Consider the following 60,913-nt stretch of genomic DNA (forward strand, 5'->3'; position numbering starts at 1 on the left):
AACTGCAAATTATGCGGTGTTGTTTTAAAATACACGAGTGGAACAAGAAGTACAGTATGTGTAAAGCAAAGCGTCTTACATTCGCTGATGTGGAGCCTTCATCTCAGCCATCGCCCCCAATAAACCCCCAGACAGCGGAAAAGAGTAATCGAATAGTATTCGGTTAGAGAAAACACCTAGCCCAGTCGGTTTCTAAATTACTCGTTACTTACATCCCTAATACATAGTCCAAATTATTGTGTTAAATGAAGCCTACATATTTATTTTGCCTTAGTTGCACAAAATGAAAAAGGTCATTTTACCCCAGCCTATTTAAGTTAATTAAATCGAGTCACGAGTAGGCTCTATATCTATTTTCTCCTATGTGTTTGCTTCACACAAAGTTAAAGGAAGTAAATTCAATGATTTGTTAGTTATTTGGCCTAGTTGGACTAGTCCAATGGGATGAGGGAAACCCAGATTCTGTTGACTGACACTCTGCCCATATTAAACATCTTAATCCCATATTAATCTGTCAATCATTATTGCACGTAAAAAATGATAATTAAAAAGAGATGGTAAGAGATATTGTAAGAGGTGGAGACGTTATCTTTTAGTTGCTGAGCAATAACTATGGTACCTGTACCTCCTTGTGAAAGGCATCTTCCCACAAAATCTTTCCCAAGGCTGTACTTTCCAAATCATTGGAGCAGCCCCACTCTAATCCCTGTCGTGAGGTAAGAGATAAAAGAGCCTGTTAACAGGTATGGTAAACTGACAGCTGAGGTGAGGTTAGCCCATTTCCATTGTCTATTTATAATGTCCCCACCAGGCTGGGTTTGGACGCAGTGTTGTCCCCCCAAGTCACAGGCAGCATGTTGGTTAGATCCAGCGCTCTTATTGAAAAACTGACCTTTAACGTATCTTGAGACTAAAGGCTTTGCATACAAATGATGATCCTCAATCAAGTGACCAGTCACTCAATGCCACAACACAACACTGCTGGGTGCTCGCTTAGTTGAGCACAGCAGCGTGCAGAGGCAATGGAAACGTACGTTTCTCCCCCATTGATTTTCCTTTCCGTTTGAGAAATGACAGACCGGTCCAGTCTGAAGCCCCAGGTTTGTCAGAGCTGTTTGATCGTCTTTCTTTTACCTTGTCTGGTCTGTTGAATAGGGAAGGGAAAGTGGGGCGAATGCCAGTTTGGGGTTATTTAATTAGTCATTATAAACAAAGCAATTTAATAATGTATGCAAATGCATGGCCTATATTGAAAACATAATTATGCAGAGAGAGTAGATGGCAGAGCTAGGTAACTTCACCAAGAAATGAAGCAACATTGCCACCTACTGAGGACGGGCTGTATGTGCTGTTACAGTCAATGGTTGATTCTCAAGCAACATGTTTTCGTGGGGTCTGCAGTTCATCTGGCTAAATCTGAGACTTAAAAAACTGAACCTTAAAATCTACTGCCAATTACAAAGAAACGTAAGACCGATTTTGCCACTAAAATGAATGTAAAAAATGCCCCCCAAAACAAAAGAAAAAGAAAAAGAAAAAAAATCATTCAAAGAGCTGCTGTGTGTGACTGGGCTGATTTTATCAAACCATAACATTTTAAGACCTCTTAAACTGTATGGAAGACTTAAAGGCTTCATCAGAAATAACACAACCAACTTCCAACTTTGAAATGTGCTTTACATTTATTTAGTCTTGAAAACAGAAGATTTATATGCAAATATGGTATATACACAATGCTTTTAACCAGAAAGGCACCAAGACACACGAGTCAGTTACATGAGGACTAATCCTTCTGTCTGGCTCAAAAACAATGTAAAAGAAGACGTGGATCAACACGAGAAGGTGTGAAATAAATCCAAACAAAATGAAAACAACCGTATCACAAGAGACTTTAGGTTCTCTGTTCACAATGTAACAATCTTTATTTGAATGGTTAAAAGGCTAATAAGACAATAGTGGTGTTGTGATAGCTAAAATATATATTATTTATTACATAAATACGATAGTCTTAATGTAGCACATTTTATGTCTGTATTATTTACTCCCTATTGTGGCTACAGACGGTCCACTGTGTGTGCGCAAGGGAAAAAACAATGTGAGAACATCCTTAAAACAAACTAGAATTTCTGTTAAACTTGAAATTCTTATATCTTATTTATAGCAACTTACACGTTCTTAATAAATTATGTTTTTTCAGTACAAATTTGAGATTATTAACTATTAGAAAACAAGAGCCACATCTTTGTTGACGGTTAATGCTTTGAAGTTGAACTATGGTGACAATATGGCTGTGATTGTCTGACCACTTAAGTGTTATTACTGTTGTGTGTATGGGACCTACCATGATCGTAGTGCTGTCAATACCTTTGGCCTCACAAACGGCATGAAAATTCAGAACAAAGCATTCTCCCACACTCACTCATTCCCAAATCAGTGAGCACTCAAGGTCTAAGCTCCGAATATGAGCAGTGCGACTGTGACCGTGCCACACATCGCCCAAAGCGTTGTTAAAGCTGGAGGTTGACACACTTGAGACAACTGAGACTTGCATTTGATCAAATATTCTGTGTTCAATTGCCATGGGTCAGAGCGGCAGAGCAGGTCAGTTTTTAGTGAAGAAAAGTGAACAGGTGAGGTAACTTTCTCCTAAGCCTTACTGGTATGAACACCCAGTGTAGAGCTGGCAGCAGCACTCTTCTTCGTCCTCCGTCTCCTCCTCCTCCTCTCACATTCAGAAGCCAACGCCTTATTGGGCTGTGGCACAAGTCAAGCCGTTGTACCACGATGGTGCCTCAGATCCATCCACAATCCTGCAACTCTAATTAACCACAACCACAAAAGCACTGTGATATAATATCAAAAAGTAATATAAACGTGTGGTTTAGGTGTCTTAGGTAACTGGGATTATAATGACTCTGTGTAATTTTGTAAGCCATGAGGAACATACTGTTAGCACCATTTCTCTGCCCATATGGTTGCAAAAAACGTGAGCACATCTCTATGAAGAAATCAAAGCACTTCATTTGAATCCTCTCCTGGATACACCAGTGGTCCCACCCTTAGTGCTGTGGCTTCTTTATGATTGGTCCCATGGGGAGAGCTGCGCGCAGTATTCTGAAGTGAGCATCTGTTCTTGTTCTTGTCTATTTCCTCATGTGGCTGTCACTTGTTGAGGGTGATGGTGACATAAGAGGTGGGAATGTAGCCTTCATCTCCATTGTTCCTGCGGACGCGGGTCCAACCGTCCCCTTTGTCCTCCTCTACCACCGCCAGCACCTCCCCCTCCTGCATAGCGATGGTCCCTTCACTGGCACCTGGGTGGGAAAGGAAGGACTAAATGGTAGCAAATATCCCCATGCCAGTGTCTGAATGAGAAGAGGAACACTTAACAGCCTACTTAAGACGTACCAGGAAAGTTGTACATGGCTGTGCATTTGCCAATGGGAGCAGTCAGTTCTTCCTCCTCAAAGTCATCGTCAAACTCAGCGTAAATGGCTTGTGAGGCATCAGGAGTGCTTTCATCGGAGTGGGCTCCATCAGGGCTGGAGAGAAAATGGTTAGTTAGGTGGTTTTCCCATACAAAACAGACAGGGCTGGAGAGAAAATGGTTAGTTATGTGGTTTTCCAATACAAAAAAGACACCACTTCATTGTGTCGCACATACCATTAGTCAAGGGCGACTCATCAGCGGCATTCAATGTTACCTGTATACATCGTGAGCTCCGTTGTTGTTGAATGTGTGAGTTCTGTATCGCAACGTATCTCCTCGACCTCCTGCCTCAGCCAGCCAAGTCTACATGAGAGAAGCAAAGAGAGAAGAGAAAGAGATCGACATCTGTATCGCTGTTTATTATTTATTTGTGAGTTTATTGTAAATGTTGGATCGAACAATGGTGGTCCTGATGACCTCTTAATATGTTAGGATGAACATTGGAGGGCCTGATGAACTCATAATATGGTAGGATGATGGAGGGCCTGATCACCTCATAATATGTTAGTTGGAACAACAAAGGTCCTGATTACCTCATAATATTTTAGTTGGAACAACAGAGGGCCTTATTACCTCATAAGATGTTAGGATGAACGGAGGGCCTGATGACCTCATAATATGTTAGTTGGAACAACATTGGTCCTGATTACCTCATAATGTGGTAGCTGGAAGAACAGAGTTCCTTATTACCTCATAATATGTTAGCTGAAACAACAGAGGGCCTTATTACCTCATAATATGGTAGTTGGAACAACAGAGGGCCTTATTACCTCATAATATGGTAGCTGGAACAAGAGAGGGCCTTCTTACCTCATAATATGGTAGTTGGAACAAGGCCTGATTATCTTATAACATGTTAGGACAAACAACGATCCCAAATTTCCTCATAATATGTTAGGTCAAACAAAAGGGGTCCTGACCTCATACTTGCTGAGCTCTCCCCTGAGCCGCTCTATGTTCTGGGATGTCTGGCTGATCTGAGAGGCCAGACTGGCAGGGTCTCCCATTTGAGGGTTTTTCTCATAAACATCCTTCATCTTCCCCAGGGCCTCACTAGAGAGAGATAGAGAGAGGGGGGGGCAGAGTGAGAGAGGAGGGAGAGGGAATGAGAGTCTCTGTAGAAATCGGTTCCCTGCAGAGCCCAGGGCTGGGTAAACAATTCAAACACTTGCACACAGACGCTGCCGAGTTATACACACTGATGTGCACTGCATAAATATTACATCCACACTCCCACCAGAGTGGTTGTAACAGAGATGGTTATTAATACGCAACAGGGTACCCACACAAACGCACACACACACACACACCTTTGATCCACTTCCTTCTGCAGCTCTTTGCCAATTTCTTCTAGTTTCTGTTGTAACCTCTTCCTGCGCTGTTCCGGGGGTAGATGGGCAAAGTCCTCCGTCACTGTGGGCTGTGAGAGTTCACAGGAAAGGAGGGTTAACACTGAACTCGTCTCACACTAGAACAGTTTCATGTCACCAGTAACCATGGTAGCAAAACACACACCTCAAGAGGAAATCAAGGCCGGCGGTTTGGGTTCAGCTCAAGGGTGTTCAACTGACAAAACATGAGTCTCAAATCTCCTTATGACACATTTGTTGTGCTTTAAATTAATGCAATGACAGCGATTTATAACAGTGAGCTGAACACAAAACCAGCACTTTTTCACCCGTGAAACCGACAAGTGCCTTGTAATTCAACAACCCAATAATTTTTTAGTCAGAATTTTTCAGAAAGTTCAAGAAATTAAGTCTCTGATGGAAATAGTGCCAAAGTTTATCCAAGAAAGTGTAGAAACGATTATGACAATCAGTTCAAAATTGGGTTCTAAATTTCCTGCTGTACAATCAAGCATTCCTCCCTTCCTCCACCACCAGGTGGCCACCTCTTCAATACAAACACAGGAGGACAGGCCTTCTGCCACATAGCTTGAAGCTGGATGCTGCATGTTGGTTAGTAAAACTAGAGGGCAGAAACACCAACACAGATTTGTGGGGGTGGGGGAGCACTGGGCTGATGATACTGACACTAAGCTACCTGTAGTAAAGGAAAGGTGGCCATTTATGTGTGACACCCCGTTAACACCCACACCAGCCATGTTGTCAATATTACCGTGGTCCTCTCTGGGGTAAACTTCTGAGGGAGAAAGAAACAGTATGTGTACAGTAAAATATATCATGATATCCTTAGAAATGGTTCTTGGTTTCCACCCTAAAATGGTGAGCATTATATGTATATAACACGTGCCATGTACAAAAAAAAAAAGTGCATTCTATAAACATTTTAAGTAGTGATAGAGGGGTTCTGAGGTGTGAAATCTATACTGCACATGTGAGAATTTATAGAGTTTTATTCATTTGAAGAACTCAGTCATTCCTGCAGAGGTAAGAAAACAGGATGATGCGCCAACCAGGATGGGCGGAGGTCTCCCAGCATCTGACCCATCACCTCTGACCTTGATGACTCACCGATCTCCGGAGGGTCCGGAAGGAAGAGATTCTGGGTTTGACTGTCTTATTGATCTCCTTCAAACAGTACGACAGGGGGTCCCGGCCAAACTTGGGGGAAGAGGGTCCGTTAGCAGGCGAGGGGGCAGGGGGTGTAGAGAAAGGAGGGAGCGTGGAGGGAGAGAGCTGATGTGGGGGGGCGAGACCGGGTACCGACACCCAAGGATTGAGGTGTGCAGGGGTGGGGTGGCAAAAGGGACAGGAGGGGGAGAGAGGGACAGAGGGACGGAGGGACAGATGGATGGGGAGAGAGGGAAGACGGGGGGGGGGGGGGGGGGGACAAAAACAAGGTGACAAGGGAAAGAAAAAGACACCGTCAACACCTTAAAGCACACCACACAGCCAGGAAGACAACACTGGAGCAAACCCAGCACAGGAGCCCAGAGAGCATGACAACACACACACACACACACACACACAAATCTGTCTCTCTCTCTCTCTCATAAGCAAACACACACACAAACAAAAGACAGCACCAGACCACAGTTCCCACACCACTGCCACAGCAGCCCAACACCTGCAGTCCAACACAAGCCAGGATGAAGGGTAGAGTGAGCCTCAGTGAGGAACAGGGGTGGGGCAGATCAGACTTAACCAATGCATTGTTTCATTGGTTGAGCCCAATCAGCCACCTGAATCATTAAGATGCCGTGTGAAAAATCATGTACATAGTTTACAATTCTTTCACAGTCCATGACCCTACACTTCCCTCCCAGCCCGACCTATATAAATAAAAGATCAATAGGAGTTCAATTGGCAGAGGAGTAATGTAGGTTATTATAAATAGCCTTGTTCAATTACTGCAGTAGAACTGCGCACACAGATTTTATGGGCTTGAGGAAATATGCCCTGTGTGACCTATTATAAGGAGGTTAAATTAAAAACATGCTGCAGTGAACTACTGTGTTCTGGTTGGATAATCCATCAGTGTCAGCTGAATGACTACGTGGAGAGGGAGGGGTGGGATCTATTAGCTAAATTACACAGACAGCTGATACCTTCTAGTCTTCAATACTTTAGATAACTATGGCAGTCTGAAACCGCCCTACAACAAGTTCCCTTGTGTAAAAACTCAGGGGTGGAAGTACAGGACTATCATTATGTGCACATCTACTGGGAAGGTTCTACTTTTCTTTGGAGTTATGGGGCTCTAAGTATAGGAGAGCAGTTAGGAACGGGATCGTTGAGGGGCCAGAATGGGCCAACGTAAACCAAAAGCTCACTCAGGTCGATACAGGATACAGCTCCAATATTCAGCCCCCCTATTCATACAGCTAAAAGCCTAATTGGGAGAGCATGACCGATGACACAGAGCAGTGTGCCACACACATACACAGGAGAGGAGAGCGCACAGGAAAGCACAGCCAGTAAGACATGCAGAAACAGGAAAGGCGCTGAAACAAGGGAACACTGCAGGGAAGAAAGAAGGGATCATTTAGTGCCGGGGGTGGGACAGGAGGAGGGAGGCAGTTAGCTGGTTAGTGGTCAGCCACTCATATCGCCGGTTTAGCAAGATAATGTTCCTTTGAGATATGATCCACAAGCTCCAATGTGGTGAAACTCTTGACCCAAACAGGGGTTCACAAGCAAATAGAGCAAAGTCAATGATAACATCTACAGCATGAATGTCTGATTGGATTGGACCCGAGCCAGTTTTTCTGACCTGTCAAACCTGGTGTCATCCCCGATAGTTGGTACAAAGATTTTATTGTGATGCGAGACATAATACTAGGTTCTGGGCAGTATAATGGAAGCAGTGTGTTTGTGGATGCCTGTAGAGGAAAATTCAATGTTGTTTGTGCCCCGTGCTGATGAAAGCACAAGCACAGCAGAATGCTGACTGCCTGTTGACCTATTGGAAACCACGCTGCAGAGAGAGAGGGGGGTGGGGGGCAAGGCTTATTCACTCACAGCCAGGGACAGAGTCATGCAATTGACCTGTTCTAGAAGTGTGTGTCTGTGTGTCTGAATGTGCACTAATGAGAGAGAGGCTCATGCATTATACTGAGCTTAAAAGATGAGAAGGAGGCATGTGTGTGTAGCCACAGCCACAGGTCCGTCATGACGGCTCTCAGTAGAGGGGATTTCCTGGGCGCTGACTGCTGGCTCCTTAGCTCAGACTCTCTGCCTCACAACTGACTCACACTACCCTGCAAGGAGTCAGACGCTAATATGACTGACTGCTCATCGATTTTCAAATCTGCTCTTGTCTACCATTGATGGAGGGGGTTGCTTAGGCATTCACTGCACAATTTGCGCGATGCAAAACAACATCTCCTCTGTCATTGCGAGGCCATATCAGAAGACAAAATTAGCCTGTGGTGCTCTGCTACCGTGGAGGGCCCTACCTTACTCTTCTTGCTGAACAGCCAGAAGTTTTTGCTCCTGTTCTTTCCCAGAAGGTCCATGGGGCCTTTGGGAGTGCCCAGGCTGCTGTCAGAGGAGGCCCGGTTGATGCCCTGACTGTAGTCCTCAAACTCCAGGTCCCCAGGACGCTCAAAGCCTGACTTGTTCTGCTCTATTACAGTCATGGAGTCCTGCATTAGATGGAAGCATGGATAAGAGCAACAAAACAGTTACAAAATATTTTCATTGGACTGAGATATCTACAACTAAAACAAATGTGCTGCATGAAGCCTTAGCCATACTGTATGTTAGTATCTATGTTGTGTAGTATTTGTTTTGACCAACTCACATTCCTTTCATTAACATTAGTGCCGGCTTTAGTAACGCCCTCCAGGCACTTGCCAATGATGGGCATCACGTGCTTCTCTGTGTCTGAGAACAAGATGTAGCCCTCTGCCAACTTCCTTACTCGCTTCTCGTCCATGTCCTGCAATTTCTAGAGCACACACAACAGCAATCACTCAGACATTGCTACAGTTATCACAGCACAAGATTGAAACAACTTAAAGGTTCTCTATGTCGGGAGGGATAACACCAAGTTGCAATAGGTACGTTCACTTACGTTGAAAATGAGTGGCATATCATTAAAATAGAATTGGTTCTGCTCCTTGTTGTACTTCTGGAGTTGTGCAGCGTAGTCGTTCTTACACTCCTCCGCCACGTGTGCTCTCATGTGAGCCTGCTGTTTGGCCTAGACCCACATACAGAGCAAATACAGCTTAACCAGGTGGATCTGATTCTACTGGTGATGGTGTGAAACAGGCAAGTGTTTGTAATGTTGATTTTTCCCCATGAGTGTTACCTTTTCAACATCTGCCTTTGTGGCATTGATGTCTTGATCGGTTTTCTCTGCATACTGTGCTGCACGCTCTGCTTCCCGCCATTCCCTCTCAAAGCGCTTTTTACTCTGGTTTGCAGGGAGAGAGAGAGAGAGACAGAGAGAGCCCATGTTCACTTCAGTTCATCCAACCTATACTGCACTGTGAGGCCATTGTCTAAATGAAATATGAAGAGGTTCTACTATTTTGAGCAGAACGTTTTTCACTGTCTTTCTAAAAAGATGGATAGGGGAGGTTTGGGGCCTTGGGACTATAAGAGCTCTAATCGTCACTAAATATGACTTGGATTTATGATACTAAAGTGGGGAAGTGTACAGCAGGGTTGCATTGTGGTAGATTTTTTTAAGCACTGGATACATGTTGGTTCTCTTTTCCTCGTTTCCACTCCCATCTGTTTTTACTATAGACAAATACAGCCACCTGACCAAACACACTGAATGCACAGCCATTCACTGACAGTGAATCTTTTCTACCCATTAACAATGCACCCAACCTAAGGGCAGACAGGGACACCAAAATAAATGATAGCTTTAGTTATTACAATAGAAAAGTCATGGTACTTTAAGCATGCTGGAAGCCTCTTTTTTAGGATAATCTTTCAATCTTTCAAACCTAAATATCTAAGACTAAACTTACGTTGTCAAGCTGCTTATATGTGCTCTCCAAACTCTGCTGGGCTTTCTTGGCCTCCGACAGATACTGCAGACAGGCATAAAAATAGAGACAGAGTAAGGAAGAGGGAGGGGGGGTCAGATGACAGAGAAAGACAGCGATGCATAGTGGCAGACACTACTTAAGTCAGGCAGTCAATGGGACAGAATAAACAATGACCTCCATAGGCCACAAAACAAAATAGACAAGAAAACAAATACCACTGTGTCTGTTTGAGACATCACGTCTGCAGTGAGAGTCCGTACACGGCTGCAGCGTTCCGCATTCCAACGGGACGCGGCCAAAGCATTCCTCACAGAGAAATGACACACCACTACTGTGACCATCCCTCCCCCAAGAGACAGAGTAAGGCTTCCTTCCTGCCACAACAGTGGGACCTCGACATCTCCACTCCTCCCACCCGTCACACTCCCCCTCAGCATTGTGTGCTGTCTTACAGACGGACTTCACCCGGCCTGAACCCAGTTCACCCCTGCCCTCCCTCCCAATCCGGCTCACCGTCTTCCGTTCCTGCTTGAGTTCCTGCAGGTACTTGGTGAGATCGATGCAGATGTTCATCATCATGTTCTCAGCGATCAGCTCCCTCTGCCCCGCGTAGTCGTTCATCTCATTCAGGATGTCCAAGAAAGACTGGAAGCTGGAGAACCTACTTTATAAGAGGAGAGGAGGGGAGAGGAAAGGCCGCAGAAATGAGAGACACAATGGATGGGGCGACTGATAAGAGGTTACATACACAGGCTCAGACAGAAGTCAGTGTTGGACCAAGCAATGATAAGAAGCTCATGACTTCCTTATTCCTGCTTCCTTCTAGGGGCATTTACATGGCTCCCACTGCGGCCCCACACTCTGGCATGGATGACACCAATAATGACACCATTTGAAATGTTCTATTAATGTCAGTTCAGGTCTCTTTTCCTCCTTTATTCATCCATAGTGTGTAACACACAGACCCACTGAAATCAGCAAAGCCTGATAGATTGTTCAAAAACTTAATGGTGCCAGGCAACACATGCAATTTGGTCCAATAAGCAGAATTTTGGCTGACATTGCTGCGCAGCTAAATATATTTCCTTGAAGCAAAAATGCAGTTACTGGAGGCTTAAAATAGCTCCAGCCTTCTCAATGTTGCCAACTTTTTAAGTGTTAAGAGGAAAGTTTGCACTCAAGCCCACAATGGCTCACCTGCACTCAGGTTCATCTTTGTTGCCTCGTTTTAGGTTATATTTCTTTGACAGGTTCCTGTGGACAATGAAAGAGGATCAGATGGATGCGTCGACAGATAGATACTTTATTAACGCTCTGCGGGACATGGGGGTCAAGATGGATGACAGATGAAGACAGCTCACAAAACCATTCTCATGCAACCACTGGCTTTTTTATACGATAGGATTCAAAACAAAACAGTCCAGCATGGCCATATTAAAATAGCTCCTCTTCTCCTGTTCCTCCTTCTTTCACTCTCCATCTGACCACATCCTGTCTATCATGTGCCAGTCTACTCCCACTTCCTCTCCAGCAAAGCTCAGCACTAAACAGATGTGGGAGAGAGACAGAGAGAGGGAGAGAGAGAGAACTGCAGCTGGAGAATGAGGCCAGTGTCTCAGAGACAAGTTCAATTCTGTCCCAAAGTAGTCATAAGACCCTACATACATTTCATAAACAGCCTTTTAACATGTGCCCATGAAACACACACACACACACACACACACACACACACACACACACAAACACACACAGAGAGGAAAGCATTTGATGCAGTTTATACAGGAGAACCATGACAGGAATGAGACCTACCTCAGTTGCTTGGCATAGTTTTGTTCTATCTCTGTCCTCTCCTTCACAAATTTCACATACTTCTCCACCAGCTCCAGGCCAGACTGTGTGTGCTTTTCAATGATGTCATATTGGTCCTGGGGGAAGGAGTTCAAGAGAGACAAACAAGGAAAAGATGTTAGGTCTACACGGTGCTGGATATGGAACATATGTTAACTACTAGATAATAACTGGGGATGTTCCTCTGGTTGAGTCTGAGGTAATCTAAGAGAATCCTGAATGCACGGTAATAAACGAAACACACTGAGGTTTCATTTGGTCTTGCGTTTTGCATTCCATGAATGCTCTCTGCATGTGCACAACTCCTTGACCATTTTATCTCAATTTCCGCCTAGCATTAAATCATGGGGCACCCTGTTGCGAGAGAGAGAGAGAGAGAGAGAGAGAGAGAGAGAGAGAGAGAGAGAGAGAGAGAGAGAGAGAGAGAGAGAGAGAGAGAGAGAGAGAGAGAGAGAGAGAGAGAGAGAGAGAGAGAGGACAGTCAGAGGACACAGGGTCACAACTGGGGTCACAACTCTCAGGCAGCAAAAACAGGAGGTGCTCCTCATATCCTGTGGTACTGTGTGTATTTTTCAGGCCTGGCTTAGAATTCATAAACCTCTGGCAGAACATAATCGCAGATTCGCTGACATCCACATACTTTTATATGCTAAGAAGGAGGTGTATTGTGTAGTCTCTTTCTTTCTTGTTCCTTATTTGGCCCGGCTGAGTACTTCATGACACCTTCAAGCTCAGACAAGCCTGTTGAGAGTGAGAGAGATGATATCTGAGCCAATCCTCCCTCACTCCCCACTCACAGCACTTCCTCCAAGCTCTCTTTGGTGTTGACTTTTACAGTACTGAGGAGGGGGCATCTCTGAATGGGGATTCCTGACAAGTTGGGCCATGCTGTTCTTTTACCCTTCAGGTAAAACAAAAGACAGAGACAAAACCCAAATGAATGACACAACGCTTAGCCTAATTACAGACCACATTCAAAAGGTTAAGGCAAAGGCCTACAATCTATCTCCGCAATAAGGTCTAACCAATACGAAGTGTTGGGGTTTGAATTCTGTGTCATCAATTGAGGAGCGGAGCCAATGTTAGTCAATATAGCCTACCTACCACTAAAGATTTTCCAATTTTCTTTGGTCGTTTTGTGAAAGATAGATTTCCTTCTTGGATGAAGAATGTCCGTCCCCCACATTTGACTTGCAAATAGAAATGGTGACAAAGGACTACACTGAAATAAGCTGCAAGCAAGACCTCCTTTGCATCACTTTGCTCACACGTATCCTGCTTAAAGCTAGAAATTTACAACTAACTGGTTGGTAAATAATCTCAAAGCCAACAGTAGCAGTTCAAAAAACTGGATCTAGGATTAGAGTCATTATTGGAGAAACGTATGTTGTGCTGCCGCCACCCAAAAACCTCAACCAGTGCCGAGGCAAAGACTTCTGTTTTCTGCAACAACCAATGCATATACTGATAGTATACACACATGACACAAGACAGCATAGCCAAGTGTTGAAGGCAGCAGCAAGTGGGAGTAAGTGAATATAAATGAATCTACCTACTGAGAGAGGGCGAATCCTAAATTGGCTTTGTACATGAAGGCAAACAACAAGTCAGGAAAAAAATAGCCTACTGTGTAAGTAGGGCTGGGCAATAATTCAATATTAGCTATCCATCGTCTTTCAGTGGAATCATATTGTGAAGATATGAAGATGTTTTGATATCTTGATACACAATTCTGTTGTCTAAATTGATGATAACAAGCTTATTTTTTTATTTCAAAACTTTATTATTTGAAAATTTTGTTTGACATCACACTTACCATTACCATGCAGTTCAATGCAGTGAGTATCAATTTGATTATTTAACGTGATTTTGCATACATAAGCCATATTGTGATATATATTAATTCTTATGATTATCATGATATTGATTTCAATCATATTGCCCAGTCCTATGTGTAATCACAAGTTAGAAAAGCTAGGGGAAGCTAGAGATTGGGAAATGTGAGCGGACATAGGGTCGAAACTTAAAGCACCAGAGATAGTAAACAGCAGCTTAAGACCTGACCTGTGGTGTTGTGGTCCAACACTCAGCGGCCTGTTTATTTTATACAGCCCGCTGCACCATGCGACAGATGAAGCATATGAAAGGAGGAAGCTCAGATAAGCTAAAAAAGCAGCCAAGGCTGAAGAAAAGGGTGTGCCCTGTAGAAGTCCAAGGCTATGGATTTGTAGCCACATCCACCGGCAGTTTAATCCAGGAGTGAAGGATTCATGGTCAGGGCTTACAGGTTACAAGAGCAGCTGGGGTGGCTGAACATATCAGTCAGTGGCTCTGGCTGAAAAGAAATGACAACATTTGGGGTCCAAAGTATAGAAATCTATCTCACGGCTGAGGTAGGAGTTGATGTATCATATCATGGCAGAGCTATGGTAGTGGAAATAGGTAGTCATACTGTCCTCAGCTCCTGATGTAGCCTGTGTTACCTTTAGCCTTTTATTGCTGAGATTGATGGTGAGGTTAGAAGTTGCTGGGTGAGGTGTTGTGGCCTAGGTGTAACCCTATGTGCAGGGAGGCATAGTGTAGATGAGTCTAGTTCTGATCGGTGTTGAAAGCAGGCGTGGACTCAACTTCCTGTTGAGTCTTCTTGATGTGTCATGGACCAATGAATCATCTGTGATGGGAAGTGCCCATCTGACCCCCATGACATAACCACTCTCACCCATCCCTTCCTCCAACATCCAAGCCAGGTTTCTACCCAGGTCCTCACTCTTAAAAAGTAATAATCGATGACATTTTCATGTAAATAAATTTGCGTTTCGCCCTTCTCTTTCACCGTTTGACATAACACAATAGTGATTCAGCAATAAGAAGTTCATGAAAGATTTTACATGTGTTCTGAACACCCAGTGTCGGGTAGCTGTTTCCCAATGTTATGCCAAAAAAAACAAAAGAATGGGTTTCCCCTGGTAGTGTGTCTCCACCTCAATTTCACACCGGTGAAGAAAATAACATTTCATTTTTTGTGAATTGTTTTCCTATTGCTGTTAGAACAACATTATAAAAACATTTTACCAGATGACAAAGAATGAAAGTAGCCAACTGACAGTAACCTACTAGCTGCCTCATAATGAATGGAGATCACGCCTGTTTGTGGTCTTATATTATCTCAGACCACAAGCATCCATTGATTCTTACAAGGAAGTTGTCGGGCTATCCATCTACTTGTCACTTATTAAGCGCATCTCCCCCACAAGTTCCTTAGGGGATACAAATTTTGGAACAACAGGAAAAACCCTCTGGTGAAGTGATGCATTTTATACTAGAAAATAGTAATAAATAGATGAACTCAGTAATAATTAGCATGAGTGCCATCTACAGAAAGTCAAACTTAACAGAAAATCTGAGGAAATACATCACACTAGTGGCAACACTGTTTGATTGCAAAGGGATCTCTCGCTTATCACCAAGGATGTCGCAAAAAAATAATAAATAAAGCTTGTGGATTACAACTTTAATAGCACAGGGGATTGTTACAGCAGATCCCATATTTTGGTAAAAGATCCATTGACATCAACTGATTAATTCCAGCTCATGTAATAAACTTGAGTTTAAATATTCAAAAATGTTGCAACAACTATTTGTGAAGCAGCTGTTAACTAAAGTAAACTGAAGTTAATAAAAAAAAATTCACTTTCTTCTGCAAGAGTAATTGTATGTCCAGTGCTTCCTGTGTGTCCATGTAGGCTATGTAATATGTTTCTCAGCTTGAGCGCAGTATTGTTGGATAAGAATGAACCCTAGCAAAGTGCATATACAGTATATACAAATGGATTATTGGCAACTGTATTAACAACTCTGTAGTTAAGAGAGAGAAAAGCTTAATCTATATTCATTTGGTACTTGATACTGGCAAACATTCAAATTCTGTACTATTTGGAAACAGGACCAGTAGTAGCACTGGAAAGAAGAAGCATTGGTTCATCTCAAATATGAATTGTGACTGCTTGATTCAAAAAAAGGATGCCCCAATCAGAACAAAAAGCCAACCTCCTTATTACTGGCTTAAAAGTTGTCAAAGTAGCTTTCCAGACTTGACAAGAGTCTGGTTAGGACCGGGCAAGCACTGAAGGCTGCCAGACCACTAGAATTTATCATAGCCAGTAGCCACAGTCAAAATCATCTTAGACCCGTCAACTGGGTTTGTGCCTAACTGTCTTTTTCATAAATGATTTGTGTGAGATTGTGTGCTCTCTCCAGCAGCAACACATCCTTGTTTGAAGCATGATAATGGCATGACAATCAAATATGAGGGAGGATGCTACAAAGAGACAAAGGGGAGAGAAAGGGGATCAGAATAGCAATTGCAAGAAACATGTCCACTGGTTGTGCTTTTTATTAAAATAAGGCTAATTTCTGGTTGAAACAACAGCTTGTACTCTGGCTATTCCATTACTATTTGGGTGGGAAGTGGGACAGCCTCGAACCCGCCTGCCCTGCCTTCACACTTTTAAGTATCATAATCCTTAGAAAATTACATGCATCTTTCTCTCCTCCATTTTTGATTGGTAAGCTAAAAATTTGAGTTCAGCCCTGTGAATTAGCATACAAACCTTCAAAACAAGGAAGAGATAAGTTATTCTTGAGGGCACAGATATAGGCGGCGTAATCAAAGACTCATACCCCCTGCCCCAGCACTGTAGTCCTGATGGCCTTGTCCAAACCTGGCACCCATCTCATGCGTCCTCTATCCTTCATCTTCCAACACTTCAAGTAATACCAGAGAGAAAACTGGCATCTACCGAATGCCAAATAACTTCTAAAGGAGTCACCCTGAGAAGTCACTAACCTACAAGGTCTGGGTGGATGTTTCTGCCCTGAGTCACCCTGACTTCCAGAAACTTAAGGGCCTGGCTGAGCCAGACCTGTCACACTGCAGTTCTCAGGTTTTGAGTGATGAAAAAGATTGGCCTAGTAGCACTCACTATCAGGGCTAATGCCGAGGCACTGATCTTGCACACTGAAAACTCATGGCTTAAAATAGCCATTGGATTAACGGCACGGAGAGCAGGGGACAGATGCCATAGAGCAGACTTGGCCACACGGGATGTCCCCCTAGCCAAACATTACCAAAAACCAATTACGTTAGCTGGGCCTTGTCTAGCCCAGAACTTATAGAGACAGAGAGTAATATAGACAAGGAAAAACTCTTATTGTGCAAAAACTTTGTCAAGAATTTTAGAATGAAATCATTTTGGCGTGACACAGAGTGAAGACAGAGTGTTGGCTCGGCCTAAAGGGCTACCTCTGAAAGCAATGAGAAAACTACCTCTGAAGTGAGCAGAAAAGATTCCTATATTTGAAAATGCTTGAAATTAATACTGGAGTATGGATGTTTTTCTGACTCCATCAAATTAGGGCAAAACTAATTAGGCTGTTGCACCGGCACGGAGGATGGAAAGGGGACAGGGGGAAGAGGCCTAGGGGGAGGCTCTGTAATGAGGTCAGAACCTCCCCGTCCTCCTCTTTGCAATGCTCCATTTACATATTCTGGTTCCATGTGTGTGTACATCACCAGTGTACCATAAACTGTAGCAGTCATCAAGGTAATAAGTAGGCTATGTAGTTTGCTTTTTAAACAGTGTTTGTTTAGATATGGGATAGTCTCGCTAGAAGCCTGCTCTCCACATATGTTTAACTCTGTTTTAACACTGCATACGCCCCCAAAGCCAACCCTGTATTCAATGGATATGGCATGCAGTCTGCTACTCAACAGTTTAAAACCCCTTGATTTATTACCAAATGTAATAGCCATGAGTTTTTCGCTGTATCCCAGAGTAGTAAATAGCCCTCACCTTAGACATCAACAGAGTTAACGCAATTAATTCTTATCACTAGAAAATTACAAATCAATTTGAGAAAGAAACCTTGTCCTGGTTAACCTATATTTGTACAAATAGATCCAACAAATAATCTGATCACATTTCATTACAGGATGGAGACCTCTTGAGTTCAACGCACTGTTTGTAGAATAAGGAGTCATGCCACTCAGGTGGACAGGTAAGGCTTCAAACTTCATGATGAAGCCGTTATCAAGGCAAAGGGCAGCGTCTGGATTCGTCTCCATGGAAGCAGGGAGCGTTTTAGCCAAAACTGTAAACAGTAAAACACCCTACTGTATGGAAATAACTTATATGCAGGCATATAGTGGAGGGTAAACCTATAACCTATTTATTTGCAGATTGGGGTACATCCAGCTTTTTAGCATGACATAAATCACAGTAAATAGTATCAAACTGATGTAAACCACATGAGGTTCATTCAAAGGAAATAAAATAAATTGATGTTTATTGTAAACTATAACTGATTTTGCTTTATAATGATGGTTGCTTGCATAGTGATGCAGGTCATAGTTACACCACTGCCTATATCTATAAATACATCTACTGACGGTGGAGTGGAGGATCTGGGGAAACATGCAACAGCAAAGATCCCTAAACCATTAAGCATTTTATTGGATCCAAGCAGGTTAGCCAGATAAATTTTGAATCACTGTCCACATGCAACAAGTCGGTGAGTGGACTTAAGAGGGCTTTTGCTAACCTAACGCTGGTTTCAACTGAATAGCTGTCCGATAATGGACGCGTTTTCATTAGCTAACGTCTGCTGCCTTTCAAAACATTCATGACACAAGCGGGCAGCTAGCTTTTCACTGCTCCAGACGTGCATCGCATTTATCCCTCAAAGCCAAAGAGGTATGCCCCATTTTCTCAGCAAACACCGCTGAAGAAACGGCATTATTGCTATCCCGATAAAGTATTAACTAAGCTAGCCAGTTGGTGGACTCACCCAAAGCTCTGTGCCCCAGTCCATGTTCAACTTGTAGCCCGAGCTGTCTGTCTATCCCGAATACAAAGAACTTCTTCAAAGTTATCCCAACAACTCGGGAGGACGGCGCTATAATCCCGGGATGATAAATAATTCGTAACCAGTACGCCCCTCTGTGTTTGGTTTCTTTAAGAAACAATGCAAAGCAGCATCATAATTAGTTAATTAACTTGGGCTGGCAGCCGTTAGTCTAGTTTGTCTAAATATTTTTCATACCGAAGGAAAGAGGGATAAACTAGCTTTCATATCCGCGTCACTCCCAAATCCTAATTCTTAAAGGGACAGTGCACCAAGGCATGCAGAGGAACACAATACTGGCACTGACAGCAACACCGTCTCACATGACAACTATGTTACATCCTTACATTCTCTTGTTGTTTTAAAGTTTTCTTTTATTCTGTATTGCTACTGTATCCTTTGGCGGACCCACGTTCAAGCCCCTAATACAGGCAGTCATCTGCCCTGCTGAAGTGCCCTTGAGCAAGGCACTGAATCCCTGCCAGCTCCAGAGGCTCTGAGCTGCAGCTGACCCTGACCTCTGACCTCCCTGATGAAGGGGGTGAAGTGAAAAGGGAATTTCTCCACTGGGATGAAGAATGTGATGTGATATGTGACATACTTTTAGTATGTCACATATCACATCACATTCTTCAAAAGCAGATACCAACACACTGACACCGATGCTTAAGGATACTGCCCAATTTGAGAATTCACATACTGTTTTTCATATACCCCTTTCACAATCCAATTAGCATTTGTGAATATGAATAACTCTTCCCCAAAGCTGGAAACCACAGAACTAAGACTCAGCCTGGAGCTGCCCCTCTTACAATGAATATGGAAAATGAGTTATGTTAAGTCATAAATTGTTTGTCTGAACTTCTACCTCCAAACTAGTAGGAGATCATTGTAGATCTGAACAAAAAACTGTATCCTGTCCCCACAGAAAATCATCCAGGATACTGTCACAGTCATCCTTGGCCACTTTTTCCAATTTATTCAATTTACTAATGTAATTTATTATCATAAATTAGATGTAGAGACAAACATTTCTGTTTTATTTCACTAATGCAGGCTGAACTGCTCTAGAGTATTGTGTGTGGCATCTCCTATTCATTCATTCATTTAACAGAATGCAAAGTTTAGCAATTATAATAATCAAGACTACATTGGGAGAGCAGAAAAGATGACAACCATATAGTGATTTGCTCTGGCTGTGTTCTCTCTCTCTCCTCTCTGACTGACAGTTTCCATAAAAATGTAGGATAGATAGAATGCATGTTTACAAAAGCAAAGACTGAGTAGCCTACAAAGTAGGGAAAATGCAGATAATTTTTAAAATTAGGCCTACATTTAGGATTATACAATAACATCACTTAATTTCTGAAAAACATATTAGAGTAATTATCTGATTAAGAGCAAAATCCTAATAAAGGTAATTGATTAAACATAAATTGCAACATGTCACAGGTTAAAATCCAATATGCATGAAACTATAAAACAGACGCAGTTCAACAAACTCATACCAGTTCTAAACAAGTCTTTGCCTATTTTTATGCTGCTGGAAGACAAAAGGCTTTTCATCATTATATACTGCATATTCTACAGGATTTGCCTCAGCTCCCAGCAGTAGATAACACTTGTTTGCAAAAAGGCAGCATAGTTTTTTCATATACAAAAAATACATGTTCAAGATGTAAAATGTAAACTCTGACTGAATCCTCAATCCCAAGGCAAATTTTCTTCTTCCCTATTCAGCAAGTAATTAACATCAGGCAGACTGTGGAGTCATAGGGATATCTGGACCATCCTTGGTGCGGACAGGGAGAAAATCATACTGTCCATGTTTTGTTTTGCAGTAGCACAAAGTGATCAGAAGGGCGATAAAGATAAATAGAATTGCCATTGTCACGCCAATGATTACAATGGTATAATCTGTAAAGCAAACAAGAGAGAACAAATTACAGCAAACTTAATTTTCTCAATGCTTGATGTCATGAATGTTTTGGGTTTTTTTTTTAAATGCAACCTAGGTATGTAATATGGCAACATCAGCCACTACTTCAGTGTCTATAATGTTTCCATAATGTGTTCTGCACAGAGTCAATAATAATACCTTTCATAATCAGTGTGGTGGATCTTGTCACAGTCCCAACTTTATTCGTGGCAACACAGATGTAAATCCCAGTGTTGGTATACGTGGCTCCTGTGATGATGATGTTCCTCTGTCGCCCCCCGGTGGTCTCATTCACATTTGGTGCAGAGATGTAGTTCCAGTGGAGCTTCGGAGGGGGGTTGCCCTCAGCACTGCAGACCAGAGACACACTACTGCCCCGGGTCACTTCCACAGTGTCGTTTCCTTGCTGGAACTCAGGGGCATCTGCGGAGGAAAAGATGAGATTATTTGAGATCAGGACATCAGTTGTGTGAATGCTGTCAAATTTACCCTAGTCACAAATCTCACTCATTCTGTCCACTAAACAGCATATGTTGACCATTTTTGTAATTTTCAAATGTTACAACTTACACAAAACATCAACATATAGCGGGTGTTGAGCTTCTCCATGTTTGTTGGTTGCTGTAAGTGAGTATTTCCCACTATCGTGCTTTCTCAAACGCACTGGGGAAGGCACCTTTTTTCCATCTTTAAGCCAGGTGATGAGAGGCTCAGGTTTTCCCTCCGGTTTACACTGAATTTGGTGCTCAGCATTCTCTATAACCTCATAGCGGTCATCACAGGTAAATGCAGGGCCATCTGTGAAGATTGCATCAAAATACCCATCAGAATATATTATGTCAAGAGACAATTTGGCGACTTATCGGCGCTTTGATACAGTGCATTTGGGCATCATGAAAGACGGTAATGATTTTGTCTATCTGATAATGAAACATGGTATAAAATTCAGCAGATCTGATACACTCACATTCCACTGTGATGTCAATGGAGGTACTGGTCCTGCCCATGATATTTACGGCTTCAAATATATATGTTCCTGAGTGCATCCTGGTAAGCAGCATAGATTTATTGATCATCCTCCCCTGATGTTGCCACTGAACATCGGATGGAGGGTTCCCATCAGCTTGACAGGGCACTGTGCTCAGAGTGAAATTGTGCTCCACACCAGTGTAATCGCTTGGACAAGCTTGGATGAGTGGCTTATCTGCAAGCGGAACGAGTAGGAAAACTTAATCTCGTCATCAGTTCATCACAACTTCTAAATGGAGACTAAATGGAGTAAAAATCATATGGTAACAGATAGATGACTGGAAAACTCACAGAGCACGGAGGCGATGTAAGGCGCTGAGGTCGCAGTAGGGGGATGCTGTAGTCTGTCTGGTCCGAGGTACAGCTGAGCCTCGCATCTGAACTCTGCTCCGTTGTAATTGGCGGTGGGAATGACAGTCAAATGACGGGACACATCTCCTGGTGTCTTTCTGGGGTCATTAATCAATTCTGTCTTCACGGTTTCATTGCCTCGGTACCACCGCACTGTGAGGTTCTGCACAGGAGCCACGTTGATGATGTCACACTGTAGATGGTACTCTGTCCCCTCCATCATCAGCCCAGCGTGACCCACCACAGAGACTGATATAGTGTCTGGAGTCTCTGTAAACAAAAGAGATTAGAAGAAATGCATAAAGTTGCATAAAGTTTTCTTAAAGGCGATTGAACTTGAATGTATATGTATATGTATATGTATATGTGTATTATGTATACATTATGTACCCATACATATATTATGTATGGGTATACTTTAACCTTCCATTTCATTTCCATATAAAATGACCACATTTGGATCTGTGGTATGCCCAGCTGTGGTATTCTCTGAACCATCTCTTCCCTATTTATTGTGCATTTACATGAAGTGGCACTGTAGACTTCTACTTACTATAAAGAGTGATGAAAGGCATCTTTAAGCATTGGTAATTATCTTCGAGAGTAATGTAGCATTTAGGTGACATGTTCCAGTCTTTCAGTTGTTCTACACTCCAAGTGACCAAAGTCACATTTTCTCGAAAATCTGTGCCTCCAGCTGCGGCCTCCCAGCCCATTCCCACATGATCTGTGGATGATGTGCTGCAGTTGACTGAGACTTGATCTCCATATCTCACCACTGGTCTGGCAGGCATCAACTCAAGTGGGCAAGCTAGCACCCAAAAGCAAAAGAATAAATACATTCAGTCAAATTGAAGCTTAATTTTGGTGCACAATCCTTTTGTAAGAAGAAAGCCATCAACAACAGACAAAAGTTGATATGATCATTTTGGATTTTAGTGGCACAAATTCCAGAGCTCAGGCTAAACAGAAGCATTTAATGTAAAAGACACAGGGATGTACCTCTTGGCTCAGATGGCCCTGGAGTGGCCATGTCTACTGAATTTGCTGCTGTAGAGATTGTTTCCACTTGAACGAAGATCGGTTTATTTATGACCCTCAGTTTATTGGTGGCTATGCAGAAGTAGGTTGTGTCATTGGTCACTCCTATAATATTCAGATTACTCTGGTTCTCAGCAGTATTCACTTTATCAAGTCCTGCTGCATCATAGGCCCAGTGGATCTCAGGAGGAGGGTTCCCATCAGCTTCACAGACCAGTGAGACATTACTGCCCTTAGTCACAACGACAGGGACATTTTCCCGCTGGTGGAACTCAGGAGCATCTGAGGAGGCAAATAGGGTTTTTGATCATTCAGATATTTACACTGAACTGCAGGGCATTTGACTTGAAATTGTAATCTGACAAGAAGTTTAAATCAAATTTGAGACAAAATTAAAGTCGTCGACATCCTCAGCTACTCACATTCCACCGTGACAACAATAGTGGCATTAACTCTGCCGATCTTATTGGTGGCTATGAATTCAATCTCTCCTGAATCCATCCTGGTCAAGGGCTGCGAGGCATCAATTAGTCTTCCTTGATGGTACCATTTAACAGAAGCGGGAGGGTTCCCATCAGCTTGGCAGGGCATCATGCTCAAGCTGAAATTATGTTCTCTAACAGTGAACTTGCTTTGGCACTCAACCACTGGCTTATCTGGAAGTGGGGCAAGGGAAAATTAGTCACAGTGTCACAAGCTACATTACGAGACTCTTGGATACATAAACATTGCAATATATGAAACAAATATTGTAATGAATTCCCCACAATAAAGAAAACAGAAACCATGCTTACATGCTTGCATTTTAGAGCCAAAATACTACTACAATAATAGAATGTTGATCTACTCACACTCCACAGAAAGAGTTTGTGTTTCAGATGAAACAGTAGGAAGTTGTGGTTCCTGTGGTCCCAAGTCTAGTTGTGCCTCACATCTGAACTGGGCTCCATTGTCCTCTCTGCTGAGGCTGAGCGTCAGAATGGAAGACTCACTTACTGGTTTTTTGGTCGTGTTGGTGAAACTGACTGTACGGATGTTTTCATTCCCTTGGTACCACCGTACAGTGAGGTTTTGTACAGGAGCAACATTGATAATATCACACTGGATCTGGTACTGTGTCCCCTCCACCACAGGATGAACAGAGCTGATAGGAAACATGATGACGCTCTCTGGATTCTCTGTCAATATGGTGGATATAGAGTTACTATAGTGTGTTCACTCTTATTTCCCATATTTTCATACCATTCATGCAAAATGACACTTACTGTATACAGTGAGTCGGAGGTCTTTGCTGCATTCGTGAGTTTCATCTATCTTGATTTTACACTGGTGCTGTACATCCCAGTCTGACATGTTAGCCACCACCAAGGTGATAAACTCCATTTCCTCCTCCTCATCAATAATTCCATTTTCACTACTCCAGAATATCTTGTCATAATTGTGAGTTGTGCTACTGCAGTTGACCTGGAATGATTGTTCATGTTCTACCATGAGCTCAGGAGGATCCAGGGTGAGAGGGTTGGACTCAGGGGGGCAGACACTGTCCCCATCTGTTGACACATAAACGGTGATGCTTTTATTGGTCTTTAAAAATGGACTATGCTGCGCCCTGGTGGATCCGTTTGCTAACATGCATATCAAAATTGCGTGGGGTTGGATTGCAGCTCATGCTATCACAATCTCTACATCTACTTGCTTGTCTCTCTACACAGTAATCGTCAAAAACGCTGCCCACTCTCCTTAAGAAAAAGAAAAATCAAAAACCTCACTGGTCTGGTCACATGAACATGCACCATTGTCCATTACAAACACAGACTGGTACTCTTATTGACACTTAATGAATGTGGGTCCTAATAACTGAGAAATACACTGCATCAGGTGTTTTTAGAAAATGAAAATTTCAAACATTAAAGTGTGTCTGTGTTCTTCTTCTACTGAACAGTAGCTGAAAAAAAATGAAATTTCAGGTACAAGATTTCCACAGAATTCTGTTATGAAAAAGGGAAATGCGTAAGTATTATAGAAGAAAAAAAAGCTATGAACTGCCTGTGCAAACCAAAAAAGAGTATGGTGGATCTGCTGAATTGTTCTAATGATATTTTGTACTTAAAAACATGGAACCACCACCCACCACACCCACCGATGGCAAAAATATTCTCTAGGCAGCCAGTGCAGTCTGCACACAGGGAAGTTTTTTTTTTTTACCACAGAATTTTTAACACCTACCCCTCCCGCTTAAAACCACACGATATATTTGAAACAACTGCCAGTAGTTTATTTGGTGTACTTAAAGATTTTATCATTGTAAAATAGCTAGGGCTACATTCAAACATGACAATTTTCATCTCTTTTGTCTTTCTTTAAGTCTGGATATCCCTAACGGACTTTTTTTTTGGCAGAAAATAGCTGAATTCCCTATCTCAGAGTGAGGAATTAAATATTTTATAAAATCCTTCATTGGGAAGTGTACTGGTTCGATAGCATGTTTTCATAGTTTGTATTTTCTGGCAACACATGGAAGTTGAACAGGCTACTGCAATTGGAAGAGAGCAAGCAATTACCTCAGAATCTTAATATATAGCAATATTATCCCCATCCATAGCATAACAGGACACATGACACAGGACACAAGTTTTAGACCCAAATGCAATCACTGTAGAGCAGCGTTATCACTCACCATAATGACAAAGTATAAGTATGAGAAGGCCCAACATCCTGAGAGGCAGCATGCTGGATGCAGCAGGAGGCGGGGGGATAGGAGAGGATGTTTCAGGATGTTTCAGAGGATGTCTCTCCTTCTGGTTCTGGATGGGTTGGATCCTGGCTCAGTGTTGGTCCTGATGGTGGCCTGCTGCCGGCAGTTACGGGAACTTAGTAGACAACACCATGCCGTCAATGCGGAAAAGAGAGTGTACAAGAGGAAATTCAACGCCCTCGTGAACACAGGAAACTGTCTGTAAACGGAAATATGTCGTCAAAACCACAGTTGTCCTGAGAGAGAGCAGGGATAATAGACTTCTCCCTTGTGTAATCATACACTGCATCTCTGTTAAATTGTTTTTAAAGAGTCACGCACAGGGCTGATTTGGCATTTTTTTTATTGAAAACATTGCAGTTTGGAAAACATACAGTCTTGTCAGGAAATGTCAATTAACAGATGAGAGACTTGTCAACTTGGTAAAAATATCATTAAACATCATTAAACACCATTAATAAGACATGATTGGTCATCATCCAATGATTCTGTTCCAATGACTCCAGAAAACAATTAATCATAGCATCTCTCTTTGAGTCATCATAACAAATCCTCAAACATTCTCTACACCTTCCATTGGCTGGCCTCTAATTTTATCTATTCAATTTGTACTAAATGCAGAGACAGATTGGCTCAAGACTGTACAGGGATTACATTAAAACATATTATTTTAGGCCCCTAGCACATCTGAAAATCATCCACGTCAGTTTATCAGTACTTCTCCTCCTGACATCCGCAGTCTATTATAAGTATAAGTATGTTATGTGGGCTTGATCATCATGGAAACTCGCTTCAGAGAGTAGGACCCTCCGTGGAACTCCGCCCAGTAGACCCCATCCTGGTAGCGGCTGCGGTAGTGTCCACCTCGATACCACACGCCATTCAAGTTGGAGTGGGCACACATGTGGTACCACCAGCCTCCCTTCTGGTAATGAGCACAGTTACCTGATGGGGCAATGAGAATAACAGGCTTATGAACAGAACAGGCGTCAGTAACAACAGAGAGCTAACATAGAGGCCCGGAGGGAGAGTTGACCTGAATAGCTGTCCTTGTCTCGATCCAGAGTCGTGAAGGCCTTGTTGTTGTGCCATGACAAGGAGTCCCCAGCATTGCCGTGGTATTCCCCTAACCGCAGACGGTACCAGTCACTCTCTGGCTCCAGGTGAAAGCTGTCATACTCGGCAAACACCTGTCGGCCCTGCCAGTCCTCCAGAGCCACCCGTAACTTATAGTGGGCCTGCTTGGTCAACCAGTAGAGGTGCTCCAGGCCAAGCCAGTACTCTCCATCTAGGTTCCCAAAGCCTTGCTGCAATGGAGCAACAACACCGGTTTAATCTGGGTGACAGGGAATCATTTTTTCTTCCTATTAATAAAAAAAATATTAGAATGAAAAGAATAATTAATTGAAAAAGAATGTCACATATTTCCATTGATTTATACATCTGGTCGTAGGCTTTAAAGTTGTGTGGAATCACCTTGTACTGCTCCCAGGTCCTGAAGAAGTTGACTGATCCATCCTGTCTCCTCTGGATGACCGTCCAGCCTCCCTGAGCCCGGCTCTGCTCACACCAGGCCTGCAGGAGTCGGTTGGCACTCTGCGGCCGGAGCAGGTAGATCCCGCTGGTGGTCTCACCCGAATCTAGCACATGCTGGCAGTCCCGCCATGGCCCTGAGTTACAAACACACATTAAGGTCTTCAAAGGCTGCCAGGAGGCATGCGGGAGAACAGTATATGTAACCAAGTGAGGGTTGTGGAGTTGTGTTTGTTTTAATGTCAATAAGGTCACAGATACACAGCAGCTCCAGCTTATCGGTTTAGCACTGGGGAATTCTTTCCCAACGCATGTTCAGTGTCTCATGTCACACTGATAAGACGTTGCACAGAGAAAATATATACATAGAGGAAAGTCTCCCGCACCCAACGCTAATGGCAGATAAGCATTAGTATTCAAACTCAAAGCCCCATTTCAATCATGCTCACACAGAGCGGATGTAGCAATGCATGGTCTTTCATCAGAGCATGCAGTGAGTCACCCATAGCTGCAAGCTGTGTGAGTGATTTGGAGTCACTTTGGTTCCGCTGTCTAGCTGGAAGGACCCTGTCCATTAAAATTCTTTACTTTGTAATTTCACACATTCTGGTTGTGCAAGTACAGCAGTATCTAGGAAGTATAGCCCACTCATTTAAGGCTCCAACAAACGCTATGGTTTGTGTGTGTGCGTGTGTGTGTGTGTGTGTGTGTGTGTGTGTGTGTGTGTGTGCTTCATTATGAGAACCCCTCCTCTGTTCTGATGAGAGCTGCTAGCAGTTTTTTGACATTGTTTAGGCATTCCCAGAGAGATAGTGCTCCTACCAGAAGGTCACTGACTCCTTCAGCTTCTGCTGCTTATCTAGGCAGTTAAATAACTCTGACAGAACACTCATACACTTGTTCCTGTTTCTAAAATCAAACCAAGGTTTAAGTCTAATCAAAGAATATATTTCCTAGTCATTGGTGTGGTATCTGTGGACCTAAAACCCCTGGTGGGTTGCGGTTGGTGGGTGCAGTGCAAAAGAAATAGAATCAAGGCACACAATAAATGCTATGAGGTGAAAAAAACAAACAAGGTTTTAAAAACTGTGTGTCACATGATGTTTTACATGGGCAGCCTTGCATCCCTCCAGATCCACTACTAGACATGTTTTGCAGGAATGTACCTGGCGTCGTTGTGACAGGGAAGCTAATGAGAGGAGGGCCTGTAGGAGTGTTGGCTGTGGCGGTGGGGAGGGCATTGACTCCCATTGTTTTTTCCTGTTGTGGTGGAGGAGCACTCTGGTCCCTCTGAACATCATTGGTCATTTCGTTGGCCTCAGAGCTGTAATTAGGTTGCACATTAGACTGGGTTCTTGGTGGGTCAGTGGTTACCTGTCAAGATCAACACAGAAAAATCCATATCATCCTCAGTTCCTGTATCCAAACCCACTATAGATTTGTAAGATACAGACCATAGTTTGTTCCCTACCAGTAATGATGGGGTGGAGTCCTTGCACTGGCATTGCTTTTCCAGACGGGCAATAAACTGGTTCTGGGAGCTCATCATGGAGGTGAGGGCTCCATATTTCTTCTCCAGCTCCCTGTAATTACTGGACACCTGCAGTGCCTGAGATGTTCCACCAACAGCAACAGACATGAGGATTAGCATAATAATGATTATGGTAAGATGCTGAAGGTTGTTTCTGAAGTAGCTTTGCTATACCATGAATCAGCGATCACAAAGACCCATTCAGCTCTCTGCTCACCTGTGTGGTAGCATTTAGCAGAAGATTCTCAACCCTCCGCTGCTCCAAAGCCTGGTCTTTTTTTTGGATAACTTCATGTAGCAGCTGGGCGTAGAGCTGGGTAATGCGGGCATTCATGTTGTTACTCTCCTTGTGGAGGGCTCTTACCTCCATGGCAAGGGCCCCCTCCTGCTCCAGCTGGCCCCGCAGCTTCTCCAGCTGTTCCTGCTGCCGTCTAAGCTCTGCCCGCAGCGCTGCCACCTCAGACTGGTTGGCAGCAGCTGACTCTGTGTTCACGCACAGCGCCCCCGTCAGTTTTTGCTGTGGAACAATGAAGGTGTACGAGCAACGACCTGCTTTTGTCTCTGAAGAACGTGACAGGCGTTTCTGAGTGTTCTCCCCATGAGAACCCTCCTTCCGTCCCCCGGCTTCTGGTATGCCCAGGCAGAGTGTTAGGAAAAGAGTCAGACCTATTGTCAGTGTCTTCTCCATGTATCTGTTAAACTTCTAAAGACACCCCTGGTAATGGAGGAGAGAACAAGATTAGATTTTCCTAAGCAATAACAACACATAACACCTGATAACCTTTGAGTGAAACCTAATCATTCACCAAAATGTCTGTCCCTCAACTACAATGACCTATATTTTGACTACACTATTCAAGAAAAAGACTACAAAGTCTTCTGGGTCTTGAATGTTCACCAGATGTTCCCTTGCAAGGTGAAAGTACACATAATCTAAGTCTTTCCCCCTGGTTGGAATTTATTAGCAGGTCAACACTGAAGGGACGACAGTCAACACAGACCAGCCAGAATCAACACACCTCCATCCCATGGTCAACAGAATCCTTTCACAGTTAGCTCCACATCCCACCAAAACAGCCATGGTCAACATGGTCAAGACCATTAATAAGAAAACGTCAATATTGACATTTCACACAGAAATCTGCTGTATAATTTTCTTATTGTCCATACATCAAACAATACTTTTTTTTTTCACACAACCAGTGTAATTTTATGAGAAAACAGAGCCGAAGTTACTGCATGCAGGTCAGTCTTACTATACTTTTACTCTTTCTATATCATCCTGTCCATGGATGATATAGAAAGAGATTTTCTTGCGCAGTTTATTAAAAATATATAATAATATAATGAGTTAACTAATTCTACCACTAATTCAACCATGTGCAGCTTTGGAAAAAAAAAACCCAGTTTGAGTTTGCTGATATCTGTGCCAATACATTCCAGTCTAGCCTATACTTGAAAGTAGATTCTACCAACATAACTTGAGACAAGTCATGGCTCATAACTCACCGTAGCAGCTGACAAGACTTTCGGATGACTGTGCTCTGATCCCGTGCGGAACTGCCGATCCTTGGACTCAAGGATGTAAAGATGCGACTAAAGCATTTTGAAATCACATGATCAAGGATCATTAAGGGTCACAAAAATGAGCCGCTTCTTCCAAATGAAAGGTCCTCTGTGGTGTTGCACACGGCCGTATCAACCAGGCTCCTGACAGTCTGAAGGGCCGAAGAACGCAAAGAGACTCGGGACACAGAGAAAACTCAAGGAGACACAAAATGACGCTGACACACAGTTTTGTCAGCAGCTAGACCACCCCCCTAACTTGATCTCTGCCACAGGCTCTCTAAAGAAGGAGACACATAATTACAAACTAAGCGAATGACACCGCCTCCCAGTGCCTATTCTCTAGTTTGGCCCTCAGTGCAGGAACCCTGCGCTGTCTCCTCCCTCTGCCACCAACCTGCTATCCTGCTATACACTCCCCTCCGTATGGCAAAAGGTCAGCTCAGAAGAGAAGAGAAGAGAAGAGAAGAGAAGAGAAGAGAAGAGAAGAGAAGAGAAGAGAAGAGAAGAGTGGTGGTCATGGTGGCTCAGTGATTAGCACTGTCCCCTCACAAGAAGCTCTCTGTGTGGAGTTTGCATGTTCTCTGTGTGTTTGGGTGGGTGTCTTCTAGTTTCCTCCCACAGTCTAAAGGTGTGAATGGGGGTGTGAGTGATTGTTATCTGTCTTAGTCCTGTGATGGACCGGTGACCAGTCCAGAGTGTCTCCCTGCCTTCCGCCCAGTGTATGCTGGGATAGGCTCCAGGCCCTGAAGGTAAATGCATACTACTGATGGACTGCAGCAGGCTTCTTAAGTCCCTAACGGACAAAGTGTACAATCCAGACCAGTGGGAGCCTGTGGTCTCAAGGGAATGTGTGAAAAGAGGAACCAAATCATTTACAGGGTTCGTACAACTTTTTAAGACTGAAATTCAAGCACTTCTTCAGCACTTTGAAGGTGAATAATCAAACTTTTTCCAGCACCTCAAAGCTTTAAATAACATACAATTCAAAATGTTACTTTACATGCAAAAAAAAACATGCTTTATGATTTCATACATTGCCCTATCTGTAAAATTGAATGGTCAGGAAATCCTTTATACCCAGACCTGAATCCTCAATCTGATGCCACTTAGATTTAATACTCAGTGTATATTGACAATTGCCTTTATCACATAAGTACAGTTTTGAGGTTTGCAGAGTAAGGTTTTACATGCAAATAATACAATAAGCTCATAAGATATGATGCATAGTTAGAGTTTGAACTCCCCAACAGTATATGGAGTAGTTAGACCTACAACATTAAAATACTTCTTACAGGTTGACGCATCAATAATTTATCACTCCGAAAAGGACCACTCTTCAGAATGAGTACTTTTACTTTTGATACTTAAGTACATTTTACTGCTAATACTTCAATACTTTTACTTAAGTAAACTTTTGAATGCAGAACTTTTTCTTTTAATGAAGTATGTTTCCATTATGGTATTGCTGCCATCATCAAAACACATAGGCCGTACTTATTATTCATGAATAATTGACATCTCTCTCTCTCTCTCTCTCTCTCTCTCACACACACACACACACACACACACACACACACACACCTCCTGATTTATATGCCTATAAAGGGTCTAGACTGCTAGATATGCCTATATTGTTAGGCAATGAGCCTATGGGCTACTGATCATCACAGCTAGCCTACCTTGTAGGCTACATATAGGCTAGTATTCAACAGATTTGTTGGGTAGCCTAAAATTAATTCGTAGAAATCAGAAATTGCCAATGTTGAAGAAATATTCCAGCAGAGCTAAGGGCAATACAGACTTTGCACACCAAGTCCGTTTTTTTGTTTTTTTGTTTTTTTTGTCTGAATGTTTTGCACGCTAAAAAAATGTTTTGAGCGTCAATTTCAGATACGATATTTTCTTAGCGATCGGTCAAAAGTAAGCACGAAAAATCGGACTTTGGTGTGCAAAGGCCTTCGTTTTAACGAAAACTGTGTCTCCATTTACCTTTGGCATGACTGGCAAGTGTCGATTCCCCCATTGTATAAATTTTGATATCCTTTTGGCAAACTGCGCCTTTCCTGTGCGTTATTGTCGAACTTCTATGTTTTTGCGAATTGGCTTAATAATAATAAACTTTGTTTATAGGCTATAGCACCTGTTAACAAGGTTAATGTGCTTTACAATAAAATGAGAAGATTTTTTTTTTTTTAATAAAAACAGTCGAAGATAATAGACTATAAGGAATAAAACACAGGTAAAAGCAAGCAGTACCAAAGGAAGGAACTAAACAGAAATCCCCCACATTACATTAAGATGTTAAAAAGGCCTTTTTATAAAAATAAAAAAAAATGTTTTAAAAGAGGACACTGTGTTGGGCAGGCTATTCCAAAGCCTCGACCACACTTTGTGACCAACCTGGACCTCGGTGCCACCAGACTGCAGGGGACCTCAGTTGGGGTAGCTATGTATGGGGTTAGAGCTCAGAAGGAGCCAGATGGTGCAGGTTCCTTAGCCTATAAGTTATCTTAAATCTTAAAACTGACAGGAAGCCAGTAAAAAAAAACCCAAAAAAACAGGAAGCAGCTAAAACTGGTGTGATATCTTTATCTTTTGTTAACCTGTAACGCCTTACAGCAGCATTTTGTAGCCTACCATCTACAGCCGATATAGAGAGCTATGACTGAGTCTGGAATATAATGAGTTACAATAATCTACTTTGGCTGCAACAAAGGCATTATGGAAGTTTTTATCAGACTTTAATAACTGTAACCCACAGAAGACAATCTGCACCATGTTCAACAATTATTTCACCATCCACATTTATAACATTTACAACTCTTTTTAGATGAGCACTGGAAAGAAACGATCTATTTCTCAACTGAATAAAACAAGATTGATCAATCCTTCTTAGTTGGTCTTTAAAACAAAGTTTAAATTATAAAATAGTACACCCAGGTTTTTGACATCGCACAGCAATGAACTAAAGTTGTATTATTTTTATTCCCCTAAATGACCATAAATCTAGCTGTAAGAATTTACCAAAAATGTATTCTCCCCGAAGAGAAACTGGCAATGCCATGGCAACCCACACCAAGACACGTCACAAGAAAGAAAAATAGAATGAGATATAGCAAGACTACTTACAACTGTGGATTTATCGTTTTCGTTTTTTTGTCGTTTTTTCTACACATTTTGGTATGGACCTGTGCTCATTATTTCCGCATTAATGACACATCAAGTATCCTGCAGCCACGCCTTATTTGAGGACGGAGGCATGAAGGCTCCTTCATGTGTCCTTATTTTGGGATTTTTGGCTGCCGAGGCCGCGAGGACGGAGGAGACGACGCACTTGGCCAAATGGAACTCTTTTCAGGCTAGGAACTCGTTTAATGACCTGTGAGAAACACGGACATATTAGGATGTGACACACTCACAAGCGTACCATGTGGAGCAGCGTTATGTACTCTGCGTAGTTGAATCGTGTGAAAGTTATGAAGGACTGATTGAGAATGATTGCCATTCTGTGTAGCAGTGCTAATATAGAATAACTTAGTTAGTGGTGCTTTATTTAATTAATTTACCAGGTTGCATCTTGCTGAATAATGGGGAAATCAAAGGTAAGCAAGGACTTGATCGCCTATGCTAGCCATTTAGCCTTAGCTAATGTGAGCAAACGTGATATAAACTAAATGGGAATAAAAGTACACGACAGTATCTATCTATTATTTATATGTAATTTATAACAGATAATATCCAGTTAGCACAGAGATAAATTTGAGTTGTAAATGTAGCTATAATGTTAGCTCAGCTGGATAACTTTTAACGTGGCTTTAGCTAAAGTATCCATTTTAATTTAATGGCTCTCTTGCGTTAACCTATTAACGGCTATCGTTATTTCAAGCAAACACAGGCAGCAGTCTGTTAAATTACATTGTAATATTATGTCTGCATGGTAATTAACTGGTGGATCTTGTGCTTTCAGACCAAGAATCAGAAGAAATCCCGAGCAAGTGCCAACCATGTGCCGAGGAGGGCTACGGGACTGTCCCCCACTCTTTCGTGTTTCATCGGGGTCAGATTGGGAAAAACGTGGGTCAGCTCGTCCAGGACGTGCGGCGAGTCATGGAGCCTTTCACTGCAGAGTCCTTGAAGGTCCGTCTATTTTCTAGTAGTTGTTTTATAGTAATTTCACCAGTGGTTCTCAGTATGTACTGAACTAAATTGCGCTTTCTGGTATGATCAGTAGTACACTATGGCCTGCAGAATCTGTTGGAAGTGACCCAAATTCTATTATTTTTTAAGGAAAAGGTTTGATTTGGAAAGTCATCAAAGTGTCTTAGTATATATTACAAGTGCATGGAGCTTGCTTGATGGGGGTTTTTATTTGTAGCCTTTCAGCAAAATCTCAAGAGTTATTTGTAATATTTGTTGCACCTTTGTGGCTTTTGTGACGGTATTTTTGTATGTTTTTTTTCTGCCAGATCAGGAAAAAGAATGTGCTGAAAGACTTTGTGGCAATAGCGGGACCGCTTGGAGTGACACACTTCATGATCTTCAGCAAGACACCCAGCAGCGTCAACTTGGTGAGATCACTGGCAAATCAGACCATTAGCAAACAGTTCCCAGGACATCCTAAACCGCTGATGGATGACTGAATACACTATCAGCGGCCATGTATATAAATGCTCAAGTCAAGTTGAGATTGCCGGGAAATCAATCTCTGTAATGGCCAATATTTCCTTTGACCCGTTCTTCTCAGTTCCATGAACAGTCAACCACCATGGGTTTCCCCAAGTATCTGTAGTGATTTTACTCACTGTTAAATGTTTCAGCTTTGGCCTGTTTGCAGTTATCAATAACACAAAGAGGAAAAAAAATCATGAATGTCAACAGTGACTATGGATGGTCAGGGTAGCTAATGTTAAATGACTGATGTATGAACACTAAAAATGTTCTTCTAAAGTAAATTGCTTTATGATAGTCTCATAATAAACAAGTTCTTCAAAGGGTCATTAAAAGTGTCTACTCTTCAGGTGGGTTCAGCAGTATCCACCTGCTAAGCCTGTACCAGTATCAGGTCAGATCCAACAACATATGTTTGTCTTTTCAGAGGCTGGCTCGACTTCCCAAAGGTCCCATGCTTCATTTCAGAGTGACTAAGGTACATATATGAATGCAAGCAAACATGAATAATATAGATGGATGGGCTCAGATGATGACATTTTAGTATTTGACTGTTGAGTGATGTTTTTCAAAGTAAACGCACTGATGTGCCCATGGCATCAAAGCTATTTTGACATTTCTCTTTGGACTGTTTATTTATAAGTACTTTTACCTTTTTTCCCCAGTACTCTCTTATCAAAGATGTGGTTTCATCTCTGAAGAGACACAGGATGCATGAGCAGCAGTTCACACATCATCCGTTACTTGTCCTCAATAACTTTGGGTCTGACGGCATGCAGGTTAAACTGATGGCCACCATGTTTCAAAACATGTTTCCTTCCATCAATGTGCACAAGGTAGGTTTTGCCAATAAATCTGTTGCATTGTAGTCACTTTGAGAGAGTCGAGGGTTGAGGACTTGTTGGCATGATGAAAGTATAGTCTTCTGAGATCACCTGACGATTTGTCAAAAGTAAACGCTTTCTGACCTCTCAATCCTTGATTTCTTCCAGCATTCTCAAAAAAATATATAGTTTTGGTTAAGTCTGAGTTCCAGTATGAAATGTGGATTTTGTTTCTTCTAGGTAAGCCTCAATAATATTAAGAGGTGTGTTCTGCTGAACTACAACCCAGCTTCCCAGGAGATAGAATTTCGGCATTAGTAAGTATAAATTTATCACAAAATAAATGCTATATTACACAGATGTAATTGTCAATGAAACAACTTTTTGAAAAGATGGTTGGGCTCGGATGATGACAGATTATGAATTGACTGTTCAGTGATGCATGTTCAAAGTAAACGCACTGATGGGCCTCCACACAAACATCCAAACCTTCATTATCTATTGATTGAGCACCACACTCACCTCCACCGCCATGTTCCCAACCTGCAGCAGCCTGAAGGTCGTCCCTGTGGGAATGAGCCGAGGGGTCAAGAAGCTGATGCAGGAGAGGTTCCCCAACATGAGCAAGTTTGAGGACATCAGTGAGCTGCTGATGAAGTAAGATTCTTGTGAAGGTACACTTGTCATTCAGAACTGAGGCAAAACAGTGCTTAGTTTTATAGCGAGTCTAGTCTTTGTAGCAATTTTTGTAACCTCTATAAAATAAACAATCTGGTGTAGCGTTTGAAGAACTCAGGCTTGATCTAAATTGTCCCATCTTGTGCTCTTCCCTAACAACTTTCAGGGGAGCTAACCTTTCAGAGAGTGAAGCGGAGCAAGATGGGGAACACAACATAACTGAACTGCCGCAGGTCTACTCTGGCCGTGGCAACATGGCATCCCAACAGAGTGCCGTCCGCTTGACTGAGGTAATTATGCCTAAGGAGTGTAATATTTGGATCCATATGTCAGTGATGTTGGATGACAGCTGAATTGTGCTGCTGTGCCGTCCTCAGATTGGTCCTCGCATGACTCTGCAGCTGATGAAGATACAAGAAGGAATGGGAGATGGGAATGTCCTCTATCATGCCGTCAGTGAGTGCACCTGTCTTTATTTGTTTTTCCGTTTTGCTTGCCCTTCAGATGTACATGATGAAAAGATGAGTATGAATTCTATGATTTCTCTCAAAAAGTAAACGCTTACTGATACATCCAGAGGCTACTTGGGTTAATGTGGACTTGATAGAATCTGTCCTTAAATGGGATTTGCTGTATATTATATTTGCAGTCTCTAAGACGGAAGAAGAACTTCAGGAGATCCTGAACAGAAAAGAGGCCCAGCTGAAAGAGAAAGAGGAGCGCCGGAAAAAGCAGGAGCAGAATGTTGCCCAGAAGAAAGACAAACAGGAGGAGAACAAGTAAGTTTGCCCTCAGGATAATTTGACTCTCTTGCCAGAACTACTTTTCTCTTGGTTTAGTGTAACACCTTATGTGTGTTTTTTTTACCCATCAGGAAAAAGAGCCTGGCAGGCATCAAGAGGAAGCACCAGGAGGCTGAAGAGGAGGACAGTGAAGTGGAGGATCCTGGGATGCAGGAGGATCAGGCAGCTGCTGTTGAATCCGATGATGAGGTGGAATACTACAGACAGGCTGTAGGGCAGGAGCCAGATGAAGGTGATTATGACTTGTGTATATACAAACTGTAAGATATAAGGTCTTGTGTTTTGGATCTGTTGACAAATAAGTCTTTTTTTTTTTTTTTCAGACATGTTCCCTGCTGCCAAGAGGAGGCGGGGCCCAGGAAATTCCTCAGGACCCTTCAAGAAGAGGAAACTGTCCCCTGGTAAATCGTCAGGGAAAGACAGAAGTGCCAAGTCACCAAATAGACACGGTCCAGGAGGACCACACAGAGACAAAACAGGAGGAGATCGACAAAGAAAAGCAGGGAAGAAATTTGGGGACGGGCAGAAACCGTTTGGAAAGAAAACTGGGCCGGGAGGCAAGACATTTGGAGCTAAGAAACCTGGCGATGGGCAAAGGAGGTTTGGTGGGAAGAAAAAATTTGAGGGGAATGGCACATTTGGTGGAAAGAAAAATATGGAGAGGGGATTCAAATCCAAGGGTCAGAAAGGCAAGCCTGGCTTCAAGAAGAAGGGTCCAGGTGCCGGGGCAAAGCAAGGCTTCAAACAGAGGAAGGGCAAAGGCTGAACGCTCGCCCCTTCTTTCTGGACCAAGACATTGAATGCACTGCCATGATGGGACACCAGATGGCAGCATGGATCCATCACCATGGAGGCCTCAGCCTGTGAAGACTTGGGTGCTGAGTGGTGGTAGTTTGTGGAATGACATGTTTATTGCTGAAAGTCAGCAGAGGGACAAAACATCAAAAGTGCTAGATTTTTTTTATATACTGTATGAATAAATAATTAAAATGTACTTTGCCCAATAAATTGCTTTAAGAAATAGGTTTGGCCACTTGGTGGGTGTTTTATGTGTTAAAAGGCACCGTTGGTGCAGACATTTTCATGGGATTCTTGACATAATCTTAGTATCTGGCAGTATCAGTATGTGACATTAGCTGAGGCTCTTGACCCATGCATGTCCATCTTCATTCATTATCTAATCTACAGAGTCGTGAGTAGTAAATATATTAATATCAAACACGACCGGAAGAGTGGCTTTGCCTGGCGAGACCAAAATGTTGCTCACAATCGTTTTCTTTATGTGGTTACGTAACATTTGGAGGATTTAAATGTCTTTAGGAGAACATACAGGAATGATGTCAAAAGAAATTTGAAGACAAAAAAAAACAAGGCTAATATTTTTTTTACTACAGGAGCGAATTTCACTTGTGACTGGTTACTTGTAATGTTTTTTGTCAGAATTTAGAAGTAGGCCACACTTTAATAAGCAGGAGTAACCTTGTCCAGAACGCAATTTGTAAGAAATTGACTTTCTAAATGGTGGAACGCTCGTCAATTCCATGATGACAAATCAATGCGGATATTCTGTTGCAAACATGCATGTCATGGAGAATTTCACTTCTTCAAATTGCAGGGAAGGAAGTGAGATGTGAGAAGGCGCTGATGAAGGTTAGGCTCACGCAGAGTCGCAACAGCAGATTCTTAGATTCTCAACTGAATTCATGGTAAAGGAGCTATTGGGTTACACTTTATTCAGGAAACGTGGTAGCCTGCTCTCACAGACGGTCAGCTATTTCACTACAGCGCACAGCAAATCTGCCTTTGAGTAAGTAAATCTTGGTTCTCATTAATACAGAAGTTTTCATTCTGTAAAGCCTTTAAGAATCTTCAGTGTCTGTGTCTAAAAGAATGAGACATGTATATTGTAACATTTTGCAAGTAAATTTAAAATAAATTCTAAAGCTTTTCAGCAGCGTGTTGCCTAACTTCTGCCTGTACTTAAGCCTCTGTTGTAACATATGATATTGTGATATGACTTCACAAATTATACCGAATTGAAATGATTTTATGTTGTACTTCCTTTTACAGATGATGTAAATCTATTTTTGGATGGTGTAGGCTAAGCTGTGTGAAAGCTGCAGATATCCACCGGTTGATAACGCCACACACAAGATGATGCAAAACATCACTATCTGTGAGAGGTTTCAGATATCCCTGCTGCCCTCGGTGTATGGGGTTGAGTTCTGCGTGGCACTGGCCGGTAACGTGTTTGCCCTGTGGCTGCTGGTGGCGAGGGAGAGGAGGAACTGGCACACCGGTGTTGTCCTGTCCTGTAACCTGGCCATCAGCGACCTGCTGTATGTCCTGACCCTGCCTTTGCTCATTGTCTACTACGCACTGAAGAAACACTGGATATTTGACGACCCGGTGTGTAAAATAGAGCGGTTTCTTTTCACCTGCAACTTATACGCGAGCATCTTCTTCATCATGGGGATCAGCGTGAACCGCTGTGTGGCCCTCGCATACCCCTTCTTCTCTCGAAACCACGTGCGGCCCGCTCACGTCAAGGCCGTCAGCGTCATCATCTGGGTCCTTGTGGTAGTCATTTCCTCTCCTGTGTTGACATTTGCCTCCACTTGCCCCGACGTGGGTAGGAACGCGACTCAGTGTACGTCCTATTGCGACCAGATCCACGGTGATGCAAGATCTCACTTCACTTACAAAATGTTCCTTGCCGTGTTTGGGTGTCTTGTACCGTTCGTGGTTACTTTCACTTCGTATTTTGTGGTGATTTGGGTGGTTTGGAAGAATTCAAATATAACCACATTGGAGAAACGCAAGGTCGCCCTAATGGTCACATCAGTCTTGGTGCTGTATATAGTTTCCTTTGTGCCTTACCATGTCTTTCAGAACTATCACTACTACCTGAGAATGACGTATCGTAATGAGTTTTTCTGTTGGGTCTACAAGTCTTACCAAGTGTCCAAGTGTCTGGCAGCTCTGAACATGTGTATCCATCCACTCCTCTACATGGCTGTGTTTGACAGTATCCGAATAGCTTGCTGTGGGAAGAGCTCAGAGGACAACAAAAGGGGAGAAATAAAGAATTAGGACTCCTGTTTGACTGCTTTTCTGTAAATTTTAAGTGCATCATTTATTTTTTGCTAGATAAAGAGAGAAAATGGAGTGAGGCCTCATTAGCAGGATGGTGTGAAAATTCAAGTAGAGTTTAATTCTGCTGAGGAACTTTGTCTTATTTCCCAAAAGTTCTGTATTTTTTGTTATTACATTGTATTATTGTTCTGTACCATTAATACTGCCGCATATCCAGATCTGTAATAAAGGACTCATCGTTCATACATTGTACCTTATTCTTATTTTATAATTTATATTTTATATTTTATGCCTACTATAGGCAGTTGAAATGATGGAAGTCCCTGGACCCCAGTTTGGGAGCTACTGATGGGAAACTCTAGTGTATCTGAATAATACCACAATAGGCTGAGGTGGGAATTATGTATTTTTTAACTTTAAATTTCTCCTCCACTCCCATCCGATCCTGGCCTGTGCTCATTTTTTCCTGCACCATATGTGCATAACAAGGGGAGGATGAGATTCACATTCACATTACCTTCACTCTGAGAATAAAGTCAGAATTCTGACTTTAAACTCAGAATCTGACTTCATTGTCACATTCTTACTTTATTTTATCTCAGAACTCAAATAAATAATAATAAAGTTTTTTTTCCTGTGTAAACACTTTTATTTTGAAGTTAAAAGAGACAGATTTGCCCGGAAGTGTGTTTGGTTGCGGCTGCGCTCACGCTCCTGCGCTCTTTGCAATCCTGGAGCTAAGCTAGCCGAGAGGATGCCGTCGATTGAATACGACGAGTGAGTCTTCCTATAAACATTTAATGGTTAATGCTTATACTGTAGGTCTTTTAACCACCTAACATGACTTATCAATCTTTCCTGCAGCTCCAAGCCCAGCTGGGCCGACCAAGTCGAGGAGGAAGGAGACGAAGGTAAAGACCTAGCGAGCTAATGTTAGCACATCTCTTTTAGTTAGGCCAGCTAGGCGGCTTCCATTTCCACGTGGTTGTACGGTTTTTTACTCGAGCTAAATATATATTTTCTGTGATCATTTAGCTCTCCAACTTAAATCACGATGTGAATCATTAAGTGTAATTGATTGGTATATAGTATATTATTCCTAACTGCCTCAGACATATGCTGTGGTCTCTCGACAGTGACGTAGGCAGTGTCATTCACTAGCAACGTCGTTAGCAAACTTGGCAAGCCTGCATCACGTTAGCTAACGTTAGCTGTATTGATTTTGGTCAGACATAACGGTAATATAACGCTAACCTCGTCGGGACTTATTGTGGCTTTTGCCTGGGAGGCAAAATATCGCTTTCTTCAATAATGTAAACACTTTGAATCGGGTGTAACATATTTCTTTAAACGGGAGTCCTGCTCAGTTAAACCACTCGGTTTCAACCATTTGAACCTGATAATATCATCAAGATGTACAAATTTGCAGCTGCTCGATTGATGAGCGGGAAGTTAATGATGACACCACACAATATTTTACTTTTTATAGCCAAATTAACTCCTTTGTATGATAGTCTTTGGTACTAAACCACAAAATCTGCCCTTACTGGAAAGTGCTGTCAGTCACTTTTACCATCTTTGTCATTCATTTTCTATGAGGCCATTAGACATTCTACTTAAGACCAAAACAAATTAAAGACTTAAGTTAGTAGGCAGGAGAACGTCTCTTTTCTTCTTTGACATCTTTTGATAAGTTGCAATTGACTGACTAAACTGAATATTCTTTTGGCAGGTACACTACCATCTCCCAAAGAAACTATCAAAGGGAATATAAAAACCATAACAGAATATAAAATAGATGAAGATGGAAAGAAGTTCAAGGTAATTCGATTTTTTTTAATGGTGAACGTTAAGCCCGTTTAGACTGCTGTGGTGCTTTACCATGTTTGGACAGGGCTGCATTGACTCTTCAGCTGCTGTGGTGGCTTTTGTACCAGTAAAGATAGAAAAAGCTCCCATACACTGTGCTGAACTTTGCTGTTAGTGCATCATTATTAGGAACAACGTATCTGTACTGAGACTTTCATCTGGTTGTCTTTCAAAGATAATAAAGATGCTCTAAAAGCAAAGTTCAGTATACGGTGTGCCGGGGCCTTTTCTTTCTTTGTCTACCTACGGACGTACCCATCACCTTGTACTCAGGTGTGCAAAAGCTCTGTTGGCTTTTATACCAGTAACATGAACAGATATACATTAATTCATTTAATCTATACATTATAAGTTTGCTGCCCCCTTGCAGTGAGTTTACTGGTTCATTTTACTGGTAAAACAGCCTGAGGTGGCAGCACCAGTACTCAATGGAGGCTTGCACAGACTGTTGTGCTAATGAAATGTGTAAATGTGAAACAGTGCCACAATAGTGTGTATGGGATGTTAAATCTTGCTGTTTTGACTGTAGTAAAGAACATTTTTGTATCTGTGAAATTAAACTTTAATATGTATTTGATTGCATACACTGCCTTTTATGTTCTGTAGATTGTGCGGACCTTCAAGATTGAGACAAGAAAAGCCTCAAAAGCTGTTGCCAGGAGAAAGGTCTGCTTTTAAGTTGAAATTAGTCGCAGCTACATTCAGTCTGAAATGGACAAGTGCAAGATTTTAGGTACTGTCATATTTCATATAACACACTGCTTTCCATCACATTTCAGAACTGGAAGAAGTTTGGCAACTCTGAGTATGACGCACCAGGTCCTAATGTTGCCACCACCACAGTCAGCGATGATGTCTTCATGACCTTCATCTCCAGCAAAGAGGTGAGGATCCAGTGAGAGGTTCTGGTCCTGTGCTGCTGCTCTCTCATGTATGCCAGCAGTGTCACAACCTAGAATACCTGCAAATATGCTTTTACTGTGTTGATGGTCTGTCGTTAATTCAGTTCAACCGGTTAATTTGTCATTACCTCCTCTTTCCCTCTTCCAGGACCTGAACGCCCAAGACCAGGATGAAGATCCCATGAACAAACTGAAAGGACAGAAGATTGTGTCTTGTCGTATTTGCAAAGGGGATCATTGGACCACCCGCTGCCCTTACAAGGACACTCTGGGCCCCATGCAGAAGGAGCTGGCTGAACAGCTCGGCCTCTCCACAGGAGACAAGGACAAGCCTGCAGGCTCTGGTACCGTCAGCACACCGTTCACAGCATGGAGTTATTGTTTTTCGTTTTGAAAGATGACGTGACAGATGGATCCTGCTTGTGTCTTTTCCTTCACCAGCGGAGCCTGAGCCTGCACAGCCAGCACAGAGCAAGACTGGGAAGTATGTGCCCCCCAGCCTGAGGGACGGAGGCACGCGGAGAGGAGAGTCCATGCAGCCCAACCGCAGAGGTGGGTGTCTGTCAGAGTACTTGCTGCCTGTGTGCACTCATTCTATGTACTTTTGTCGTTGTATTCATTGTCTTCTACAGCAGCATGGGTATTGCTCAGAGATATCGATAATGTAAATAACAGTGTATGTATGTTCCCCACCCACCCCACCCCACCCCGACAGCTGATGACAACGCCACCATCCGTGTGACCAATCTGTCTGAGGACACCCGAGAGACAGACTTGCAGGAGCTCTTCAGGCCTTTTGGCTCCATCTCTAGGATCTACCTGGCCAAGGACAAGAACACTGGACAGTCGAAGGTCAGTGCTCCTCTCAAGAATGCTCACGTGTTATTGTAAAGTGCAGGATGTGAGTGTTTGCGAGTGATACTGTGCCTGTCTTACAAAAATAGCTTGTGGTTTCTGCTGGTGCATTAGCCCCTACCCCCCTCCCTCAAGAGGCTTTGCCTTTTGCCAGGTCGCCATTGTAAATAAGAATTTGTTCTTAATGACTTGCCTGGTTAAATAAAATAAGACAACAGAGGAGCCTACACACTGATTGGTAGAGCTTCGAAAAGGGCAAAAAGAAATCAGGGAGCTAAATGGTGAGAAATATTTACAGCAGATGTTTTGGGCCAACATCAGTGCAGAGATCAATTTATATATTGTACAATGGCATTTCTTAAATTGACAAGGCATTGGATTGGCTGAGTTACAGGTGTAGACATCTCGCAAATCAGTGTGCTGGTTCCACTGCTGTGTTATTGCAATAATTCCCAGCAGTTAGGCATATTACACCATTTTGCTTTTTTGTAGAAAAAGGGCTTCTTTAATTGTATTTTGTGCCAATTTTTTATAAAGTCATGTGCTTTGTTTCATGACTAGCTGCCAATATCAACAAACAATTCCTTGGTACAATTCAGACACTGAACAAATTCCCACAGCACAGCCAATTTGTCCCATATGCAAAGTGATCAGAGTAACAACTACCAACTTTGCTTCCTCCAGGGCTTTGCTTTCATCAGTTTCCACCGCCGGGAGGATGCAGCCAGAGCCATCGCAGGAGTGTCAGGATTTGGATATGATCATCTTATTCTCAATGTTGAATGGGCCAAGTAAGTAGCGTTGTGGAATATAGGAAGCATTAATGCATGGTAATTATCCTTGCTGTAACTTACTTATTTAAATCCATTTTCTTTGCAGACCATCAAACAACTGAGGGGAGTTGACCAGAATATTCCAGGAGGATGCCAGATTTTATTGTAGTAAAATATGGCTGTTACCTAAATAAAGTGATGAGAACCAGATTCCATTGTCATTGTTGCTTGTCACATATTGTGTAGACCAGTGATTCTCAATCTTTTTCATATCAAGGACCCCTAGTTTAGTCCACATTAGGGCCACAGACCCCCATTTTTGAGATTTTCTCTGACCCAAATCTGAGAATATTTTTATTGTTAGATATAATTTTGTCTAGAATTCCATGACTATCTGTATTGCAGGTAGAGAGATAACAGTGAAACTATGATCAAAATAGTCATTCTTCTACATTCTAATTGTGTAAACTTCTTGTAAATGAAATAATGGTGAAGTTTAACAATTCAATTTGCTGGGAACCCCCTCAAGGACCCCATGTTGAGACCCACTGGTGTAGATTAAACCTGAAATAAACTTTATTGCATTTTCATGCAACCTTATTTTGTAGGTAACTAGTTCTTAATTTAGAACTGCAGTAATATGCAATCTTTATTAGACCTGTTATTACTTCACATCACCCTTATTACAAAGTACTTTATAATATATGAAATAATAGTTTCAGACAGTCATGATGCAAAGGAATGACCTAAGACTGCTGGCTTAAAGTTCATCTTATGAAGAACGTTAGATTTTCAGATCCAATTCAAAGTTGTATGCAGGTGTTGTGGAGGCAAGGTTGAGACATGCCACATTCATGACATTTTAGCTACATTAATTACACTGCCATTGTTATGTCCCAATGTCCAAAAAGGCCTAATTGCAATACAATTACTCACTGCTAGTGCAATTGTGCCAGGAGTGCCACCACTAGAACAGCAACAGCCAGACTTCCTTGTGAAGGCTGTAGAACAATCTGACAGGAGCACATCATGCACAACTGCCAGACCTCTTTATAACTAGTTAAAAAAAAAAAAAAAAAGGCTGGCAAGGCCCATCTCAATGTGGTCAACCATATTTTGTTTAAATTTGATTGCAAAGGGTTGTTACAAGCCTATGGAAGAGGATTAGGGCCATATGTGAAACATTTATGAGTTCTGAGTTTAAAGTCTGTCAGAATTCTGACTTTAAACTCAGAACTCAATTTGTTTTCATGTGGCCCTAATCCTCTTCCATACCAGCCTCAACAGCATCACTTTCTGACCTACCACTTAGTCCAGTCATGTAATTTAATGACAGAATTAAAGGTTAGACTGACAATCCATTTGATAAGAGCTTTATTTGAAATATTACAACATATAAAAACTACATACAATTTATCCCACATTGTGTGAACATTTCCAGATACACGGGTAAAACCACATTTAAAAACTCAAAAACACAGAATGGTACTGCACAGAATGTCCAGAGTGGCCACTTAAGTGACACGGCTCAAAGCCAGCTCATTAAAAATCATGATTGCCTGAGGCCTCGGCATCAGGATTTGAGGAATTGATTCTTGCTAGGAGGGGAACAAGGGACTAGTCTGAGACCTCCATCTTCTCTTGCTTCACGTTCACGTTCTCGTTCTCTGCAGAAAGAAATGTTGATATACACTTTAGTATGGTGATATGTTCGCTTACCCAAGTGTCTGAATCACACCTACAAATTATTCTTGATAAACATGCAAAAACATGGAGTCACCTGCTGCATGCTCTTCCTTAATCCTCTCCAAGACACACCTCTTGATCTCCAGCCCTATGGCTCTGGAGAGTGGTGGGGGCACAGCGTTCCCAACCTGGGAGAGGGCAACAGGAAAAATCCATTACATGTGCAGTGACTGTCGAGGTGGCAGGAGTACACAGCAACTGTAAAGTAATGTTACTTCTAAATTTAACAGCTCACTCGGAATTGCTAGTAGTATACAGTAAAAAAAAAAAACTTAAATAACTGGTTCAGTTTTGCCGGCTAAGGGGTGTTTGGACTTTTGGGCCAGTCTGTGCTTTTAAAAAAAAAAAAAAAAAAAAAAAAAAAAAAAAGGAAAACTCGACCCAACTGGGAAGCTGGGCCACAATAAACTGTTTAACCACACAATCAAATGACAAGTGCAGACAGTTTAAGGAGCCGTGGAGCTGGCAAGTTGTGTAGTGAAAATCTTGTTTTCAACCCAATGAGTGACAAATTCACTTCACATTGTTTTAAAGTGTAGACAGACATGTCATTTTCATATTACCCACCTTTGTAACTGAAATTATAGGGTAAAGTTTGCTTGTTAGCTCAGCTTGCATGGAATATCTATTGTTTGACTAAAGTTGGCTAAAAATGTTGCAGTGGTGTATCATTATCTTTGGGTTAATCTGGTCATTTAAAAAGTCTCCTGTAGACAGCCATTAATCCTGTAATGTAGAGCTGGATTTAGGCTAGGGCTAGAGTAACTTTGAATAATAGTTTTGTTTTATAATGCTGCTAAAAAAAAATAAACAAATCTCTTAAAATTTTTGATTTATTGATGTTTAAAGTGCAATTAAGTAATTTCAGTGGCGCACCGTCACAAAACCAAAAGTTGGTCAATGTACAGAAATTGTCTAAATCGAAAAACACTCAGAGATAACATCAGTGCAGAGCAGAGACTGGCATGTTGCCCCCGTTTATTATTGGATTCCACTGGAGGGAATTTGAGTAACTGTTTAATTCAATGATAATTCAGTTCAGGCCTGTACTTGTCTGTGTTTGTCCAGTATGTTTCCGAAGAAGCGGTAGGTGTCAGGGAATCCCTGAGAGCGTGCACACTCCCGCACACTGACCACTCTGTGCTGCTCAGCATGCAGAACACGGCCCTGGAATTAAAACAAAGGTTTAGTTCAATGGCTGCACAAGCTTGTCTTGATAACCAGATTCTCCATATGACAAAGTAATCAAAATGTCAGTATTTCTAAACCAATCTGATCTCATTTAAATGCATGTAGTCCAAATTGCTTGGTAGATTGTCATTTCACTTTCAAAATCAAAAGTAGTTCGGATTAGCAGCTGATTTCCCCCTACAATAAAATTTTGCAAGGGTTATAATATAGTTATTTTTTGAAGTGATTGTAGGCTGTATTATGAAACGATTGACTGTAGGATGCATTATGGTGTGATGAGGATGGTTTTTTTTGGCTTTGCAATAAAGTGACATACCTGCTTGCCCATGGGCTCAGGGTTGGTAACAGTGGTGCTGAAGAAGCCGTCCCACTCCAGCCGGCCGTAGAGTCCGGCCCAGTGATTGTGGCGGTTCCCGGTGTGAGGTAGACACCAGGGGATCAGGGTGTTAAACTGCCTGTCAGCAGGGTCACATGACTTGCCTAAGACAATGCGTAAGCATCGCAACCATTAGAAATGCATCTCACCAGCCTGGGCTAATACATTCGCTGTAATTTCCATTATTTAAAAACAGTAAACTAAACCTGCTTACCTCCTGCACAAGTGCAAACACCTCTCAGTGCACCAGTGCTGCTGCGTCCATTCTTTTTATCAGAATGTGTGTAACGGAGCTTCTTGGTCATGGTACCATCTTTCAGCCGAACCTCGATGTTGGGCAGATCCCTCCAGTCGGAGCCTGGGGCCAAGGGGATGTGACGCATCCGACCTTCAACCAGAGCACTCATGTCCTGAGAACAGAGGGATTCAGAGATCATTTTTAAAGTACCACTTCACCCCCCCTATTAGAGCAGAACAGACCAAGTGATCAAATTACAGTCCCAAATACATTTGCATCATGTTAATGTCACTACTAACAAGACAAGAGGTTATAAGCTCACCTTGCAGATATGGTCTCGGAGGATGGGCTGATACTGTGTACCTCTGATCTGCCTCTGGAACCAAGACTGGGGCTCCCCATTGTAGGAGATCTCCAAGGCAGCTGCTCCGTTGCGGATCTCTGGCAGATCAGACATTGTGTCTCTGACAGTGATAGTTCTGTAGATTCCTCCATTGCCTCTGTGGAAGGACAGAAAATTTAACTTACAATCGATTTCAGGAGCTAGACAGTTGTGTTGCACAAGTTTAGAGATTTCCAAACAGATGGGTGAGAAGACGAAGTTAGTTACCGTGTGACATTACTGACGTATTTCTTGTCGTCCACCACCACATTTAGAGAGCATGCTCTGGGAGCAAACACATGCAGAGGCTCAGGATAACGGGGCAGCTTCTCTCCAGGAGCAGCAGCTAGGATGATGGCCCTGCGACGGGTCTGAGCAACACCGTACTGACCAGCCTGAAAGGAGGGCACAGTTGGGCATGTGAGTGGCCAAGTAAAGCCAACTTCAGTCCTCCTAGAAATGCTGCCGAGTGATGAACAGTCAGTACGAGGCAATCAGAAGGAATATAAGGTGATCAATTCAGACCCACCTGAAGGACGCCAAAAGTACACTGGTAACCCATACGCACAAGACAGCGCAGAGTCAGCTTCAGGACCATGGAGCTTTTGAATGAGACGAAGTTCCTCACGTTTTCAAGCAGGAAGAACTTGGGTCTGTAGTAGTCACAGTAACTGCAAGAGGAGGGCAAAGCTTATTCTTATTGTCCGCTGCATGCATGGTCTATCCTAAGCAAAACTGCAACAACCATGTTCATTTTTAGATGTGAAGCAACTCATTGATCTGTAAAGTAACTCACATCCTCATGGTTAGCCTGTCTGACCCCTAGTGGCTGTTGGGAGGCATGACAATGTCTACAGACAACACACTGAGCAGGTTCATTCACTCGCCTCCTCTCATCAATACTGCTGAATTGTGTAGGGTGCTTCACATCTATGACACCGTTTGTACACCTTGTTTGTACAACAATTTTGTAAAATGGGCCAAGATGAGAATCTGTTACAGCCACACACCTCAGATAGGACACCACAAGTGAGTTCTTGAACTTTGAGTAGGTGCGGGAGTTGAAGCGATTCATCCCACTGAAGCCTTGGCAGGGAGGGCCTCCACACAGCATCTCCACATCGCCCTTCTGAGGCAGCTTCTGGCCAAGAGAGTTCGTCTTCTCTCCAGACATGACCAACTTCAGCAAGATGTTGCAGTCCTCAGTGAACACTGTGGTGCCGGGGTTATTTAGCCTAAAGGCCTGCGCTGCAGGGTCCCACATCTCTATGGCCCACAGAGTCTCAGAGATACCTGAGGACAAACACAGCACTCACTTTTTAAACACTGCAGCTTTCCATATCTCTCTGGACTGTATGTCAACATTTGTGGATTTGAGTGTGTCAAAGAAAAGGAGGCATTTACCAGCCTGGTGGAAGCCTTCAGAAAGTCCACCACAGCCAGAAAACACATCCAGCGTGCGATACTTGGGCACTTTCGGTGTCTGTGATTCATTCTGTGAGTCCTGTGTTTCCTGTGCAGCCGAGGCCTTCCCTTTGCCTTTACCTGGGACAAAGGAGTTGGATTAGGATTTCAGGGAACTTAAAACCCATTTTGGTTTAAAACATAAATAAATCTTGCATGAATTTTAGTAGAAGTTTTTACCTTTTCCCTTGCCCTTTCCTTTGCCTTTGTGAACAGCGGAGCGGGCGTGATTTGGTGGGTCCTCAAAGCTCTTGGACTTGGCATTGTAGGCCTGTGGGTGATGAATGATTGTGTATATGAATCCACCACATTGCCCAATAACCACTTGGATTAATGCTTTTATTGGGAAAAATGAGATCTAGATCTTCAGAGACTAAAAGCAAAAATGACCAGTTATACTTATGGTGTTGCTGCACAGATACTACAATTTGATTGCAGTGAGCCATTTACTCAAGTTTAATTTTGCCTTTTGTGTCCCGTGAATACACACATGGCCAATTGTGTTTCATGGCCTTTCCTCCCTATGCAGCTTTAGCAAATGTGTGCAGGCGTTTACAAACTAGTAACAGGCTGGCGTTAGAATAGGTGTTCAAGGAACCGACCAGTCTATTTATCAAGCTGATAAATTGAAGTGTGTAATTACCTAATCTTAAAAGCAGAAAAACCCACTGTTTATACATTCAAGTATATCAAGAGAGTTCTGTAGATATGAAATATCAGTTACTGTAGAGCAGCTTTACCTCAAGGAAGTAGAAGCGGTCTGGTCCACCACTGGAAAAGTCCTGGACAGACTCATTCAGGTCCTCTCCGTACTCTACTTGACAGCGGCCGAGCACATCCGACATGCTGACATTCACTTCCTCATCGCTCCAGTATAGCTGATTGATGTCTGTGTGATAACTGGCTTTGATGCCTTTGTGTGTATTCTCAGGCCTGGGGGTGAGAGAAAATAACCAATGAGTTTAAGAGTCTGAGCAGCTGTCATTTTTGTTGAGGCATAAAAATACTCAATTAACAGCCAATTCAACTGAACTAAGTGTTTACCTGTAAAACTTATAGACTCGCAGTTTGACCTCTGACATGTCAGGTTTCCCGTTGCTACGCCTGTGACAGAAGATCTCCTTGATGCGGCCAATGCGGAAGGGCTCTGGAGCGTCCAGGTTTGATCCCTTGATGTAGTCCGAGGACTTCCTGTAGTACTCTGGATACAAGTCCTCGTCCACATCCTCTTTCCTATGGGAGCGCTTCACCGGACTAGCTGCCTTCACACTGAGAGCAAGGTAAAACAGTCTCAATTGCATGCCTCTATTTTACAAATGTGAATTACAAAATCAACCTTCAAGAAGAACAGGCCATTGTCTTGGCGTTTCTACTCACCTGAAATTAAATGCCTCAGGCGGCAGGTAGACACTGTCTCCCACCTTGAACTGATCACCCTTAAAGCAGGCAAGAGCGTACAGGGCCTTGGAGTCATGGGCCTCATTGTCCAGGGGTTCGAAAGCACGAGGAGTCTCCTGTTCCTCTCTCTCTTTAGTCCTGGCACAGCTGCCACAGAACCTGAAAGCAAAATGACAGCCAGTTTAAAAATGTTGAACAGAAAAGCTCACACGTTAATGATCTTGAAGACAAATGCATGCGTCAGTGGTGCTCACTTGTACTTGCAGTCCTCTGACGGTGTGAAGATGGGAGGCGTCTCAAAGCGGGCACACTCTCCTTCATACCAGAACTGATAGAAGAAACTCTTCCCGTCATCCTCAATCACCTTGATGTCATCATCCATTCCACCCTGAAATACAGAATAAATAACATTGGAATCATAAACGCAAATGTTAATTGACCAGTGCTCAGCCATATCAGCTTTCTTACCTCCATGAACCAGTTGTTGGATGGAGCCCTGTACATGACATTTACTTTGCCCTCCACATAGTTGAGCTGCATATCTTCACACTCATCCACAAGGACGAGCTCCAGCGGATCGGAGGACTCTCCCAGTACTGTGTGAGTGCCACGGACGAACCAGTGGGCATGGAACATCTTTCCATTGTTATCCTCCCACAGGGATGTGATTCTAGGGAAGAAATGTATCACTAGACCCATAAGAACCACAACTGACAAAATATTACGAAATACTTCTTAAAATGTTAACATACCTTGCCAGGTAGAGAGGAATGGATGGGTCCTCTGAAGAAACAGAGACACAGTCTCCCACCTCTAGCTCTTCATCATTCACATGGACCTTCTTGTAGTACTGCTTCTTCCCCTCAGTCTGGGGGGGGGGGGAATATATGTTTGATTAAAAAAGGCACAGCAGGAGAAAACTTGAATCATTTAAACAAATTACTAAGGAGGAAAAAACAATACCTTAACAGGCTCTCCAATCCATGTCAGCTTGCACTGGGTCTGCTTCTTTCTCTTGGCTTGAGAAACCTTCTTTGATGCCTTCTCGATGGGCACATCTTCCTCTTCAACGTTCTCATCATCCTCAGCCTCCTTTACCGCAAGGTTGGGGCATCTAAACAGAGGGTTTTTATAATAAAACAAATGGATCTAAATAAATCATGCTGCTCCTACAGCACAGCTGTCTAAAGCCAAGAGCTTGTAAGATGTTTATCAAATGATTTGCACTCCTTTCCATCTTCAAGCAGTTGTGTGCAAGTTTCGGGGTTACTTACACACCACCAAGCAACCCAAACAGTTTTTTTAAATGCATCTTCACAAGACTTGTAATCAAGGCTTATTGGCCACTTAGCTGCATATTAACTACTGTAGAGGCAAAAGTGCTGAAAGATCTGCTCACCTCCTCTGCCGACAAGCCTGCTTGCTCTTGCCAGTTCCTCCAAATTTGATCATGTCCTTGCAAGCTGAACACTTGCCACAATCAGGAGATTGGCAAACCTAAAGACAGACAAGAACATGGGTTATTGCAAAGGACATGCAAGCTTTCCTTCTGGACTTGCAGTTAAAGTAGCAGTTTACAGAGTTCCACTGTTAAAATTTCGCAAACTGAAGATGCATCAGACACCAAAAACACTCCAGTAGCCAATGTTAAATTGCATGCACCTTTTGCACCTTCCTTTCACTTTGAAAATCATCATTACTCTCACCTCACAGACACCACAGCGCTGCCGTTTGGCCCCACCACTCTCATTCTGATCTATCTGATCAGAGAAGAAGGTGTCAAAGATCTGGTAGACCAGCTTGGTAGTGGTGGCTTTAGTGGGCCCCTTACTGTCCTTCTCTATCTTGGTTGGGTGGCGAATGGCCTGTCGTCTGGCGGCTCTCCTGTCAAGGGAATAAAGTGGGTGTTTAGAGGAGATGTCCATTTAGCTTGACACAATACCTGATGATATGTGGTGTGATGGCATTATGGAGCCCCTGGCCCTAAACAGACCACAGCATCAGGTGACTGAGCCATGCAACATGAGAAACAAGCAAACAAAACCAGACAGACACAGTAAAGATGTACAATGCAGAGTTCGCGTTAGACACAATTCGCCAATAAAATGAATATCAGAAGAGTTCATTCCTCCCAGACAGTCTAGGAGAGAAAACAGTAACCCACACAAGACTAAAGGCATAGAGATTCTGCTTTGATCTCATCTGGGCAAACCTACAGGATAAGTTCCTCCCTCCTGTAAACTACGAACAAACTCCTTCACTTGAGACGATTCTCTCACTTGAGGGAAGACAATTTTACCGAGATGAAATGTTGCATTACTCCAACCTCAGTGTACTAAATTGCGTTGGAAGTTTGCGTTGCTGGAGGCCGCTCTGAAGAGAGTCTAGACGTAGAGAACAGTTTAGTTCAAGGCTAAAACAGATTTTCCATCTGGAAAAAAGGCCTACATATGGTGATCACCAAGTTTGAAAACGGCTTTATACTATCAATTGCTTGGGGTAATTATAGTCAATTAGACATTTTCGTTATAATTTTAAAATTGTATACATCACAAATACTGGAGGAGATCAATTTGCATGACTGCATTAGCTTGTAGGACAAGTGAGGAAAGCAATTTTACAGATTTGTCAGCAACTATTTGATTACTTGCTCAATCAAATAAATGTTAATTTCTTTAGTTGGCCCTGGTTTTTATAGACTTGTCTAGAAGATAAATGCATAAAAATTGCTTTCCTGTGTAGTGCCCCTTCAGATACCTGATGAACAAAATTCAGCCTTCTCCCATTGGAAACCGTTTTTGTGAATGCATGTTTCCATGTTCTCAATACAGCCTGTTGTAGTGCAAGCATGTCTTCTCAGATTATGTCAAAATGATTTAGTTATGAAACACTGATGGACACACAGGTAATATGGCTAGAATTCCAACAATACGCCAGACAAACTGAAATCCAACCACAATGTCCACCAAAAATAAAATGAATTAAAATTCTAGCGTGAACTCTGGTAGAATGTTCCTATTGTCCATATAGCCTCTTAAAGCTTCACACTAAACACGCCACAAAACAAGCTAAGGATGCAGTCAGAACAAGGCCTACCTACCAGTACAGCAGCATGCTGCATTAGGAAATGTCAGAGGAATGTTAGACATTAGGGAGAACAAGGAGCGAGGAACAGGAATACATGAACATAAGCAAAAAAATCAAATGGACAAATTCAAAACCCTGAAGCATTTGTGTTGCCAAGGAGTTGTTGTTAGATAAGTTGGCTGCCGTTGAGGAGATTGAAGAGCTTCCATGAGGTCAAATATGTAGCACATACACTGCTCATGGTTTTAGCAAAGTATGAGCAACACTGAATTTCCCCTTTAACCTAGCTACAGACAACTTGGAGCATGGAGGTTTCTATTCCAAACACTACAGTGCTAATTTCACCAATATCGTTCCACGTTTTGAGCTGATGTTGTACCAATTAGTGAAGTGAGCTTGTGTAGTGTTTGGATTGAATGGAAGCCCGCATACTCTTTGTCCTCGATGGCTCATGACTTCCAGACCCCATGTCACGGTGAGGAGGAACCAAGACAGCAATCATTATTATGGAGGGCCAGTGTAAGCAACCCTATTATCTCTCAACCATACCTCTTCCCTAGAGTGACTCCAGCAAGCTTGATCAGGTCTCTCATGCAGGGGGTGACAATGATGGGCTGCTCATCTGAGTCTCCGGCTTCATCATAGCTCTCCACCTGCTCCACCACGAACTGGGCATGGCGCAGCAGTGTGTCTTCAGTAAAGCGGTTGAAGTTCAACCCTGCAGGAGGCACTGTTGTCTGCCAGTAAGAGGAACACAAGCTGATCAGTGTGCTGAACATGTGGTGCAGAGTCAAGTCGAAGTATTGCTTATAGCATGATCACAAGTCCCCACCTCGATCTTGTTAAGGAGGTCCTCATAAGTAACGTCAGGATTCTTCTGGAGGAATTCCACCACGATCTTGCTCATGTAGATCTTCTCCTGCATCAGTGCAAAGATGGGTGCGTACTCCTCACTGGGCAGCATCAGGATGTAATCAGCAAAAGCTATATATTGGAGAGACACCAATTGTTAGCACATAATACATAAACCGACAGGTTAAACTGAATCATAACGTTCAGCAGAAAACTAAATAAGCTTTGCTACCTGTAGTGAAGCCTATTAAAGCCTTTTCTCCCCCATCAAAGCCAGTGATCCACCAGGCATTGATGGGTCCAAGCTTCTTGGCAGGAACACCACCTGAAAGCAAAAAGAACACACAGGTATACTTGTTAAAGCTTCTGCTTGGTTGTACTGGCTAAAGACAACAGTCATTTAGTCCCAGTAGCTCTCCATGGTAAAACAATGTGTCGTTTCATACCATCCAAGCAAGGGTTGTCATCATAGATGGGCTTGACTACACAACTGAAGTAGAGCTCCACGTTCTTCTCAATCAGTCCAGAGTCAAATGGACAAAGGTGCCCCCGCTTGTCATACACACTGCAAGACAGTACAGTTAATGTTTTAGCTGACAAGACCTCAGGTGCTACAATCCATCGCTTTCCAGTTTGTTGAAGGCAATCACCTTGTCCTCCTTGCCGTTTTACATCACTCTGAATAAGAGCGCCAGCTAAATGCCTAAATTTTAACTGAGATGAGCCAGACTGGATATTCATCTGCTGGAGCCGAGGTCTGTCCAGTCTAGGTTGTAATACTGGCTGGAACCTCTGCTCGTCCCCCCAGACTTAGCTAACATAAAATGAAAAATGCTGCAAATTCAGGTTGTGTTAGGCATTATGGAGCCCCATTCACCTGAAGTTAGTAATCTTGTGTTGCGGTAGGTCTTCATAGCTCTCAAATCCATCCTCGTTTGAGTCAAACAGGGAGAGGCGCTCATCGGTCAACATTTCTGGCTCATCCAGCTGCGGATGCAAAGAGCAGAGTTGATTTCAGGTTTTAGTAAATATTCTTCTAGTAAATATTATAAAAACACAAGTAAACAAAACTCACTGCTACACTGAATAACAGCAATTTATAGATGCTTTCACTTATCACAGGCCGGATATTATCTATTTAATGCATCACTGCTCCAGTGCGACTTATGCTGTTCGCCGAGTCATTAGGGAAAATAAGTCTCAATGGACAATTATATATTTGACAAGACAGTAGGTGGCCCTAAAGCTGGGAATGTGGATGCAGACCATAAAGTATTCTGCTTGTCAATACAGGACTTGGAAGTACATCCCACTTATTCCAATATGCAACTGATTCAAGTTTTATAAAGAAACCTAAAATGCAGCTAGTCAAGCTTGCAGTTATATCATGTTCATTAATTATTTAAGTAGTCAATTAATCAAGCAGCAAGACTGATCATTTTCTGTTACAGTTGTTCATTTCCATGTAGATCTAACAATTATAATCTCAGCATTCAGTTAGACTTGAGCATAACACTGCTGTCACTGCTTAAATGACTATAAATATGACACGGATCCTCACCGCATTATCAGGATCCCCCTGAAAGAACTTGAGGTCCGAGTCATCCAAGTACTGCCTGCAGTCTGGACACTTCGGAGGTGGAGTCTGGAACAAAAAGGTAGAGTGTCCCAACAATGAGTAAGCTACGCTGACAGAAAATGCATACAGCTGTGGCACTGGACTCGACTGGCACAATTCATTACCTTTGCAGCAGAAACTGGCTTAGTCTTCTCACTGTTTGATTCTTCTGGAGCAATTCTGCAAAGAGAAAAGCATTAGTAATATATCCAATTGTTTGAGCTGCATCACCAATGTTCAGAGGGCAAAAGACTTACTTTTCATCTGAATCCACTTTGAGACGCTTCTCCTCCCGGGACTACAAGAAATTTGAAAATTAAGTCACGAGGCAGTGTTTTGCATCTTCGTTTGCGAATTTTCAAAATAACTTCAAAATAACTGGTGCATCACAGTAATAAATATTTCACCTCTTCAATATCGTCCTCCTCTTTCTTCAGTTCTTTTTGTCCATTTGTAGCTTCTCCATTCACCTCGTCTGACTTGCGCTTTTGACTGCAAGGGAGGACATTAGTTTACTCTTAAACAGAAAGCATCCACTCTTCCTGTAGATGAAAAAGTTGAGGGTGGTTCTTTTCTTGGCTGCTGGAAAATATGAATAAGAAGGCATAAGGCAACAGATAAAATAAATATACTCACACTTTAGAGAACATTGACAAGATGGTTGGCTGTTTCCCACTGTTCCTTGTGACCCTGGCACTGGCTGGAGACTCTAGAAAGTAGAAATGGACAAGATTAAGTTTTTCCCCCCTACCATTTAATTTGTGGGTCATCTCTGTCTTTAAATGTAGCTGTTACAGATGATACAAATTAATGACAGCAATTCTGTCAAGCCTACTTTTGGTTTCAGAGTCTGCCTTGCTCCTGCGGCCACCCTTCCCTTTAGGTGCAGTTGGGGACTTCATAGTGTCAGCTTCCTCCTGGACGTCCATGGTTACGTCTTCGCCATCCTCATCTTTGTGGGACCCATTTTTAGTGAAGCCATTTGTCTTTCCGTTCTGTTCCATGCCATCAACATGTGAACCATTCTCCACACACAGCTCCTTTCCCAGTAAGGCCTTTACTTTGGAGACGTAGCCCTCCTGAGGAGAGTACACAGCACACATTACATAGGACCAATGGGGGGGTAAGTGACATTATTAATAACATTCACAAAAAGTCAAAGAGAGTCACTGACCTTTGAGATCTCTGAACTTTTCATCTTCTCCTCCAGGCTGTTCAGCTGGTCCTGAGTGTCAACATGCAGGAAGTCCTGCACCAACCTGAGCTTCTCCTTCACAAGATCCTGGATTGGAATTGATAGGAGATCTAATCAGAAAGGCTTAACTTGGGAAGAAATGCATTATACATTTTTTTTTTTTAAAGTCTAAAAGGGAAAGTAAGATTAACTGTAGGTTAAAAACAAGACATCATGTTAAAATCATAATATGCATTGTGGAGCTGAAAAATGTTGTGGTATCAGCTACAGAAGCCATAATATGGCTATCAACAGCTGGGAAACAATTTACTAAGTCAATATTACAATTTTGCACCAACATAGCAATACACTGTCCATATTAACTGAATAAAGTTAAAAGTGACTCAGTTTAAAGTTGTTTTTTTCTTTTTTTAACTTTACTCCAAATTCTTAATAGGCATCAAGCCCAATGGTACTGTGAGCCCCAAAATAGAAAGCCATCAGTAATGACAACTAATGAGCAACTGCAGTAACACTTGCAGGCTTTCAAGTGTAATGAGCACAGAACCCACCTCGTCTGAAAATCCATCCTCATCCTTTTCCAACACTTGCAGCCTGTGAAAAAATAACATGTCATTTGTGGGCTTAACAAAACTGCGAGACAGCTGTGCTACTGTATAGACACAGTAAAACAAAGCTAAGGCAGGCTAACTAGCTAGCCAGCCACCTAGCAAACAATCTATAAGCGTATTCACTACCAATGTTGTTGCAATCCAACCAGTGTGACAGCGAGCTAGCAGCGACCTGGGTAACAAAACTTCCTGAGTGGCGCCAAATCTCCAGCGTTGCTCCATCCATAGACGGGCTAAGTTGCTAACTGGCTAACGTTAAGTTACATTGACGGAGCTAACTCTACGTCGCATCAGTCCTAATGACAAGTGGGAGCAGGCTAACGTTAGCTGCCGCTGGCTAATACATACGAACGGTTATCTGTTATGCAATACAATAAGGTAAAAGTTGTGCCATCACACGGAACAGCCAATGCAAGTTCAAAGACATGAACCGAGCTCATTATTATTGTTGTGGCGTTTGCATTGAGGCAACAAGCTGCATGCATGCTACACCATCACGGCATTATTAGCATCCAGGTTACTATACCTTTTCCTGACATCCTCTGGCAGAGACAAGGAGGTCCTGGTTGGCATTGCAAATAGCTATCTAACGGAGTCAGACAAAAAAGATAAAATTCGTTTAAAAGTCGTAAAACAGCGTTAAAAACCCGCCTTGCTTGACAACAGTGCGTTTGGACAGTGACTGGCGTGTTGCCTGCAATGGATGCTATATGCAGTTCAGGCGCGCGGGCCGTCTTTTCGCGCGGAAACCGGGTATTTTGGACTGTACCACTACAGTGATCTATAGGTAAAACCGTTACACTGTGGTGTGTAATATTTCGTCTGTAACTGCATAAACTATACCGCGAAACACGTGTTGGTATTCAATAAGACTGTATATAAACGTTTATTGTAAAATGGCTGTATTCTTGCAAATTATCCTCTTTTCTGAATTCGATACTAAAATGGTGTACCCCTTACCTTTGACAAGTGTACAAGGAAACTGACCAAGCGGAAGTAATCTGATTGTTTGACCAATGAGTAATATTAGGTCTTCACAAGCAATTAGATAAATTGCTGCATTTGAGCCTGTATTCCTCTGTATGTGTGAATGAAAACCTTTTATATTTAACACTATGCTAGTAGGGAATGGGGGTATGGTTTGTTTAGTGTAGGGTATGTTGATGATCCACGTCCATGTAGCACAATACTGTCAAGTCTGACATGTACATTTTTTGAGTAGCGCAGTGAGCCTTGGAATTAGAGACCTTTGTGATATTATCTGACAGTTGAGTAGGTCAGAATCCAGACACTTAATGAAAACAATGAGAAGTTATTTCTTTAGTCGCCTTCTTCAAAAATGCAGAAAATGTGGTACTGTATGAGGCTATATGCCTATTTCACCACAAGGTGGCACTATGTCATTATAAGTACCCTGAAAAGTGGGGTCTGGCCACTCCAATGGGGACATAAGTAGTATAGCTCTTGTGTGTGTGTGTGTGTGTGTGTGTGTGTGTGTGTGTGTGTGTGTGTGTGTGTGTGTGTACATTTATTATCTAATGGAGATAGATAATGGAGGCTACTTACAAGTGCACCACTTTGTTTGTTTTTTCAGTATTGACAGATGCTAATTTCTGAAGTTTTCAAACTGGCCTGTACCATATTTTACGGGGTTAAACTGTCTAGTGTGCTCTCAGCTTTGAATGTTTTTGTGTGTACGACTTCACCTACAGGTTTCTGAGTCTGATGTCATATCCTGCAGGGCACTGGGAAGACTTGGCAGCCTTCCCGGCAGCGCAGCCTCCTGGGGCTGATTCAGCCAATGTTCCCACCCAGGAATCCTGGACGTCTGACAGGAACCAGGCCCGACTCTCCCAAGGCCACGCTAAGTCAGCCTCTCC

The 60,913-nt window shown here is 42.6% G+C and overlaps 6 protein-coding genes across 11 annotated transcripts; 2 read left to right on the forward strand and 4 right to left on the reverse strand.

Annotated features, from left to right (window-relative positions):
- Window positions 1-1,677: 1,677 nt before the first annotated feature.
- Window positions 1,678-18,732, reverse strand: trip10a (thyroid hormone receptor interactor 10a). Of its 4 annotated transcripts, none has more exons than XM_071533415.1 (15): window positions 18,603-18,732; window positions 11,718-11,833; window positions 11,106-11,162; window positions 10,422-10,572; window positions 9,888-9,950; window positions 9,215-9,319; window positions 8,975-9,103; window positions 8,702-8,848; window positions 8,355-8,543; window positions 5,612-5,635; window positions 4,801-4,910; window positions 4,411-4,543; window positions 3,705-3,793; window positions 3,409-3,542; window positions 1,678-3,314 (listed from the first exon to the last, which is right to left on the reverse strand). In XM_071533415.1, the coding sequence occupies exons 1-15, from the start codon at window positions 18,624-18,626 to the stop codon at window positions 3,163-3,165; spliced, it is 1,623 nt and encodes a 540-aa protein (XP_071389516.1). In that variant the 5' UTR covers window positions 18,627-18,732; the 3' UTR covers window positions 1,678-3,162. The 4 variants fall into 4 exon arrangements, with proteins under 4 accessions (XP_071389516.1, XP_071389515.1, XP_071389519.1 ...); XM_071533414.1 differs by lacking the exon at window positions 5,612-5,635 and adding an exon at window positions 5,968-6,132; XM_071533418.1 differs by lacking the exon at window positions 5,612-5,635 and having other exon boundaries at window positions 10,422-10,569.
- LOC139655974 (intercellular adhesion molecule 5) lies at window positions 17,962-25,907 on the reverse strand. Its single transcript, XM_071533413.1, has 11 exons — window positions 25,697-25,907; window positions 24,285-24,569; window positions 23,871-24,197; window positions 23,442-23,675; window positions 22,981-23,301; window positions 22,532-22,789; window positions 21,919-22,248; window positions 21,566-21,802; window positions 21,169-21,396; window positions 20,758-21,021; window positions 17,962-20,576 (listed from the first exon to the last, which is right to left on the reverse strand). Exons 1-11 carry the CDS (start codon window positions 25,746-25,748, stop codon window positions 20,413-20,415), a joined length of 2,700 nt encoding a protein of 899 aa, XP_071389514.1. The 5' UTR covers window positions 25,749-25,907; the 3' UTR covers window positions 17,962-20,412.
- Window positions 25,908-26,140: 233 nt separating this feature from the next.
- angptl6 (angiopoietin-like 6) lies at window positions 26,141-30,404 on the reverse strand. Its single transcript, XM_071533431.1, has 7 exons — window positions 30,348-30,404; window positions 29,056-29,553; window positions 28,779-28,916; window positions 28,474-28,681; window positions 27,251-27,444; window positions 26,811-27,081; window positions 26,141-26,719 (listed from the first exon to the last, which is right to left on the reverse strand). Exons 2-7 carry the CDS (start codon window positions 29,524-29,526, stop codon window positions 26,535-26,537), a joined length of 1,467 nt encoding a protein of 488 aa, XP_071389532.1. The 5' UTR covers window positions 29,527-29,553; window positions 30,348-30,404; the 3' UTR covers window positions 26,141-26,534.
- A 3,984-nt stretch (window positions 30,405-34,388) lies between these two features.
- Window positions 34,389-40,712, forward strand: LOC139655986 (uncharacterized). The gene is made up of 13 exons (XM_071533440.1): window positions 34,389-34,544; window positions 34,874-34,975; window positions 35,503-35,553; window positions 35,741-35,911; window positions 36,140-36,216; window positions 36,449-36,556; window positions 36,744-36,867; window positions 36,955-37,033; window positions 37,227-37,356; window positions 37,452-37,612; window positions 37,704-38,135; window positions 38,996-39,030; window positions 39,481-40,712. Exons 1-13 carry the CDS (start codon window positions 34,515-34,517, stop codon window positions 40,471-40,473), a joined length of 2,493 nt encoding a protein of 830 aa, XP_071389541.1. The 5' UTR covers window positions 34,389-34,514; the 3' UTR covers window positions 40,474-40,712.
- A 435-nt stretch (window positions 40,713-41,147) lies between these two features.
- eif3g (eukaryotic translation initiation factor 3, subunit G) lies at window positions 41,148-45,116 on the forward strand. Its single transcript, XM_071533432.1, has 10 exons — window positions 41,148-41,253; window positions 41,341-41,387; window positions 42,209-42,297; window positions 42,952-43,011; window positions 43,125-43,229; window positions 43,396-43,591; window positions 43,689-43,799; window positions 43,963-44,099; window positions 44,787-44,893; window positions 44,982-45,116. Exons 1-10 carry the CDS (start codon window positions 41,231-41,233, stop codon window positions 44,995-44,997), a joined length of 891 nt encoding a protein of 296 aa, XP_071389533.1. The 5' UTR covers window positions 41,148-41,230; the 3' UTR covers window positions 44,998-45,116.
- Window positions 45,117-46,238: 1,122 nt separating this feature from the next.
- dnmt1 (DNA (cytosine-5-)-methyltransferase 1) lies at window positions 46,239-59,716 on the reverse strand. Of its 3 annotated transcripts, none has more exons than XM_071533450.1 (34): window positions 59,560-59,716; window positions 58,974-59,016; window positions 58,402-58,509; window positions 58,063-58,306; window positions 57,864-57,936; window positions 57,635-57,719; window positions 57,485-57,525; window positions 57,353-57,407; window positions 57,171-57,254; window positions 56,487-56,596; window positions 56,056-56,174; window positions 55,842-55,934; window positions 55,590-55,741; window positions 55,307-55,494; window positions 53,377-53,554; window positions 53,070-53,167; window positions 52,634-52,784; window positions 52,423-52,538; window positions 52,139-52,340; window positions 51,925-52,058; window positions 51,650-51,829; window positions 51,317-51,541; window positions 51,013-51,205; window positions 50,453-50,543; window positions 50,213-50,347; window positions 49,819-50,101; window positions 49,338-49,479; window positions 49,037-49,203; window positions 48,749-48,926; window positions 48,403-48,598; window positions 48,129-48,292; window positions 47,672-47,788; window positions 46,656-46,749; window positions 46,239-46,542 (listed from the first exon to the last, which is right to left on the reverse strand). In XM_071533450.1, exons 1-34 carry the CDS (start codon window positions 59,604-59,606, stop codon window positions 46,493-46,495), a joined length of 4,536 nt encoding a protein of 1,511 aa, XP_071389551.1. In that variant the 5' UTR covers window positions 59,607-59,716; the 3' UTR covers window positions 46,239-46,492. The 3 variants fall into 3 exon arrangements, with proteins under 3 accessions (XP_071389551.1, XP_071389552.1, XP_071389550.1); XM_071533451.1 differs by having other exon boundaries at window positions 46,239-46,534; window positions 46,660-46,749; window positions 50,213-50,353; XM_071533449.1 differs by having other exon boundaries at window positions 50,213-50,353.
- Between the last annotated feature and the right edge of the window lie 1,197 nt (window positions 59,717-60,913).

The sequence above is a fragment of the Centroberyx affinis genome, unplaced genomic scaffold, assembly GCF_046629955.1.
Source record: "Centroberyx affinis isolate AG114_WGS23_722 - 3 ecotype Tasmania unplaced genomic scaffold, CSIRO-AGI_Caff_v1 ptg002364l_1, whole genome shotgun sequence".
Lineage (NCBI taxonomy): Eukaryota > Metazoa > Chordata > Actinopteri > Beryciformes > Berycidae > Centroberyx > Centroberyx affinis.

Excerpts from the sequence above, each read along its gene's own strand:
- trip10a (XM_071533414.1), bottom strand. The coding sequence starts at position 18,626 with ATGGACTGGGGCACAGAGCTTTGG. Across the intron at positions 9,951-10,421 it reads TCAAGCAGGAACGGAAGACG|TATCTGTCGGAGGCCAAGAA; the intron begins GTGAGCCGGATT and ends GCCTGTCTGCAG. Across the intron at positions 6,133-8,354 it reads TGTTCAGCAAGAAGAGTAAG|CTCTCTCCCTCCACGCTCCC; the intron begins GTAGGGCCCTCC and ends CCCCCACATCAG.
- LOC139655974 (XM_071533413.1), bottom strand. The coding sequence starts at position 25,748 with ATGCTGCCTCTCAGGATGTTGGGCCTTCTCATACTTATACTTTGTCAT. Across the intron at positions 24,198-24,284 it reads CCTCCGACTCACTGTATACA|AGAATCCAGAGAGCGTCATC; the intron begins GTAAGTGTCATT and ends CCATATTGACAG. Across the intron at positions 23,676-23,870 it reads ACAAACTCTTTCTGTGGAGT|ATAAGCCAGTGGTTGAGTGC; the intron begins GTGAGTAGATCA and ends CCCCACTTCCAG.
- angptl6 (XM_071533431.1), bottom strand. The coding sequence starts at position 29,526 with ATGGAGAAGACACTGACAATAGGTCTGACTCTTTTCCTAACACTCTGC. Across the intron at positions 28,917-29,055 it reads TGCTAAATGCTACCACACAG|GCACTGCAGGTGTCCAGTAA; the intron begins GTGAGCAGAGAG and ends GGAACATCTCAG. Across the intron at positions 26,720-26,810 it reads AGACAAGGACAGCTATTCAG|GTAACTGTGCTCATTACCAG; the intron begins GTCAACTCTCCC and ends TTGCCCCATCAG.
- LOC139655986 (XM_071533440.1), top strand. The coding sequence starts at position 34,515 with ATGGAGCCTTTCACTGCAGAGTCCTTGAAG. Across the intron at positions 37,034-37,226 it reads TGTCCTCTATCATGCCGTCA|TCTCTAAGACGGAAGAAGAA; the intron begins GTGAGTGCACCT and ends TTATATTTGCAG. Across the intron at positions 37,357-37,451 it reads GACAAACAGGAGGAGAACAA|GAAAAAGAGCCTGGCAGGCA; the intron begins GTAAGTTTGCCC and ends TTTACCCATCAG.
- eif3g (XM_071533432.1), top strand. The coding sequence starts at position 41,231 with ATGCCGTCGATTGAATACGACGA. Across the intron at positions 41,254-41,340 it reads CCGTCGATTGAATACGACGA|CTCCAAGCCCAGCTGGGCCG; the intron begins GTGAGTCTTCCT and ends TCTTTCCTGCAG. Across the intron at positions 43,800-43,962 it reads CATGCAGCCCAACCGCAGAG|CTGATGACAACGCCACCATC; the intron begins GTGGGTGTCTGT and ends CCACCCCGACAG.
- dnmt1 (XM_071533449.1), bottom strand. The coding sequence starts at position 59,606 with ATGCCAACCAGGACCTCCTTGTCTCTGCCAGAGGATGTCAGGAAAAG. Across the intron at positions 53,555-55,306 it reads GGAGTCACTCTAGGGAAGAG|GAGAGCCGCCAGACGACAGG; the intron begins GTATGGTTGAGA and ends TTCCCTTGACAG. Across the intron at positions 53,168-53,376 it reads AGCGCTGTGGTGTCTGTGAG|GTTTGCCAATCTCCTGATTG; the intron begins GTGAGAGTAATG and ends GTCTGTCTTTAG.